This window comes from Pholcus phalangioides, unplaced genomic scaffold, assembly GCF_987345545.1.
Source record: "Pholcus phalangioides strain wild (caught in Gottingen) unplaced genomic scaffold, Ppha-v1.0 ptg000011l_1, whole genome shotgun sequence".
In the NCBI taxonomy this organism is placed as follows: domain Eukaryota; kingdom Metazoa; phylum Arthropoda; class Arachnida; order Araneae; family Pholcidae; genus Pholcus; species Pholcus phalangioides.
The window spans coordinates 61,861,986-61,934,074 of record NW_028301604.1 but is presented as its reverse complement, the minus strand read 5'-3'; the positions used below and the strand labels follow the sequence as shown (position 1 = coordinate 61,934,074).

The 72,089-nt window shown below is 34.3% G+C and overlaps 1 protein-coding gene across 1 annotated transcript; it reads left to right on the top strand.

Annotated features, from left to right (window-relative positions):
- Positions 1 to 23,440: 23,440 nt before the first annotated feature.
- Positions 23,441 to 70,410, top strand: LOC149080673 (zinc finger protein 488). The gene is made up of 4 exons (XM_089238678.1): positions 23,441 to 23,613; positions 58,074 to 58,245; positions 62,810 to 63,050; positions 67,300 to 70,410. The coding sequence occupies exons 2-4, from the start codon at positions 58,090 to 58,092 to the stop codon at positions 68,565 to 68,567; spliced, it is 1,665 nt and encodes a 554-aa protein (XP_089094804.1). The 5' UTR covers positions 23,441 to 23,613; positions 58,074 to 58,089; the 3' UTR covers positions 68,568 to 70,410.
- The last annotated feature ends 1,679 nt before the right edge of the window (positions 70,411 to 72,089 follow it).

The window sequence follows — 72,089 nt, the reverse complement described above, 5'->3', positions numbered from 1 at the left end:
AGTGCCATCCGTTCCACGGTTTATCCCTAGCATCATTCTGGAAAAGTGGAGAACGGAGAGTGGAACCCTAATCCTTGGAACGGGATTCTCCCAAGCGAGGAATGAACGCCAGTTCACATTCTCACAAAATCACGACGAAACGAAATGGATTTGGATTTTTATTTTTAAAAAAATCTCCGAAAAGGATATAGAGGTAAGAAGAGACGACGGGTATGTAGGGGATATAGATATAGACATGGAAGGATGAGAGTGCGTAGAATTCCAGTCATTCCTTACCATAGATGGAGAAGGGAAGACGCACACATATACAGTTTTGCAGTTGTGGACGAGTGCAAAATAAAGTGTTGCTGTACGTCGTAAACGAATGACAGAATGTCTTAAAGAGTTTTATATCTGATTGAAGAGCGATGCTTTCCATTTTGTTTTGTCGACAAAAATATTGATTGTAAAATCTGCTGTTCACTTTTCCCTCATGTTGGTGTTTTTCTTACTCTTTATTCCTTTTATTTTCCTCTGAAATAGCGATGACAAATTGTCTTGAGAATTTTTCAAGTTTGACGCGCCAGCCCAGTAAAAATTGTCTTAATCCCGGCTGTATTTCAACAGGGCATTTCCCTATAAATTAACTTATCTTAAATTAACTTAACTTGAAATAATCACATCACCCACCTTCATGTTGAAAGTGTAATTTCTTATCATGTTGCTATAGTGCAGACATTACTGTGTATATATATATATATATATATGTGTGTGTGTGTGTGTGTGTGTGTGTGTGTAGGTCATAATATAGAATTCTCAACTTGTTGTATGAAACATGATTTCCAAATTTTATAGAAATTCATTTGCCTCATCTTCAAATATTATTTGTGTATCGCTATATTTCACCATTAAATATCAAACAAACTTAATACATATTATGTTTTGTTTCGATTCATACGTACCGTAATTTTCTGTATACAAGGTGATTCAGAAAAGATGGGAAAAACTCTAAGAGGTGGTAGTACACACAAAAACAAACAAAAAATAAAAACTAAAATAAAATAAAAAATATATTATTATTGTTGTTATTATTTTTATTTATTTATTTATTTTTTGTTTGTTTTTGTGTGTACTACCATCTCAAAGTTTTTTCCATCTTTTCTGAATCACCCTGTATAACCATCAGGCTGTCCGTGGAAAAACAATTATCCGCTACGGCAATATGACAATATTTTTTATTCCGAAATAAGAAGATAAATTCAATCCAAAAATGACATTTAATTTTTACTCATTCTCAACCTTACCTCGAAAACATATTTTGGGGTAATGTGACAAACTAATAGACCAGACTAATCTCCTAGGCCATTTTTGACAGGCTTGTTTATAATAAATTTACAATGCAAACTAATAAATAATAATAACACTAATGGGTCCCAAGGCTGGGGCTTTGCCAGCTAAACTTAGGTAGGGGCAATGAAATTAGTTTTTGTCTCTAAACCTCTATTCCATTCCCCTTTAAAATTCATCCATCATCACCTCCTGCCACGAAAGTTGAGGAAAGGAAAAGTTCAGTATATACATCACAGTGTAATTATAAAACGGTGCGGGGGCTATGGACAGGGAGTCACGGTAATCTACTTAGGTCAGCATTACATTACAAAATTTATTCTTTTATAAAATTTGACAAATGCAACCAATAATCTCATCGATTGCATTCGCTCGAATGTTCCAGATACGCTTATTGGTTGCATTTGGCAAGTTTTTATAAAAGATTGATCAAAGATCTTTTACAAAACTTGAAATAAACAATCAATTTAACCTATTGGATCCATTCGCTCGAATGTAACCGATATGCTTATTGGTTACATTTTTGAAATTTTATGAAAAACTTTTCTATTTATTTTATAATAAAAATTTTCTTTTATTTTATAATAAAACTATTCTAAAAATTTCATATTTTAATCCCGGCCTTACTTACATGTCTAATTCGTTTAGTATCATTTTCTCCCACCATACTACTACAAATCAGCGTTTATTTATTTTCTATATTCTACTATTATTATCTATTACCAGCAACAACACTAATTATTTAATAAGCAAGATTGTGAAAGAATATACATATTTCAAAAAACAAATACGAAGAAGTATCTATGATTAGATTTTATTGAAATAGTGCTAAAAGAAAGAGAATACGATTGCAAAAAATCGACATGTTTTCGCGGATGTGACAAAACTAGACTTTAATCGATTTAAAACATCAAAAATATTTTCAAAATATTCAAATAATTTTCTTTGGATATAAAAATATTCTGATGAAATGAAAGTGGATTTTTTTTGCTTTTTTTTTTTTTCACGGGACCCGTCACTATGCATTTTGTAATTTCGGAAAAGTCCCCGGGACTATCAACTCCTCTTTACTATCTCTTTTGCCGTTTCTTGAAAAGGAGGATCAGTTGCAAAACTGGCGGAAAGCAGTCATGCAACACTGATCACCTCATCCTTAATTTCGCAAACATTTATTCATGGTCGATAGCAGGCGGATGAAACACAACATCTTCCTAATGCGAGCGCCATGTAAAATGACATGTGTAAAGGCGGGGGGGAAAGACCAACAAAATGGAATACTACTCGGGAGAACCTCGGCTCTGCAATATAATACGCATAAAAGAGAGCGAATGGAGGGCTTAATAAATAGAGTGAACCTCTGAGTTTTAGTTCGCGCATGAATCGCAAAGCAATGCGAAGCAATCCGAGCGGAAACAAACACGGACATTCTCTCTTTTCATCCAATACACCATCTATACTTTCGCTTTTCTTCCGTCTCTTAACCATTCACCCACGCATGCAAACCCCATCTCCTCCCAACACATCTTCAAGATTTGCCACTACAAAAAAGATGGACAAAAAAAATAGAGAAACCACATCCAAAAAAACGTCGCGAACCTTATTACCACCTAAAAGCAATCGTTAAATGTATGAAACACTTGCATTTTCTTTTGGCCACACAAGTGAACACTTTATTATGAAAATTTACGCCATTCATGCTCAACCCATGTCCCGCAAGCTGAATGTGGCCCTTGGAGTTATCTCATCCAGTCCACTATGTCATGCCTAATTTTGTAAAAATGAACTAGGCCGCACATTTTTTTATAGATTACTTAAGTAACCGGCAGCGTTATTTGTTTATTGTGTTTTACAGCGCATTACTTAAGTAACCGGCGGCACAGTTCCACATCACTTGAGTTATCCGCCGCACAGATCAAGATCACTCTAGCAGCCCACGGCACAGTTATACACCACTCGAGTTACCCGCAGCATAGATCAAGATTACTCACGAGGCCCACGGCACATTCCCACATGACTTAAGTGGCCCGTGGCACATTCACAGATCACTTAGATGACCACGACATATTCACAGATCACTTAAATTACCTGCGTCACTGATTCTCAAGCACCCAGGGCACATTCTCACATGACTTGAGTGGCCCACGGCACAGTTCCATAGTACTTAAGCAGCCAGCGGATGGTAATGCACTGTGCGAGCTTGGCCCGCACAACATTCCCAGATTATTTAAGTGACCGTGACATATTCACAGATCACTCAAGTGGCCCACGGCATATTTCCACACGACTTCAGTGGCCCTCAGCATATTCTCAGATGATTTAAAAAAAAGAGACCGCGGCATATTCACAAATCACTGGCTCGGATCAAGTGACCTGTGAAACGTTTGCCAACCACTGAAGTGGCAGGCACTTGTACTCGTTTAAAGGTTGAGCACCTTTGATTTACACTGTGAACAAATACTAATGGTTCTGACTGCATCACAATTTTTTACGATTAAAATTCTCTTTTCGTCTTCTATAAATTTTTTTAATACTCGTACGAATACTTAGTTTAATTTTCCCCCATAACGTTATACTATTGAGCAATAGTGTTTATTTCCTGAGGAGTCCGTGGTTTGGATATATGTTCATCACGTAAATGATGATTATTCAACTGTGTAAATAACACAGTTATATTAGAAATTTGATTTAATGTTAGCAGATACAAAATAGATTTTGCTTACACGTGTGTGTATATATATATATATATATATATGTTACGGTAAATATGATAAATCTGATTATTATACATAATGACGGTTATTATGCATATTCACCGAGCATTTTGGTAAGTTTGATAGGTTTCCCTAAATTTATCACTTTTACCGACGATTATGCATAGTTACCCAAGCGTCGTTGGTAAATTTAATAAGTACTAAAAATACAGGATGATTCAGAAAAGATGGTAGAAACTTTAAGAGGTGATATTACACACCAATACAAACAATTGTCATCGAAGAATGCATGGTCTAACATGAAACGCAAACGCGCTAACCCGTTTCGAAACGGCCGCTCCGCAAACCATAAAACGGCATTGCATATTATCACTTTTACCGGCGATTATGCATAATACCCAAGCATCGTATAGTTGGTAAACATGATAAATCGTACTATATGATATACTATGCGTGATAATTGGATCATTATATTGGAGTACGATTGTAAAATTTTTTATCATTTATTTATTATATTATTATATTTTATTATTTATTATATTATATTATTTATATCCCAACTATATCAATCACACATACTAGATTCATTTGGAACTTTTCATATTTATCAAATTCACCAATTACGCTAGGGTATTATGCATAATCACCGATAAAAAGGTGATAAATTCATCAAACTTACCAAGACGATTTGTAAGTATGTATATAATAACCGGTTATTATGCATACTAACTAATTTAATACATCTCTCTCTCTTAACATATAATTCACGTGAATGTGAAACAATCAGAGAAGAATATTCTCGTCGGTATACTTTATTTGCACATATCTATATTTCATTGCAAAGATGACTCGCCAAAGCGAATGGGAATCGAAAGCATAACAGGAAAATGTGTGAGAGAGGATGTGCTTCTTATTCAAGATGCAGTAATCTCTGGACTTCATGGTTGATTCTCCAATTCGGCGATCCTCTTCCGACAGCTGGTCGCTTTCTCTTAGCTGTTTGGCAGAGTGCAGTGGAATCTCTTTACTAATCTCATCGCTCGATTCTCTCACTACTCCAAATAATCCTCATCCATGCGGTCTGACCACGGGTCAGTGAGTAACTAAGCCGTTAATCATTTGAAAGCAGCGTCGGCCTGTAGCGATGAGTTGAGCTATCCAACAATCTCTCGTGGCTTAATGTTGCTAACAGTGAACTCGTTTCTCATAAGCGCAATTGTGATTCACGTGCTTTCTCTCTCGCTGTTGCTTGTCATGGCCCATAGCGAAAACAGCTGCACACGGAATTTGCTTCAGATTTACTATCGTTACAGATGCTCGTGTTCTACATGATAAAATCATAAATTTGTAAAGAATTTCTCAAGTTCGCCCTTTTCAAAGGACATGCTGAAAATTGAAACTTTGTGCTCATTCTTTTATGTCTGTGTTGCATATTTCAGAATTTTTATTTATTTTTCAACATAAACACTTTTTCCACAATATACAGGATTAGCATTAATAAATGACCCAATTTTAAAAATGTATATTTTAAAACTATTACCCATAATATAAATCTGTGATACATAAAAACAAAGAGAAACACATTCCAAGTCTGTTTGTTTCTTTTTTGGGGGCCTTTGGGACTTTAAACGAGGAGCTCCACAATGCTGGATTGGATGTGTGGGTAACGATGATTTATGCTTATTTGCCTGACCACCAAGATCACCGGATATTACGCCATGTGATTTTATGGGGTTACATCAAATATCTCGTTTATAAAACACCATTGCAGAAAGCACTCAATGAATTTGATGAACGCACCACTGCTGCATTAAGAACCATTAATAGTGTAGAACTGCAAAATGTTTGGAATGGACTTGATTGCACATTTTCGTGTTACGAAAGGTTCATACATCAAATATTTGCAACTGAAAAAAAAATTGGAATGTTTTTCTTTATTTTTATATATCACTAATTACATATGTGTAATAATTTTAAGAACATAAACTTTTAAGAGCCTCATTCATTTATATTAACCCTGTATTTAAATTAATGTGTCAGGTCTTAAATCGGCTTTAAGACAGTTTTACTGAAAGTTTTCATACCAACTTGATTCTAAAGAGAAAAAATATTTTTTTCCTCTATTAATAACTTAGTTCCTAGATTAGTTTTCTCGGTTAAAGTTGTAACCAAAACTGATATCTAAGATCAAATTTTAAACAACCAGTCATCTAGTAGCTACTTCATTTCTCTACGAGTGCTTGAATCTTTCTTAGAAATGATTGCTACCCGATGACGAGGCGTAAAAATATGACTACCCGTGAACATTTACTGTTTTGCACCGAAACACAAATAATAGTAGAAGAACTATAACATCTTAGAAATAATTTGTTGGATTGTTTAACCAAGATTGTTCGTTGTTATTACTTTACCTCGTTTCGTGACATTGATAGCTAAGAGGTCAAGCCTTTATCTTGTTTGATACGACTCGCTGGGATTACAATGTTTCCAGACAAACGAATAACAGGGAAATATATCCAATTTGTTGTTCTCATTTCTTTCAGTTTAAACAATATGGTAAAGTTAAAAAGATCAATAACTTAAATCTGATATATTTTAGCGCTCACACTAGTTACAAAAAATTATTTCACTACACTTTTTAATTAATTATTATTATTTTTTTGATTCACTGAATATATCAAGAAAAATATACTTGCTCATGTTACATTATTGGCCCGAATGCCTGCTATTGAAAGTCCAACTGCAAATCTAAAAAAGAAACCCAACTGAATTGTATTTACACGAAAACTAACCTAATTAATCGGATTCAAAAATATCACACGCTCCAGAAAATAACAGGATCCCATATGCTATGGCGAACTTGAATGGAATGCTAGATTTGTCAATTCTCAGAGAGAACATCTGTCATTTTGACACATTGTCTACATATCATATTTTTTTACAGTCCCAAGCTCACTTATACAGAGTTCAGACCTTATCTAAAATAGCTTTCAAGTGTGTTTTTTTTCCCTACTCCTCTTCTATATATATCGAACTATCTGCTTCGCTGGACCAAGATATTATTGATCACTGTTCATTTTGTGCTATGGCCACCCCATACAAATCCAAGAAAATTCTAGATAAGTTCTGTTCCTAAAAGTATCGCTACTTTGGCTATGCTAGCACTTCTAAACAGAAAAAAAAAACATTCATATTTTTTCCTTTGCCACTTCCCCATTCGAGTTCTTCTGTACGAAATGGCTGAACTGTGGTGATATTCATGCTAAGCCATTTGTACGATATGCCTATTGTCCACTGGGCAGAGCCGAGATTTTTTCTATTTCCTTTTCTTCGACGAACAAGAAAGAAATATTCCGATGAAGGGTCTCTTGCTTTCTTTTATTTTATTCTCCTCCTACAAAAAATAGGAAAAAGAGAGAGTCCTATTCAGTCGCTGATACGATTTTCAAGCCTGAAATTGTCACAGTTCTCTCTTTTTCGGTGAATAAAAGCATATTAGAGGAAGTCTTGTGAGACTCCTTCGCTCATTCTGTTTTCCAAGCGTCATTAGGGTTCATATTGAGGGGACGTATATCAAGTTAACACTCGTACGAAAAGATTGATTTTTTTCGTTATATTTCTTTGTAATGTAAAGAATCTGATGAATGCCTCTGACATGTTTTTTGGCTGTACTCCCACATCGTAAGAAAAAATAAATACTTCGAGTGGTTAGGAAAATTGCCTGGTTTATTGCGTTGTTATTATATTCTGACCGTTTTTCTTTTCCCTTATTCGGTAAATTGGAAATTTAATATTTGTTTATTGTGCATCAAAACAGTAAAAAGCCAATTACAAAAACCCACAAAAGTTGCACAATGCAAACACAAAATAAAAAAAAAAAAATATATATATATATATATATATATACACGCACGTGAAAAAATATAACAAATATAAAAATATAACAAAACTTACATAAACTGATTTATAAAATATAAAAACATAAAGCAGCGGTAAAAAAATTTTAAAGTGAAAAGGATACACTTTTTTAAGACAGTTAATATCATTAAAAAATATCCAAATCAATGCATTGCGCATTTCAAAAATTTAAGAATATTGTTTCTTCAAAATATTTGTTCTAAAATAAAAAATGGAAAATGCGTGTTGATTTCTGATCAGATGTGAAAGAATTGACCTATATTCCTTTTTTAGCGTAAAGTTGTTAAAAGTCATTAAATAAATCGCGGTACGTCCAATCTTTGATAGCAGGAATGAGAAAAGAATATTTAAATATTTGCCAGCATAACTGATTCTGTAAAATTTGAATTTTTTAAAAATTGTATTCTCTTATAAGAAGTACTACCGTGTGTAAATCAATATGATAGGAATAAAACCATCGAAATTATATTTTTCGAACCGTACTAATGGATTTAACAATATTTTTTAATCAGGCTTTATTGAAAATATCGAACGTTGTGAGATGCATTTAGGAAAAAAAAGTGATATCGTTCTTTAATAAAATTATTATTCAAAAAAAATTTTTTTTTTTGAAAAATTAAGATTTTTAAAAATTTTAATTTTTTTTTCGAATATGAAACCTGAACTTTTACCTTTATTGATAGGAACCGTTTTTTGATTTCCTTGTTATATGTATAATCATCGGTTTGAAACGTCACAACTATTTGAGTTCAAAATGGATTGTCCTATGCACTTTGAGAATAACTATGTCGAAATAGTTTCACTGATTTTGATCGATAAAGTGGTATCACTGTTGTCAATAATCGTATAGATTCATATTAAATATGTTTTACGTGGGCATTGGATCATAGTCGTATTGAATATTTTACGTTGAAGGAAATGAGATCTTGATACAGCGGTTATTTTTTTGTGACACGGAAGAAACCGCAACATATACAAATAATAATGTTAGCGATCTCCCCGTTGTGTTCGAATTCACTCGATTGAGTTGAACACAGGAGTATTTGAGATGCGACTATTGAAAAGGAAACAAAAAGAACAAGAAAAGAAATAGCGATAGAAACAGACGAAAGAGAGGGCATTGAGGTCAAGAGGAGGAAGAATCGAAGTCTCGATAGAGAAACTCATATGAGAACTCACTCATCCTCATGATGACCAACAGCGGCGATTTCTTGAATGATGGCTGTATGGCCTGTGCAATCGGCCTTTTTCCTGTTTGAGGACCGCTTCAAAGATGCGATCAGATTTCTTTGAGAAATAACGTTCACAAGAGAGTGGTGAAAACGACTCGATATCTCCTCTTCATCTATTGAACAGCCTTCGCATTCATGAATGAATGAAGGGTAAATGGCATCAACTCTATGTCCATCTATTTCAACACTACCGGAAATACATTTGTGTGCAAAAAAAAAAAAAGTATTGTAAAATTTGTTTGCTTCGTTGAATGTATTTTTTTGTAACGTTAATAGAGTAAATAAATAATGATTCTCACAATCACCCTGAAGGAAGCAAAATATAAACTAAAAGTTAGTTAATAATGAAAAAATATTTGCTCATTCAAAACTCCTTTTATTCAATTTTTTAAATATTTTTTTATATATCATATTTCATGTGCTTTTTTATTACTATTTGATGTCGAACTATATCTATCCCATCTCGCATAAACATGTTATATATTACTGGAGAATGTTCTTCATAAATATTTTTTCATGGTGAGGAATATAAATCGTCTTTGATCACAGTATATCCATCACATCAGACTGACGTGGATTGGAAACAATTTTTTAGAAAACCAACATCAGTCTAAACCACTTTATTTTCCCTGAATTTGCGTTCGAACGTAAATCACGTTTGTCTCTCTCTCTCTCTCTCTCTCAGCGCAGATAAAAATTCGCTAAAACCATGAACATCGATGGTACATTCAAAACTCTACCATAAGTGATAATCCAACCAATTTGAGGATATGAAATTAAAGAGATTATTTGATTGATTTTTCATGACGTCATTATGTTCTATTAAAAATTTGTATGCTTGGTCTTTATTGATGAGCGATCAAACTAATTTTTCTATAGTTCATGTATAGGGAAATTACTTAATTCCCCTCGCCGCATTTTACTGGTGAACCGTTGATCCTAAATGCATACTTCCACTTACAGAGATTATCCAAATAACGCGTGGACCTCACATACGTCATTCGTATTGCAAGAAGTTGTATAGTTAATGAAATAAAAAAAGATAACTTTTTATACGAACAAACCGTGCTCAAAAACCTAGTTAGAAAGTTGTTACTCTGTCTCTTCTGAGGTCAACAAAAAAGTTCCACGTTTTTATATGCAGCATTCGCTGATATGTTTGAATTCGAAAATTTGAGAAAAATTGCGAAAGAACAGCATAAATTTTCCGTTAGTTTTTGCTGTTCTTCCCAAATTTCCTCCGATTTTTCAATTTAAATATCTCTGCGAAGATTGCACTTATAAACGAGGAATTTTTTTTTACCTCAGGAGAGACAGAGCAACAACTTTTTGATTGAGTTTTGTAGGACAGAATGTCCATATAAAAAAGTAATTTTTGTATTTTAATAACTTTACAACCCCTTGCTATATAAATGACGTATCTGAGATATATATGTTATTTGCATACTAATAGATTACTTTACGAATATTTTTTTAATTATGCTTAACTGAAAATGGCAAGCGTTGGGTGATACATTCAGCAATAACGATATGTCTCTTTAATAAAATTATGTTATTTTTTTTTTTTGAAAAATTAGGATGGTTTTTAAGAGAAAAGAGTTCAATTTTTTTTGTCTTATGGTTTTTTTCCTGACAACTTTTACTTATACATTCAAATATATTCAGAGAAAGAAACAGAGTAACTGAAAAAACCCTGTAAATGTTTGTTTGTAACAATGATGTTGTGCTTGCCGTGAAACAAGTTCACAGTCAGGTAAAATACCCATAGATAAATCGAGAATTATGATGGTTGTGTGTGTGCAGCTATAAATATAACATGCTCATTGCTATGTAATCATGATATAGGAACGTTTCAAGTAACTCACTGTATTTGTCACACCTTGTATAAAATTCTTGTGCTGCATTATTTCATGATTTGATGTGTGATATCACTTGTGAGATCACGTCTATGTCTGCAATATGCAAAGATGTAATCATTTTTTCCCACTGTGGCTTTTTATCTCTAAGTCACAAAAAAATTTGCTGTGTGTGTGTGTGTGCGCGTGCGTCTGTGTGCCTATATATATACTGTATACACAAAAAAAAAGAAATTGAAGAAAAAATACAAGATAGAATATGCAAGAGTGAAATAGAACCTATGCAGTGGGTCGTCAGCAGGGGGAATTCCACCCATGGTTCGAAAAGCGTAGGCGTTAATGAAGGGTGGCTATGCCTACTTGCACTAAAAATGCCAACCCTTGATCCCCGACGCCTACCTTCTCAAAAAACATGTTGGACGAAAAAAGTGGAATGAAAAAGGTGAGAAAAAAATATATTGAAGAAATACAACATTTGAAAATATACAGAGCTTCAGGTTATAAGCAAAATGAAGGATGAGAAAAATGTATAAAAAATTACAAAATATACAGAATTTGCAGGGAATTTTCACAAAAATTACAACAAAAGATTAAAAAATCCAAAATGTGTAGTCAAAAATTAGTTAAAAATCACCGTACATACCTTAAGAAGGGGGATACATTTGTGTTGTTTTGAATGTAGTGGAGATGCCGTTGAGAGAAGAAGGCGGAAGGTATGCCGTTGAGAGAAGAAGGCGGAAGGTATGCCGTTGTGCCTGATGTAGCTTTGGAAAGATATGACATCCATATTTTTTATGGGCATCTTTTAATCAGCCACCTCGTTGGGCATTTTGTCTGTTGTGGCGTTGTATTTGTATTTGTATAAAGATTGAGGAGTGCTGTAATGAGTTCCTGGTTATTATTACATATGTGGCCGAATCTACGTATTTGTGAAATGAGAGTATTTCAGAAACGCCTACGGTTTTCGAACCCTGCATGGGGTTCACCCGATGACGACCCACTGCATGGGTTCTATTTCACTCTTGCATAAATAATTATACCTTGTATTTTTTTCTTCAATTTCTGTTTTGTGCATATATGTTTTTTGAATGGACAAGTGAGCAGCACCAGCGATTTTGTCATTTAAAAAGCTATTTTTGCTATTTTTTTTCTTACTACTGTGTGTGTATATATATATATTTATTTATTTATTTATTTACATTATTTCTTTCCAATTTCAATTCTAATATTAGCAATAGAATTTTGAAAAATTTTGAAAAAAGATGCAATAATGTAAATGATGTTCTTAAAGTATTTTCTGACTTTTTAAATGTTTTGAGTGGCAACGGTTATCCGTCGTCCTTTATGGGTTTCAAACTTCACCCACGTTTTTCGACATGTTAGTTTACGCCATGTGGCTTATTTTTGACATCAGTAAAAAAAAGTTGAATTTCAGGTAGGTTCTGAATTTTTCTTTATATATATTTTTCTATTTTTCAACTTTTAAACACACTTTTGTGGAGATGTCTATTTAATATTGTGCTTTCATGTATTTTTCGTGTTTTTTTAATTTTTGTACTTTCTCATATTTGTTTTTTGACTTCCAAAGCTTGTTTTTTAGCAAAAAATGTCGGGGGAACTGATGATAAATTTATGCCTATTCTTGGCCTACCACTATTAGAAACATTTTTGCTGTTTGGAACAGTGTGGGGGGTTTCCCCTTGAGAACGACCTCCTCAATGTTCCATTTTATTTTTGTATTTTTCATTTTTTATCTTCTCGTATTTCTCCTAATTTTATAATTTCTAGTTATATGTATACAGCTGCCTTTGGCGCTATACTCTGGCTTTTGCATTGTTTTAATTTTGAATTTTTGAATACATTTGGTTTTTAATACAGTATCTCTTTTGAATGTATGCTATTATATATATGTGTGTATAATCCCTGGATTTCTCAACGATTCCAGCACACAGAATGTCGGATTAAGCGGATTGTCCGATTATGCGGGGAACAATTAGTTGTCATTTTACAACGTTAGTATAATTTGTATCTTGAAAACGGATGGAGGGTCAATATTAACAGAGCTTCTCGAATAAATCAGACATCAAAAATGAAATAAAAATTATATTTAATTACAATTATCCCAATACCTAACATTTTCATTCTTCATTAGGAAAGTTAGCACATTGGTCTCTATTTGCTCAACAGAGAACAAAAATGAAATAATTAAATGTACGTATTGAAAAAAAACTTGAATATTTGGAGGCCAGTACTTACTCTCAAATGTTTTTTTTCTTTTTTTCAGTCCTGTTTTTTAATCTTAACATAGAAACATGTTTTCCATTTGAAAGAAAACTCGGACGATTACTTTTCTTTCCTTCATTTCGACATAAATATCCAGAAAATATCGGTTTCCCCCTTGGTATTTTCCCCATTAATTCCAAATGTTTCATTCAATAAAAACATTATGTGTATAGCAGTTGGATGTGTATTAAAAGTTGACGTGTGAAGCGAAATATTCTATTAAGAAGAGAAATGTCGTTGAAATTATCATATTAAGCGGGGGAACTTTAAGATTGTCTCTATAGATGAAATTTTGGTGCCCGAGTATTTTATCCGTTTAAGCGGGGCTGTTATTCGATTAAGCGGGCCGACTGTATTAGTAAATTTTAGGTATTCCAAACTATATGGTGGAACTAATACATAATTAGTGGAATTTTTTCCCCCATCTAATATAAGGATGACGTTTTATGGGAGAAAGAAAAAGCCTAAAAAATCAGTAAAGATATTGCAATGTAAAAGTTATACGGCAACAATATTTTCAATAAATTAGAGTCTAAAAAATAATTTGGTGTAAAATACCTTTATTTTTTGGAAGTAATTATTTTTGTAATTGCAGTGTTTTTTTATTACTGAAATATATTTTATGTCAGAAGTTATAAATACAATCTATAAATGAAGGGGCTGAAAAAAAACTGAGAGAATATTAATCATGGTAGTAGTGTAGAACTGGCGTGTTTCGACGTTACTTTTCTAATGAAAAAAAAAACTTTGGTGTTTATTGAGAAATAGAAACAAATAGAAATCTTGGAAGCAGACCCAAGGAAAAGGAAAAAAAACCTATCTGTCGGTGTTTTCTACGAGCAGAAATATTATATTTCTTTTTTTTTTTACTTAAGAAGTAGAGTAACAGAGCGAAGAAACAGTACTGACATCAGATAATCTGCGTTATAGCTGCAGGCTGCAAAACCTAGGCGAAGTATCTGGGAAAAAAATATGGCGGAGCAGTTGGTCTTCAGAAGAGGGGAAGGGACATATGTACGAGACGTGCTTGCTCGGACAACGCCAATAAAGCACGTAAGGGTGGGTGGACATTAACAGCTTTGCTCTTAAACTTGGCGACCTATTCCATTTTTGGCGAGATTCTTTAAGTAACATTGCAAAGCAAGTCCGTAGCCAGAAATTTATTTCGGCTACGGACGGGAGGGGGAATAATGTGGTAAAACCGTAGAATTTACCACATTATTCCATATACTTGAGTAATTTTCTCACATTTCGGTGGAGGGCTTGCTAAAAACACTCGATCGTCTATAGTCATTGCGAATAGATTTCAAACCTGTATGGTTCACCCCCCCATAAAAACGTATTGAAATTTTTTTTACAAAAATGGCTGTAAATTGGTGTAGTTAGCATCTTTTTAATTGAAGTAATACAGAAATTTAATTAATTTGACAGGATTTTTTAATTAGCTAAAATGATCTATTAAGGATAAAATACACATATTGCTTTTTTATTTTACTGTACATATAAACAGGTAAAATCTTCCCTAATAAAAGTTGAATAGTTGTTTTCTTGAATTTTATTTCCTATATCCTCAATTTTTTGTGATTTTATATACCTCTGAACACGAAAAATTTCAGCAGTTTTCCAAGAATGACACCAACAAGGAATCAACTCTTTTTAGATAAAAAAAATTATTGCACTTATATAGCCGTATTTTGTATTGAAATGACAATTAAAGATGTATTTTCTAAAATACCAAAAAAATTAAGAAAAGAAACTGATGTGTAATGGATTTTTTGACTATTTATAGTCAAATATACACTGGACTGTAGAGGGTTAAGAAAGCCCGTGTTGGTAGAATAATCTAGAGTCAAAAATATTCAAACACACACACATATTGAAATGATAAATTAAGCTTTTGTGTGTGTGATTCGATTCAAATCTATTCTAGTTTTTCTTAATAATTTGAATTTTCGTAATGTTAGTACGATTTTCAATTATTATTCAAATTATATCTATCAAGGCAAAGTGAAATTCTGAAAATAAGTTAGTATTCTACGTTGTATGATTTTTCTAAGTTGTTGAAACGTGACGTTATTCCAATTATTATATTGAAGTTCACACAATCCAAGAATTGTCCGGTGATATAAATCAAATAATGTTATTTATCCAAGAAACGGTCGTTTCCGTTGGCGACGTTTTCAGTACGAGAAGGCTTTGGCAAACTTTGGCACGAAATATCAGGTAACCCTTAGGAACTGGTAGTTTTCCAAGTCACAGATATTTCCTGAAATTAGGTTCCAGCAAGACTTTGGTTTGGTCACTATCACCTCAGGGCATTCCATCACATGGTCAGCCATTCAGGTATTTTCGTGGAATCTTCGGAGATTTCGTTCGATGTTCACTTTATTTTCACTTGTTCCAGTTCTTTCCCATCTTTTCGTTTTCAACTAGAAACAAAAATAGAAATGACAAGACTTTCCCGCGGCAAAATATCATGATGAATGAAAAACAAAAAATCATAAGAAAAAGTAAAAGTAATGAGTAGTTTAAAACTATATCGAGTTTGGTCTATTTTTATATTTTTTGTGCTGATTTTCGTCATTCTCGTTTAAACAATATTCTGTTCAAAATCATCTGTAAAATATCACTAAAACGATATATTAATATAGAAAATGGGGGAAATGATTATTATAATTCTAATAATATATTAGAATAAATGCATTCATATATGTGTATCATAATATCAAATTCTTTGTTAGAATATAGGACGAAAGGAATCGGAACAAGAGTTTTTGCATTTTTATATGATTTTATCACACATTTTTGTTATGCCAAGTGGTTCTAATTAAAATATGCTATTCTCGCCCTTCTAGAGAGAGATCCAATGGGCAAACCTGCACCAAACTTGATTGGCATGCTCCAGATCATAGGGGAATTATGGCCTAAAATGCATATGAAGCAAGTTTAGTGTTGTTCCGTCCAGTTATGCCCTCTGAGAGCGATCTGAATATTGTAATCAGAACCATCTTTACGGAGGTTTCCTCCAGCTGGCTTATAGATCCAGGAAAGAAAATTCAACTGCCCTTGCGGGGAATCGAACTTGCGTCCTCTCATTTGCCGTATGAGCGCCCTGGACTACAAAGGCAACGAACAATCTTTCCTTAGAGCTGAGGTCTGGCAAACCATGTACGGCCCCATTCAGCGCACACGAGCTCTAAAAAAAGAGGATTCGTTGCCTTTGTAGATTAATGGTCTAGGACAGTAGTTCTTAACCTTCGAATGCCCGCGGCCCGGTAAATTTCTTTTTTTTATGAAAGACCCAGCCATAACAAAGAATAAAGGGGAATTAATGAGAAAAATCAAACTGCGAATCACTCACGGCCTGGTGTGACTGTGTGTACCGGGCCGCGGCCCTGCGGTTGAGAAATATTTATCTAGGACGCTCACCTGCCAAGTGAGAGGACGTGGGTTCGATTCCTCACAAGGGCATTGGATTTTCTTTCCTGGATCTATCAACCAGCTGTCAAAACCTTCGTAGTAAAAGCGGAGAGTGATATCATCTTCGGAGAACGATCTTCTTCACTACCAATTACTGCATCACACTGCTCGCATTCTCAAAAGACAAACAATATATTAAACTTTTTCAAAAATCAAATCATCAGATTTTACTGTATTGTTTGATTTTGTCAACAGTATTCTCTCAAATGTTTGATTTCATGTAATCGATCAACGTATTTCAAACCTCGCCATATTTACTGCATTGCCATACAGTAAGTTCGAGCTTTTGCATATGCTTCAGATCGCTACATATAAATAGTACGTATGTGTGCGTGTGGGGTACCTGTTCCTCCCCTATTCCATCTGACATGTTTACCGAATCACTGAATAGGAGTCGCAGATTGCAGGCCTATTTCTATTGCCCCGTTTTAATCTTTTATTTCTCTTCTTTTACCCCTCGGTTGCTTTTGTGCGCACAACTATCGGGGTAATTCCCGACCTGTTAACTGTATCACTTCTACGAGTGATGTGCTGATTGGTACTGCCCAACCATCCCACCAAAATCCGGATGATCTCACTTATTTGTTGTTAAATTCTATTTGGTATTGTATCAGGTGCAAACGCTGAGGGGTTCTCCCTATTTCTATATGAGAAGGGTCTAGCATCTGCACCTACGGGATATCTCCAATTCCCTTCCCCCCCCCCCTAATCCCCGAATCGACCAGTTGTTAACAATTGCGGACTCCATATGAAAATCGTCTAATCAGCTGAGACATTCCAGACAACAAACATCATTTTTTCCCAGACAAAACTATTCATATATAATGAATGTGTGTGTGTGTAATATATATATATATATATATATATGTTTTCATCAAAAAAGACTGCCGAAAAAGATACTCAATTTTAATTTTAAATCAATGGTATTGCTTTGCGAGGAGCGTGAAAAAATTCCAATTAGTACATACTCGATCAATTGTTTTCGTAAAATCATCATTTATAATTAATGTACTAAATTTAAAAATACTGCATTATTCCACTATATTACAGACCAAAGGGCACCCAACATTCTCCAAGACAACGCCACAGAGTCGGTGGCAAGAAGAGTTTGAATCCATGTTGCTTAGGGTATCACAAGACCTACTGAGATATCTTGGGCCAGTCCTGTTTGCATAGCATCCGTGTGGCGAAGTGGTAAAATGTCTCGTCTTCCATCAAGAAGGTTATACTCTAGGGAAGGCCCACTGGTTCAAATCCGGCGCAAGAATGTCAGAAACAAGTTCTTTACCTACTCAGCCTGGGGCGACCAACGATAGATGGCACCTTCATTTCCCATCCAACTTCACTGGTTGGAAATCGCTGTATGGCGATATAATGTATATGGCCGGAGTTGGTGTGCGGTAAAGTAGACCTGTTTTGAAAGTGGTAAATTTGAGGAATTATTATCATTTTACTTTTCTTTTATATTGCATTTTTGGTATTATTTATATCTGTAGTTATTTCCCATAGCTGTAATTAGGCTGAGCCTGTTGAGATGTGTAAATAAATAAACAAATAAATAGTCCTGTTTACGTGGTTCGAAATGACAAGTGGAGGCCTTGCGTGGATTTCCACAGTTTCTGATCGCTAGACAATCCTCATTTCCCCGACTGCACTCAGTCATTCCATGGTCAAGCCATCTTCTTAATCTATGACACGTTTGCGTATCATGAAATTTCAGTGCATGCAGAGACTAAAACAACTCTTATAATTTCTTTTGGGTCGTTTGAGTTTCTCAATATGTCACTTTGTCTTCGCAATTCCGACCAGACATTCCAGAGATAAATTCATCGATTGTTATCTGGGTTAGATTTTTGTGTTTATAGCAATTTTTAGAAATTCCCTGAATATGAACTCAGCCGTCGTGTTCGGTTGGCAAGCTATTTTGATGACATTCTTATTGCATTCACTCATACCGAAGAACATACATACTACCTACACTAAGGCTTTTACCGTGCAAGATACTCAAGTGGACATCAAAATATTATACTGTGCTATACAAATTAAAAACAAGTGAGCGACCATCGGACTCAACAGAGTAAAACTAGCATTCCCTGCTACAACTGACAAAGTACAAACTACTCCACACAGATTCTTCATCCACTCTTACAGAAAAAAACAATCTGCAGTTTTTTGATTATGATAATTATTATCATCAAAAACTGCATTTTATGCATTTTATTGATTGTAAAATTGAGGTTATGAATGATATATAGAAAACGATGAAACAGCCATTAGTCTAATTTCGAAAAATCGAGATGGGCATTGATTGATGATACCGAAAGCATTTTTAATAAATAATAAATAAAAAACTTGATAGTTTGTCGAAATAAAATCTCATTTCTCCTCGACGGAATTATTTTTATTCAATATATTTATCGCCGATAATCTTTTGCTAGTGACATCATTATTTATCTCCACGCGAAAGAACGAAATGGGAAAATATTTTGCTATGATGTACAATGTGTTTCACGAAAAGTTTTCGGGAATAAAGTGTTTCAGTTGATTTTAAAATTGAAGTAAAATATTAAAAATAACCGCATAAGAGAGAAAACGAAAAATTTCACAACCAGAAAATGAGAACTGGAGAATATAAAAATTAAAATATTCTGATCCCCTAATACAATAAAATTTATATTAGTAAAATTCGTGTTTATCTCTATTATATCGAAAAAAAGCTACCCCGTAACGATTGAATGAACATTCGGTGAGATATCAATGATTTAAATTCTTGATTTTTGTCAAGCATTCTGCTACTTTACTATTTCAGCACGTAGTGTTGAATAATTTTCATTCAAATACTATGATGTAAACTTTTTCATTATAATAGGGATGGGCGCAAAGTTTACTTATTGGAAGTTTATGATGAACGGGGGGGGGGGAAGGGGGGCATATATAAAACTTTCAACTTTCAATTCTTATATTCCTTCCAATTATCACGTTAAGGAAGCGACATTATCACAGCTTATATAATTTCCCTCTTATTGCTGATATTTTTTTGTATTTTACACGAATTTTAAAATCGACTGTCAAACTTTTATTTTTTTCGAACACTCTTCACGAGAAACACCCTGTTGGCGTTATACGCAGTATGCAGCGCTAAACATTTACATTTGAAGGACTTTTATACAATTCAAAATTTTACCGGACTTATCTCTGGTTAAAAATGAACTGAAAATATTTGAAAATACTACAAGGGCGGAAAAATTAATCGTTCTCAAAATAAAAAATCGCTTATAGATAGCTCCGAAATGATCGTTGAAAAATCAATTTTTGATGCAAAATGAATCAAGCGAGAGTATATGAGTACCGTAACATTGAAAAATACTGTTAACTTTTTTTTTCGGAAATGATTCGTGGTAGTTGTTAAATATTGCGAATCTTGTGTATGATAAAGCCCAACAGATGGTCGATTTTCTTGTCGTATATTCAAAGCAGAGTAGCAATAGAGATTTCCACTCAGTGTATATGTGAAGAAGGGAAAACGAGGGGAGAATTGGGGAAAAAAATGTTGGAGAGGAGTTGGGACAGCAACCCTCTGTGGTTTGACGGGTGAAGTCTTTTCATTCAAGTAGCCGAACAGGGAGTGCTTGTCAGTGGGTGCTGAGCCATACCAGGAAAAGCCGATTAATTAAATTGAAGTCATCCCATGGTTTGCTTGATTTCGAGGATTGCCACCCCAAGACCAACCTAGAAAATCGAATTTCCAAAGCGGGGAAATTCACGCATGATTTGAAAAAGATCGACTTGGGTTTCTGTGACCTTTGTCGCGGTGCGTATCACTGATACCTTCCCGTATTAGATACCGCAGTTGTACGAATTTCCAATACAGAAACCGCAACCTTCTGTTGTATTCGATTTGAATGACAAATGAGTGTGACGTTTAGATTGTGCGGTCTTTGATGGATGGATGGATGTCTTTCCCAAAATTGCGATAACAGTGTCTTACTTATTTTCCTATCTCTGTGAGTTTGTGTGGTTGATTAACCCTTTAACTGACAAGCATTGAAATATCCAGAGCAAAAAATTATGAGAGGAACATTTTTTATATCAAAAGCAAATGAGGTACCCTGAATGCTATTAAATGGCAAAAAAATTTATTGTCGATATTTAAAAATATATAGGACGTTATACTTAAGGATATATACTGTAATAATTTACATAGATTTTTGAATAGTTTAAAAATGTTACTTATTATTTGCCATCTTACTTTTCTATTATTGTTTAAGAATACACAGCAATGTCTCTTCCACACACGGTATTTCCCTCCAAATGCAAAAATCAAAAATCGTTCTCGCTCTGCTTGTCAAGAAATAGGAGACACGTGTATCTTTGAGCCATTCTGCTGGTAATTATAGAAATTTCGTGAACAGCACGCAAGTAAAAATCGAATGTTTAGGAGTTGCTTAGAAGCATCAATTCCAAAACGAGCTCAAAACACACAATACGTTTACTTGAAAAATATAAGCACTTGAGAGGGGCATTGCTAAATAAAGGGTTAAAAACTCGGAAAGACGACGAACAATAATTTCTTCGAATATTTTTGATCGGTATTTCTCAAACCGTGGTATGTGGGCCAGAGTTGGTCCGTAATGATAGGATTGGTGGTCCTCAAGCAAACTTGAAAACTGAATTCTAATTAATAAAAGTTTTTTTGAATTGTAAGCTACGGAAATATTTAAATAGATCCAAATAAAGGTACACTTGTAGATTTGTGGTGAGACTAATCGTTTCAGCTATTTTACTGGTCCTTGTGTTCAGAAAGGTTGAAAAGCACTGTTTTGGATCAAATTAGTGTTCAGAATCTAAATATTTTATAAGTGCTGCAGAGCATTGACGTACGCAGGGGAGCATTGGCGTACTCTCGCCCTTGAGAAAATCCTGCTGTCGGTGGAAGTCTGATGCAACCAATCAGCCAATGACTGTAACAGCCCGTCGGGTGATCAAGTGATGATTTACAGCCAACTAACCCATGAAGAGATTTACTGTGACAAAGGACTGAGATTCAGCACAAAAGATAAGAAAGTCTATTACGAGTATTTTCACAAATTTTTGAATAGGCCTATAGGTGTTTATACAGTTTTCGATACGAAAATTCATAGGCAGCTACGTGCTTGAGGAACTGGTATGTTATGTACAAAATCGCTGAACACATAGCACTAATTCAAGAGTGCTGACTTGCACCACATTACTAGCAGAGTATGATTAAGTGCAGGAGTATATGAAAATTCATAAATAAAACAATAAAAAAAAAGACATGGAATCACCATATGTGAAAAATGTAATCCGTCAGTTTGATTACTCTGCGCTAGTAACGAGAGCAATAGTACAGTACAGGTGGTTAATGAATGCTGCCACGGCAAAACGTTTTTTACATTCAAAGTGGTATTTTTTAGCACTAACGATTTATATGGATGATGCCACTCTCCCACTGTGGCTTTACTTAATTCCTCTTGCCACATTTTACTGGTGAACCGTTGATCCTAGAGTCAAACTTCCAGTTAGAAAAAGTATCCAAATAACGTGTGAAACTCAGATACGTGTCAGTCATGTTGCACAGGACTATATAGTTATTAAAATACGGAAATTACAGACACTGTGTCCTCAAAAAACCCAAGTATAAAGTTGTTTTCCTATCTCTCCTGACGCCAAAAAAAAATCCACGTTTCCAAGTGCAATACTGGCTGAGATACTTGAATTCTAAAAACGGAGAAAAATTGTGAAAGACTAGCATAAAATAACGGAGAACGATTCTTTCCCTTGTTTATGGTGTTCTTTCCGATTTTGAATTCAAATATCTCAGCCAATATTGTATTTAGAAATGTTAAATTTTTTGTTGGCCTCGGGAAAGACAGGACAACAACTTTCTAATTGGGCTTATGAACATGGGTGTCCGTATAAAAAGTTGATGTTTATATATAAATAACTATACAATCCTTTACAGCATGAATGACGTATCTGAGTTTTACACGTTATTTGAATACTTTTTCTAATTGGAAGTATGCCTCCAGGATCAACGGTTCACCAGTAAAATGCTTCAAGGGGAATTATGAAATCAGCTTTTGTAGAACATAATTTTTTTGGTCCCTGAAATATCGTTACAGTTGAGTTTTACCATATTGAGAACAATGTAGTGCATACAGTCACGCATCTTCACGTCATAAATGCATACACAAATTTAAAACGGGTTACTTGTTCACTCCAGAATTATCAAAAATAATAATAATAATAAAGACTTGATTGAAAAAAATGACTTTTTGTTATTATTATTATTTGCGAGATCTGTGTTTGTTAGCGAATGGGCGTGGGCTAGGATAAGATAACAAAAGGGTGGCCAAGTTGCACAAGAGCAGAAGTTTCCCAACAGCCGCCGCCAGCAAAGAAGGAATCGTTAAGGAAGAGGAAGAGAAGAAAGAGATCCTCCTTTTGCTGCGATTCGCGGATGGCTCCACTTCATTTGTCAAATCACTCTCTTGCCGTGATTTGCGAGAGGGATCAAACTTGTCGTCCAATCGGAGCGAGGATCATCGTCGAGGAAGATTGGGCCTTCCGCCTGTAAAGCTGGTGCTAGCGTATAACGCATCATCCCCGCAGTGAAGCCAGTCATAAGGAAGGCAACCGCTTATCGCCTAGGGCAAAGGGAGAGAGAGAGAGAGAGAGAGATTGAGACTGTGTGACGAGAGCCAACAGTTTGAACATGAGGTTTATGTGATGAGTGAAGAGGAACACGTGCTCCAACCTACCGGCGAAACCTTCATCATTTACAGCGTAAGTTTTATATCATTTATATATCTTACCCACATTTTTATCATCTAAGACCTCCATCGCAAATAAATGTTTGATGGGTATAAATAACGTACTATATTAGAAAAATTGTAGGAACGATGTTTCAATTGCAAAAATCAAATCATAACATTACAGATCTGACTCCCCCTTTTTTGTGATATGAATTTTTTGTGGAATAATTAACTCTATGGTTCACCCCCATAAAAACGTGTTGAATTTTTTTCCCACAAAATCGGATGCGAATCAGTGCTGTTTGCATATTTTCAATTGTAACAATGCAACAATACAACAATTTGATAAATTATAGTGGATTTTTAATTGGCTTCGATGGTAAATATAGAGTTTACCTTGATTTTAATGCTATCTATAAACAGATAAATCTTGCTTAGCAAAGATGAATAATTGTTTTCTTGAATTTCATTTCCAATTCTCACAATTTCATGGGATTTTTTAAATCTCTGAACACGTGAAATTTCATCAGCTCTCAAAAAATTACGCCGGCATGGAATCAACACTTTCTAGATTAAAAATTATTATACTTATATAGCCGTATTTTTGAATGAAATGGCACTAAAAGATGTACTTTCTAAATACCAAAAAAAAAAAGAGAAATTGGTATGTTTGGGTTTTTTTTCGACCAAATATTTACGATGTATACACAAATATGCACAGGATCATAGAGGGTTAGCATGAGAGTAACATTATAATCTGATAAAAAACAAACATCAAGAATTCAATGAAAAGTGAAGTATATATACAGGCTTATTTCTTTTTTCAGTACCGGGTAGTAATTAAGACTGTTGGTCTTATACCAAAGTGAATTATAACCGCAAATATTGACCTTCCTGCATGAGGGTAAAAATTAATCAGACTACCACTTATTTAATTGATATGATTATCGTACTATTTATCAATTTTTTATTAATATTTTTATTAGTAGAATAGGTACGAAAAACAAAGGTGAATTGTAATTTTATTAGATAATAATCTTATTTATCAAATTGAGAATTAAACTACATTTTTAAATTTTGTTTGTAACTGTTGATAAAAAGATGCTTGCAAATACACTTATCAATGTTTGTGTATATAGCTGAGTTTTTTGGATATTAATTTATTTGGGAAATATGTTTATTCAGCAGAAATCTACCAGAAACAACCTTTTCGGCAAATAATCCTGAGACTGAATGATTTAATTTAATTTAATTCACATGCATATTGTGTTTCCATAAACAATTTCATAAACACAATATGCATAAACTACATATATATTGAAAAATAAATATATATAAGTAAAAAGTAAAATCCATTCATTTGTAAAAAAATCAATGTTCAATGATTGAAAATAAATGAAAGAAACAACCAACTACGTAGAGATTATTACACGAAACTAGAAATTAAAAAATTGACAGCGAATATTAAATATTATTGAAAGATATTATATGAGAGACTCAAAATATGTGATTAAGACCAATTTAGCCGTCTATCTCCTTTAAATATCATTCATATTTCCTTTGAAAGTATGTTTTCATATCAATAAATTTTATTCTGTGGAGTTATGCTTAAGTTTAAAACGATTTTTACAAGAAATGTTCGTGTATTAAATGATGAATGATATTCCTTTTGATGTTAACTGATAGAAAACTGATTCGAGGTGATTTTTGATCGGTATCTGCAGTGCTTTTTTTATGGTTTCTTATTATTATGTGCACGAATAAGTGTATAAACTTGCTAAACATCTCAGTGTTTACAATTAGCTATGTGTCAAATGCTTTTTACGTAATACCGAAGTTCACTGAGCATTTGTCATTTCAAATTACATCTTTGTGTTTGTTAAACGACTAAACATAAAATGACGGTTGTGATACTAATTTGTGAACAAATGGAAAAAGGTTCAGTAAAAAACCTGGGTAAAGCTTTCAAAAGTAACAAGAAGAATAAAAATGTCATTATGTGAGTTTGATTAATGTTTTACCCGTACATACACTGTACATTTAGAATACATTTTGATATGTCATAATTATATACTGAATGTGGAATTATAGAATCTAATGCATGCGTATTTGTGTCTTCAGAAAAGTAAAATGCGTTCGATTCTCGTTTAGCGATGGTAGAAAATATTTCTCGAAGTTAAAAAAAAAGTTAACAGCTTGTATATATGTGGTGTTTTTTTTTCTTTTTTTTTCGTTATTGCATTTCGAGTGCCCGGAATATCTTAGTCAAAGATATGCGTTTCAGAGCGGTTCGGATTTCTTATAAGCGCAAATCGTATCCCCCTATTTACATCTGCACTGCACGAAGTATTATTGCAAGCACAAATCAGAAGAAATATTCACCTACGGCATTCCAACGCTCGAAGGTATATCACGGATTCATATTTGCGAATGCAACTTTTTTCCTCATGTTGAGTTTTCATTTCTTCGAGGGCGAAGAAAATCCTTTCCCTCAGTAGTAACCTATGATACTGGGCCATGATATCTTTGCCTCAGGTATCAACAGATCTCCTTGAGCAAGTAATATCAGTTATCTTATGTACGCGAATCCTGTTTCGCATAAATTTCACTGCTGTTCAAGTTATAAAATACTTCTCGAAATGCAAATTGTATGGCAGAAGTTCTCAGTTTTCCTTTGCAATTCCCATCAAAGCTTGTAAATAACAAACTGCATAAGCTATGAAAAAATTAAATGTTAAAGGAAATAATTTTGTGTGTTGGCAAAAAGAGCAAAATTTAAAATCAAAGCAAATATGAACAATATTGAACCATATCAATGCGTGTAAATTAAAAAAAATATTGACAACTGTCGATGTTCTTGATTAAAAACTACCGTGTATAAATATTTATTTTGTGTTGTTTTAAATTATGTCATATATACGTTAACACTCTTTTGTACAATAACCTGAGCATTCTGCGGTAAATGAATTCCTATTCAGTACTTTTATTCTCACTAGTTTAATTATAAATAAATAAAGTACGTATCAAAGGGATTAATGTATTAGAAATCACGACACATTTCTGTTGGTTCGGGCTTTTTCATTAAAGATAAATATTAATCTGCAATTAATATTTATTCAATATCAATTATTACGTCTTCAATAACAATGATTATTTAAATAGAATAATAATCAATTGAAAATTTGGCAAGTGTTTTATGTGATTTACAAAAAAAGGAAAAAGATACAGGAAAATTTCTCTTAAATTATATCAAATATTATTTTGATATGCATATAATATTAAATTTTTTATTTTGAAATAACGAAGGAAACACGCGAAAGAAACACTAAAAAACAAACAAACAAAGGAAGCACTAATGATAATTCTGAATTGGTTTGCAAAATCTGAGACTAAATATTTGTCTTCCTGAAAACTCACGCTTCATAAATGGAAGAACTAAATTTTTATTTGATCATTTTTGTCGCATCACGGTCATTTTCTGCACACGAGGGCTCTAATTAGATAGGGACCTACAATTTATTGCCGATTCCGAACACAGCAGCCTTTTTCTATACTCGCCGAGAGGTTGGTGCGCTAACCCCTCGGTGTGGGACTCCCTGTGGTAGAAATCTTTCTCTGTGGTCATGTCGCTGTTTCTGTTGTACCCCTATGTCAGGAAACTTTCTGACAAACGAACCGGGGTTATCGACTTCGCGACACCTCTAAACATCCTCTGGTACTTTAGGTGAGTATCTTATTCGACTTGGGCTACCGCGCTCTCTAAATTTGTATTCAATGATTCGTCGTTTTGTCATTGCAATACAGTGAGATTGCAAAATTTGCAACTTTCGTCTCATTCTTTAGTTTCAGCTTAAAGAGCAGTTATCTCATGGTTCCGGTTTGCCGCAGATGCTCTGGCTTCCGTTTACGCCCACAAGTAAAGTCCAAAAAATGGCCCCAAATCTTTTTCACTTTAACCTGGCAATCCCGTGACCAAATTATTATTTCTCCGAAGTATCCACCGTATCAGGTCTTTTCCAGAGCGGAACCTACTTACTGCTGAATAATAGGATTGGTCTCCAATAACTTCGGTGAAGTGCCAACAAAATATTGGATGCGTTTCGACATAATCCTTAGGATATCTACTCGATTTGGTTCCCCGTCTAGAGAAAGGGAGGGAGTGGGAAAAATCGTAAGGCTACTGGGATCTTTATTAATGGAAGCGGACAGCTTTTCCAATTGCATTCTCTGCTCCTACCGTCAAGTCTAAAGCTGTTTGGTACTTTTTTTTTCCTATCTTCTCTCCTTCTCGAAGATAATTCTCAATCTCGAGTCCCAGCTGAAGCTTCGAATCCGTAAAAACTCTATCGGAAGCGTATTAGTAGCTCTTGAAGAGCTGAGAACTGACCACACGTTTGGAGATATTTCATTGCAGTAGACTTTTTTTTCTATGTTTTCGAAGTTTTTTCCCTTCGCCCTCGGTAAAGTTATTTTTGTCTGGAATGCTCTAAAAATGACAAATGTCAGCTGCGATTATAAAACTTTCCTGATCATCAAACTTTATCGAAAAATATTCTTGTTACTTACAATGGGAAAGAAAAGTTAGTAAAGTAACACATAAATTATCCATCCACAGCTATCTCACCAACCTCTTTCTTCATACACATCTGGAGTGAAATCCTGAGACTCAAACATGTGTACATGAAGCCGTTTAATATTGGCACTAAACTGTACTTTCAATGAAATTAGTTATTGGGTATATGCAAAATGACCAAATGGCAAAGGAAATCAATAAAAACACTGTAGATTCTCCAAAACTGTTTCATTTCGATTGTACCGTGAATATATAGGGTATCTTGTAAGTCCTAATTCGGCGTTTATCTTATCAACTGTTCGTCGTAAAGGTATGGTTCTAATTTAAAAAATGCTCAAAACGTGTTCAGAAATCACTCATTACCAGTTTCGAGGATGAAAATATAGTATATCATAAAATTTAAAAAAAAAAATTTGTTATACGATCTCACTGTCTTTTAACTTCCAATTGGAAAGTTGTTGCCCTGTCTCTCCTGAGGTTGACAAAAAAATTCCTGTTTCTAAGTGCAATTTTTGTTGAGATATTTTAATCCAAAAAAGTTGGGAAATAATAGCATAAATGAAGGAAAGAAGAAAGAAGCGTTGTCCGTTAGTTTATGCTGTCCTTTCTCAACTTTTCTCCGATTTTCGAATTCACATATTTCAATGAATATTGCACTTAGAAACGTGGTTTTTTTTTTGTTGTTGAATTCAGGAGAGACAGGGCAACAACTTTCTGATTTGAAGTTAGAGAATAGGGAGACCGAATAAAAATTTAGATTTTTTTAAATTTATGACACACTGTATTTTCTGCTCTCAAAACCAGTTCAAAGTGATTCTTGAACACATTTTGAGCATTTTTTTAAAATTAGAAACACACCTCTACGATGGAAATTGATAAAGGACAAATTAGGATTTACAGGACACACTGTATACAATCGTGTTTTTCTATCAGTATTTACCTGAATTATTTATAACTTCATTGAATAACTTTGTGTGAACACATATTACATAAATTTAAAATTATGTTTTTTATTCTGAAAAAAATTAAGGAGAAATAATTTAGTATCGAGAGATTTTTAAAGGCTCAGTCTGACATGGTGGAGTGAAATAGATTTGATTTAAATATATAACATAAAGTAAATTCGATTCGGCAGCTGAAATATTGATAGATCAAACTGCAGTGAGATTTACAGTTATGACATCGCTAGAAATTCATAGTTATGACCAACAGATCCCTTTCGACCTATATATATATATATATATACGTATATAATATTTCAAATACGAAGAATGATGAATCTTGAGCGTTTCGTTTTTTTGCATATACACACGAATTAGGGTATGCAGACAGAGTTTTCATATATTTACTATATAATCCTCTCATCTCACGAACACCAGTAGCATTTGTATTACTGAATAATTATTAATAGTTAATATATACTTTGCGTGCAGAAAATATGTAAATACTTATAAAAATAAAATAAATTTCACACATTGATATAGAATAATCTGATTAACAATGAGTGATGTTGAGTAGGTGATCCGATTAAGTTTAACGATGATTGATTTAAATTTGAAATTCAAAATTTAACAAAAAAATGATTAAAATTCCTTGTGGGCTTGTGTGATTTTATAAATTGAAAAAGAAAATGATATGTAAACGTTTTCTTGAATTATCCGCCTGTAAGACCTGAATGATGAATTCACGGCAGTATGCTTATGATTGCTAAAAAAGTAACACAAAGAAGTTGTGGTTATGTGTAATACTATTATGTGTATGTATTCTGAATATTTCTATAACAATGTTTGAATTTTTCATTGTTTTAGTTTTAGATTTATAATCTTAAACAGAAGATTTTAAAACTGAAGTTACGGTTGTATAATGTTTGTAAAAGAGTGATTTTTTCGAAAAAAACACTATTTTTAATCACAAACCACACTCTACCTATCGGATCTTTCTAATAAATTTCACAAAATTGTTGTATATAAATTTATATCGTATATCCCTTTATGCAATTTTCATAATTTGACGAATCATTGATTCACATTTTTTTCGTATAACTTTTAAATTTGTGGACATATAATTCATTGCACTCAAACCATTATGAAGTAGTGTATACCATCATTTAAATGCATCACATACAGTATATTAAGCAAAGAAAACCACACAATATCAGGCAAAGAAAACTACACATATTAGGTAAACTACACAAATATATTAGGTATCAACTATAATCTTTCAATAATACAACCTTTTTTAAATTTTAATTGAATTATAGATAAATTTACTTTATTTAAAATTATAGTTAGTTTCAAATATAGGCCTATTTTATTTCGATAGAGGCCGATTATAGGCCTTTAGAGGCCTATTTCGATTCCACTGTTGATGCCAAAGTATACACAGATAATTATTACTCAATTCATTTCACTCACGAATAGCGATGAATGGCATTCCTGGCTGCAACAGGGTAGTTACATAACTTGTACCATTACTATTTAGATGTACTGTGAAAATAACAAAACATTCCTTTCATAAAAGTTTTTGCAATCGTGTTTAAAATATTACACGAATTTGCTTAAAATTTGACATAAGAATGACTTTTTCATAGAAAATTTCACACAGGTAGTCTAAAATTTATTGTTTTCATTATGTTGAGGCACTTTCTATCAAAAAATATCATTAAAGTTCATTCCAGAACCATTTTATAGAAAAGTGCTTTCGAACCCAGTCGGATACCTTAAAGAAACATTCATAAACTATGATGTGCGCGAATATTGAAACACCCTGTAGTAGTTATAAAAACTTATTGAAAAAAAAAATCACGAAAGGGTGATGGAAAAAGAATGATTTTAGGAAAGAGTTGATTGTTTGTTAAATGCAATGAAAGCAGGTGTTTGTGGTTGCAACTGATGGCAGTATCTTGTTGTAGTTCTTGTCTCTTTACCGCATTTGGAATTGAGGAGAGATCGGCGTCGATGACTCACCATCAGGCAAATCGAGGAAACCCCAGCTGCGAAACACGGCAGGGCGCGCGAGTGGAAAATGAGAAAACCAAACCACCGGAACTTTTTTCTCCTCTTGCTACCCTTATATACACGTACAAGTTGTTCTCCCTTGTCCACCCTTCACCAAGAGCTCGTTCACCTAAACCAATCGTATATCCATCCTATGGGGAAGCGAAAGATCAAATGTTTACCAATGAATTAAAGAGAATCGGAGGATGATTGGCGTAAAAGGAGTTGAAAGGAAATTTGAAGGTTAATTGTTCGTCGCCCGGAAAAAATCCGACCAGTGAGTTCCGTGCAAGCGGAACACCGACGACACCGTTTCGATTGTGTCTAAAATTCAATAAATTATTTGCGGGAAGAAAATCACTCGTGGTGTTGCTGTAGATGAAATTTCGGCAATTAGACACATTTTCATGTTTGATATACGTATATGTTACGGTAAATGTGATAAATCCGGTTAATATGCACAAACGCCAAGCATTTTGGTAAGTTTGATGAATTTCCTCAAATTTATCACTTGCACCGGCAGTTATGCATAGTATCTAGTTGCCGTTGATAAATTTGATAAATTTCTCTAAATTAATCACAGTTTTACTGGCTATTATGCATAGTACACAAGCATCGCGTCGTTGTTAAACATGATAAATCGTTCTATATGATATACTGTACACGATAATTCCTACATTTATTATGTCATTATATCGAGGTACGATCGTAAAATTTGTAATCATTGTATCGGGGTACGATAGTAAAATTTTTTGTCATTATATCAGGGCCCGACTATATTCATCACACATACTATAGACTCATTTAGAATTTTTTTTCATCTTTATCAAATTGACCAATTACACAACTTCACCGTACACCAACTCCGACTATATCGCTATACGCAATTTACTGCTGTTAACGAGTTGGGTTGGAAATGAATGCCATGTTCTGCCATCTATTGGTAGTCACCTCAAGTTAATTATCGATATTCTATACCTATGTAGACAAGCATCTTACCACCATGCCACTCGGGCAAAAGTTTTCTCGTGCCGTGACTACCATCAATTACACAAGGGCATTATGCATAATCACAGATTAAGGCGATAAATTTCAAGTATTTATCAAATTTACCAACTACACTTGTGGCTATTATGCACAATTTCCGGTAAAAGTGTTAAATTTATCAAACTTGCTAATCCGATTGGTGAGTATGCATAATAACCAATTTATCACAATTACCGTAACATATATAACAATGATTCTTCCAATCAAATAACATGCTTCTGCTTGATATCCATCTTCATTATACGGCTCATTTCTTAGCGAAATCACATAAAGATTAATAATTAGCGTTAACTTCTAGCATTTGGCTAATTTTATTGTGAGGATCAATCGTGGAGCTTTCTTTTACCGTCGTGTGGAGTGTCGTTGCGTTTGTTTGATGAGATCATTCGATTCAAATTGCTTATTACTTATTTTTTGTGTTTCGAATAAGATTTTCTTGAAAGATTGTATAAATATCAAATACTTTTTATTAAAAAGTTGACTTAAATTAATTAATTCACTTTCTTTACAATTTGGTTAAAATAACAAGTTCAACATGTGCACTTCGTTGATTTACGCAATATTTTTACATGGTATTATAAGTAATAAGCGAAAGTTGGTACGTTGAACAACTTTGAAATAATCGACTACCACGATGAAGAGTTTCGTGTTAGGCTTAATGATTCTCTAAATTCAGATAGAATATCAGAGGTAAACAGAAAATAAACTTCCAGGTTACTATGGAGACTATATTGATCTACCCCATGTTGGATATAATTATTTGTAATAAACATTAATACACATTTTCTGTGATTAAGTAATAATGACAGAAAATGATTAACATTATATTATTATAAATCATAATAATATAATTGCTAATAATCTGTGATTAAATAACTTATTTATCGGAAACGAAATTTGTCAGATGGTTTTCGAATCATACACACCATTAGGTACAAAATTTACACCCGTGTCCGATCCAAAATAAACAGGTTCTATCCCAAAACTATCAAATCTAAGCTCGAGAAATAATATAAAAACAAGCAACAACTACTTTTGAATAGTAAAGAAACTAAAAAACATGTGACTCATGAAATGAAGTAGGTAAAATTTATACTTTTCATATGCATTAAACTTAAATGTTTTATTCAAGAACAAACATCACTGTAAACATGGAAAACATGGATTGTGTGAGATTTAAACCCTTCAGAGTCCTATCAACTGTGTTGTTAAATAACTTTTTTAATTTGTCTTTGTATATTGTGACTATAGTTAATGTAAAATAAATGTTGTTTTTTCCAAGAAATCATGCGAAACATGTTTATAATTGACTGTGCATTATTGGTGATTTATTATATTATTTATAACATTATATAAAAAAATATTCGATAAAACACGCTTTCGAGTAGAAAGGTTGTTTTGCTAATATAACAATAGCTATTATAGACAATATATATTTATAATAAACAATAGTTTTGTTGTTAAATTTTATTAGATTTAGAGGGGATTCTGAATGCTTAGATGGATAATATACATGCCTGAAACTAAGTCCAAGACCTCCGAAACTAAAACTTAATGCACTAAGCGAACGGTTGCTAAGTGGTAGCATATGATATCCTTTTTTTATCAAATTTACGCACCGTGTGAATTTTCTTTTGAAAACTAAATATTATGAAAAAAAATTTCACTCTAAAAAAGAATGATTTAAAAAACTTTGAATTGATCGAGAACGCGTCGTTCACCAATTCATAAATCATCGTTTTCAGAGCTTTTTGTCACTTTTTGTCACCTCTGTGTCTGCAATGACATCACCATCTCATTTAGTTAGAGGCATAATTAGGAATCCAGCATGGCCGTTATTTCATATCGATTGAAATTCATTCTTTGTGCAATTAATCGAAGAAGCAACTTGATATCAAAGAACAATCAGGCTTGTTCCCTTCAGGTACAAAAATGCAAATAGGAAACCACACTTGCATAAAAATCTTTCTTCCCCCCGCGTCTCAAAATTTAATTAATTCCGCTCCTTATTAAACAAATGTCTCGCAGCAGACCTTTCCCTAATAAGACTTTAAATAATAGATTTACGAAAACTTCGTTAATATACAAAGGAAACGGCGAAGAGATTTGCCGAATGTTGCTGGGAAAAAGTGGATGTTACCCAACTTCTCCTCTTTCCACAGTCTTTCGCACAATCAGTTTAAATTGCATTGAGAAGTACGGCACATCTTTCGGTAATTAAGCTACAAAGGAAAGACGAAGAAAGACAAAAAAAAAGATAGAGAAAGACGAGGAGAGATTCAAGATATTCATTGTTTTATACTCAATCTTAGCAATCGCTTGGCCAAACATAAGAAAAAAAATTACGCTAAAAAATAATAGAAATAGAACCGTCGTCGTTGTGGTTTTTTTTCTTTAGCATAATTTTTATGGTGGAGATTGCAAAAACTGTTTGCGTAATCATAGGAATGATTAATTTTGGTCTTTTCGAAGAACTCACTGATTTGTTTTTGGGTCACCAGATATTTAATTACTGATTTATAGTTTCTTCTCGCTATTTTCTTTCATTCTTTTTTTTCATTCTCTTGCAAATGTATTTAATTTTTTTTTTGTTACTCTCTGTGTCTTTGAATAGTTTTTTATGCCGCTCATCATTTTTTTTTGTATCATTTTCATCCAAATTCATTTCATTTGCTGCTTAAAAAAAATTCCTTTTTTTTGGATTAATTTCATTATTTCTAATATGTGTATACATTAATTTTTCATGTCCAACTCGCATTTGCATTTGTCATACATCGATGATGATGAGGATGGGTTTTCATCCGCATCGACGGTTAAATTTTACGTACAGTGCGAGTTTGTTTTTTTATCTGAGTTTTTTTCTTATTTGATGCTTTTCTTTGTTTCTTTTTCAGTTAATTCAATCCACACACTTATAAACGCTTTTGTTACTTTGAATGTGTTGTTGCTTTTAAATGTGTTATTTTTTTTTATCATACATTAATTCCTGAACTGCCTTAATAACAGTTGATAAACGTCCTGATGTTGATTTACGTGTTATAAACAATTAGCCGTTTTATCTGACGTAAGCACGCAGCCGCGTTTTCTTGCAGTCTACAAACAAATATTTGTTAGAAAATGCTTGATAAAACAAAAAAAAAGTTGCTCAAAATAAATTTTTAATAGCTGAAAAGCAGTAGTTGATATTTAAATTTTATATGATAACAATCGTAGCCAATTTCTTAAAGATTTTCTCTTTAAAACGGTCTCATACCTTTTAACATGATTAAAATCCTTAAAAACTACGATGTAGTAGAAATATAATTAAAAAATATTATTTAACCATTGATTCATTTCAAATTTGATACACATATTTTCAATCGTATGTGTACTGCTACGCTAACAAAATATCTTACGCATCTTTAGTGCTCAATTTTTGGCAAATTTTTAAACCTTATGATAGAAAAGTGTATTGTTAACATCTAGTGTATGATAAAATACAGCATAACATCAATTGAATTGAATAAAAATTGATTCGAATGAAGAAAACTGTTCAGTCTATCAAATTAAGTGAAGAATATTATGCTAGCACAGCATATACAATCGAAAATATGTGTACCAAATTTAAAATAAATCAAGGTTAAATAATATTTTTAATAAATATTTCTAATAGAGCATAGTTTTTGAGGCCCATGTTCGAAGGTGTGAGACCCCTTATAATAAACACTAACGTAGGTTCCGCTTCAATATAAGCATCGCAAGCCTCTAAAATTGAGTTTGAAAACGTAAGTGGATAAGCCAAGAAATATAGTAAATATAACGTTGTTAATGCTATTTATGACTAAACAAATATTTAAAAGACTATTCTCAAAATTTATTTACGTTTCTTTGCTTATTGTTACTGCTTCTTCACACAAAACTGAACCAGATCTAGTTGAAATATTTTTTAGTTTTTGCTGGAGAAAAAAAATATGTGTCACATCAAAAAAGGATTGTCTTCTTTCATTTGCTGTATAGCAGATTCCACCCAATGGAAGAATCTTTTAAAAATCAATGAACCTTCATTTTGTTTTTTTTTCTTTCATTTAGCCGTGTGGCTGCTAATGTGAGGGAATATTTCAGCCATTGTTTGGAAAGAGTTTGAGTAAAAGGGAATGTTCCTTTTACATATGGAATGAAAAAAGAAATATTGCTTAGTCCTTTGATCTTTTGTGCCGTTGGAGTGTTCAAATACTCTTTTGTTTTCCACCTGATTAATTGACTGTAAAAACAATGGAAGAAACCTGAATCCGTCCAGCCATTTATGGACATCCAATCTTTTCGATCGTTCAAAGGGATTTAAGTGAGACAATTGCTGAATGTGAAAGATTCCTCTCTCTCTCTGTCGTACATATAATGTAACTTTTCTCACCTCTATCGTGTCATGCATGAACTTTTACACTAACCGCTTATCTTTATATTTTTATTTGAATAGAAAAAAAATCATTTCTTTTTTGTTTTCGTTTTGCTATTACTTGAATTATCATTCTCGAGTTTTAATAACTATTCACGTTTTCAGTTGCAATTTTATCAATAGGCCTTGTTGATGAGCACGGTACCACGATAAGTGTTTTTTTTTTTTTTTTTTTTTTTTTTTGCTTTTTCTTGTTTTAAATGTTTGGTTTATCAGATAACAATTTTTTATTTAACAAATAAGCTCGAAACGCCTCGAAAGTTTATTTTATTCATCACTAGAAGATTATAACCTTAAAAAATTCAACTATCTTGTATCAAAATAAAATTGATGGAAAATATCGGCTTACAATGAAATTTCCTTTAATAATAGGAATTTTCAATAATATTGAAGAAAAAATAACTTTATCATTTGAAATTTTTCCATGTCCTGTTGCTTTTCTTTTCTGCCAGTTCTTATTTTATAGTTAACAGAAATGCATAACATATTCTGCAATTATACGAATGGTGATGAAAAGTATTAATCGAACATAAAATATGATGATTATATTAGAAATATAAAGCTATCAAATAATCACAAAATTTATATAAAAATCGAACAATTCAAAGGTAATACTGGTCCTTTGCATTTTAGATAAATAAATTTCCATATTATAATTAATGTAAAATATAAACAAATAATAGTTATGATAATCATTCAGATTTTTTCCTTATGTCTATAGTACTTTTTTTATGTTTTGAAGGAAGATTTGTGAGTTCTTTCTGATTCGTGTTTACAATCGCAGTTTCTCATATTTTTAGAAAATTATTTCGTTTACTTTTTCATCATGATTACAGTTAAGCATAATAATATTGTTTATCAGTATTGTTAAAAAAAATAACAGTTATTAGGTTCTCATTACAAAAAGTTAGCAAAGCTTCCTCATAAACACGTTTCCTCGGAAATATTCATGTTTCCATTTTATGCCGGATATGGGATACCAATAAATAATTCCCACTCCATCCTAGACAGGGCGTTATTTTCATAGGAAAAAGTAAATCATTTGATTATTTTTCTTACACTATGGTTCATGCATACTGTGGAAAATTAGTGTATGATATTTAGTTTGAGGCCAAATACGAATGATTAGTCTAACGTTTCCGTATCAAGCCGGTATCCGAACTAAGTCGTGTTGGACCAAGGTTGGCACACTAATTATACACATACCAGAAGACAATAGAATAGTTCAAAACTTTCACGTGTGTGTGTTATGGCGACGGATCTTTACAAAGAGCTAAAACTTATAGGGTCAACCGGGGGTAAGTGCGGCACAAAAAATTGAAGTTTGACTTTGAGGCAATGCTGTGGGTAAACTAATCAAATTTGCGACAAATGTGTCATAGTTTTAACAGTTCAAAAGTATTTTTGAAAAGTCAGTCGGTATATGCTACACTTACCCCTTGTGGTAAGTGTGGCACGAATTTTTTTTACCCTTTTACAGATACCAGAGCTGCTATTAGAGAGCGTGGTTAAGTAGATACCTTTCTTTTCTCTCCACAAGAGTTTTTTGCATACCTCAAATGATAAATAGTCTTCCAAACATTGAATACAAAATATGTTAAATACAAAAATTCTCAAACAACTTAAAAAAATATATACTACAAGAAACAAACACCTTTTGAAAGCAATACAGTTTCAAAGATAAACACCAGTACAAATGGAAGCATATTTTAAAGAAGATGAATTAAGGTGTTTTATAGACATGCACGGTTGGATACAAATTTCAAGGTGCTGTGAATTCTAGCAAATGTTTTCGTTGATTTTGGTAAAACGGCCAGTATGTGCTCAAATGGAATGAAGAAAGCATATGAGCCACTAAGTAGGAAATCACCTTTTAATTAATTCATACACACATTTGACCCATCACTTTCCATACATTTACATCATAGACAAGAAGATTTGGATGAACTACCTTCAGGTACAAATTCTTGAATCATTAATGAAAGAGTGTTGCAATCATCCATCAGTTTTCTTTTGCATAACTTGTATGTGGATATTTGTGTTTGCCGAACATATATTCTCGTAGATGCTCTTTTTTATGCACGTTACATGCAATTAACGCAAGTAGTGGATTGAAAATCACAATTTTGCATGTGAAGATTTATAAAAATTTTCTGACAAAAATTCACAATTACCTAAAAAATATTAAATTTTCACACGTGCCACACTTTCTCCGGTTGAGGTGCCATACTTATCGAATATATTTTTATACGGGGTAAGTGTGGCACTCAAGTTTATCATTACTGCTAGTTAAAAAGTTAATCCGATTATATACTATTATATTATGTAAATAAAATCCTACTGAGTATTTTTGTAAAGATTCGGTATAATTAACTATTTTCTGGCAAAAAATATTAGAATTTGAATAAACAAACTCTGAATTTGAACTTTAATCTGCTTGGTGGTATTATTTTGGTGTGACAAAAATAGATATGATTAATTGTGTGTGGGCCATTTTCTTATAAATTAATTTGTAGAAACCTCAGAACTTACTGTAAAGTAAAATTTGTCTGATACTTAGCTACAAGATTATTCTAAAAAATTACAGTCTGCTGCCACACTTACACCGGTTGACTCTATGATTTTTCATTCCTTTTATTCTATAACAAATTGTTTTACCACAGATTACAATGCTTTTTAGGGCAGAATACCGATGGAATGTAAATATAATTCGCGGAGAAATATTTTCTCATACGAACATAAGCTTCTTGAAAGTATTCTTATGTAACAGATACAGCTTGGTACTAGTTATTCGTAGTATCTTTATATTAAGACCATATCTTAAACGCAGCTGCTGGTATTATGATATTCATGAGTATGTTGGCGGAGATAGATATGGTTGGCGAGCATATAGCCAAAGGGGAAAGTGGTACCAAAATAGGTTTGCATCGATAGGCAACCCCTGAACTCAATCTCGATGAAAGCTCCTGGAGCCGCTAAATCCGCTATTTCTCGCCTCCACTACTGAGTATTTCATCCAAGCAATGTGTATTGGGAGATGACAGGAGTTTGGGAGAAAGGAGTCGTTTGAAGAGGCAAGTCAACCTATATATGAAGTACGTTCAACACGATATGGCAAACAAAGCATCTGTTGGGACAGTCGGCACCGATTTGTCGTAGTTTCTCTCCTCTTATTTGTCCACTTCCAGAGGCAGTTTACATATTGAAACGAAAAATCTCATGCGAGATCCGATCTGTCAAATTCTGCAGAGTAAAGTTGAATTTACTGCTTAGAAGAGAGAGAACTTGCTGTATTCGCCATTGATCTGCTGAAATCCCAACCCGGCAGTAATTTATTCGACAAAATATATTGTTTTTTGTTTTTTCAATACAAAGAAAACATACTTTTCTAACTTTATATAGCTATCTTCAAGTTCATATTTTATCAACTTATTCTGTTTCCTCACGTTTAAAACACAGATTTTTTTCTGATTTTCGTAAAATTTGGGTTCAAAAATTAACTTTAGATAACATTAGCATTGGCATAGATAGACTTCATGGAATGGTGTACTCTCATTCTGTAAGAAAAGACAACATACTTTCACATGGTTTGAAAAAAAATACATGAGACAATTATGAAACCATGCTCACATTTGTTACAAATGTAAAATTTATGTTTCCAAGTTTAGTACCTATGGAAAATAGTTTATTCGTACACGTGAATTGAGAAACGGTGATTTCCATCGGTTTATGTTAAAGAAACAAATTCATTTATTTTTAGACGATAATATTGTAAACATATCTCCAGTAATATTCAAATTCGAAATAACATGCTTGATTTTCTATATAACACTTGTATACATTAAATGGAATGATGGCATTGTTTCCAATCGATTGCATGTCCAAAATCGATGGCATGTCCAAAATCGATGGCATGTCCAAAATCGATGGCATGTCCAAAATCGATACCATGATGGCATTGTCTCCGAGCTATAATAGCAATACATATAATAAATACTTTTTATTCACACTTTGTTGTTCTTCATTACAACAAAATCATTTCTCTCTGTTTTAGATGCACTGCTTCAAATATCTTAAAAGCTTTTTATTAAATTTGATGTATTCCCGCCAGTTACGATAAAAAAATCATGCCGTGAAGATATTTATGTTTTTAGATGTAAATATATATATATATTACATATACGGTATGAAAAAACATTAAAAAAATAGTCATTTAGTAGAGTATTTATTTCATCAAAGTCCATTATCGTTTATTAAAATCTATTTTGCTCTCTTTTTCCATTAAATATCAGAAAAACAATATGAATAAAAAAATTATTTTATAAAAATTTAATAAATTCATATAATGCTTTATACCTCGAGTTTTGTCGTTCTTTTCACAATTTACAATTAATATTTACATAAAAAAATATCAAGAGCAAAAATGAAGTATAATGTAGCGAATAAAACCTGATACATTATTCTTTTTATTCTGGTGAAAGTAATTGCATGTACATCGGAACAAGACACTAATGTGCAGTTGGAACAAAACTAATTCCTTTGAAAGCTTAGATGAAAAGGATCTCCAGCATCACATCTTTCAACAAAATAGCACTTTCATGGCCGCTAGCTGAATCCTCGAGTGTTTCGTTAGGTGCTATTATTAATGGTGTATCATTTTCGCTTAAGTAATGGCTCAACACTGACAGGCAGGCGGTCAATGTATATCACTCGCGACATCTTGCTTTTCCGGGCCAACTGGGAGATCAGTATTCTCACAATTGGCGATGTCTCTTGCCCAAGCCGTTGAAATCGAGTCGACTTCACTTGAAGTTTTCTTGCAAAATTTTGAAATTTCATTCACATAAATTTGACCTTAGGTTCAGCATGTACGTTTGTGCATCTATCGTTTTCTCAGTAACGTTAATTCTTTTGAAGAAAAAAGAAAGAGCAATGAAGTAAATACTGACGAATTATGTTGAAAAATGAATTATAAATGTCCAGATTCATAAATAACAAAATTGCCCCAACAAACACGGTGCTATACAGCCGTGAAGGCTGTAGATTTTGGGTTCATTGGCGCGAGGACCAATTAGGTCAAACTGCGCCGTGAAGGAATCGAATCAATATTATATCATATAGGTCTGTATTTATATCTTGTTTCGGGAATGAATTTCTTTGTGCAAACGTTCGAAAGCGGCTAAATTATACACTTTAATTAAATTAACAACAGTAATTAAGCCATCTGAATTTACAAAATGAACTTTGACATATGATGAGCTGATCTAAAATCATTCACAGATCATATACCAGAACGTCAGAACTTGTTAAAGGTCGCAAATATTACAACCGATCTGAACTTTTCATTTTTCGAAATATACTGCCCATTTTGTGGAACTTTTTATACTTAATAAAAAGTATATACTCCATTAGCTTGTTTATGGATATCGAAGATAAAATGGCTCCTATAACAGTGTCTTTTATTGATGGCCGGAGCACCGTATATTTCATAACCTTACTTCCCCGTTTATCAGACATTTTTTATGTCTCACTTGCATCCAATTTAATTTTAACTTGTTATTTTTACAACAACCAAATATCTTCAAGAAGATAAGATTTGTAAGAAATCAACCTCAAGTTTAAAAAAAAACTAAACATTTTCGGTGCAATAAATGATATTGCATGGATTTTTTTTCACAGCAAATTTGTTTTGAAGAAAATTTCTGCATTTTATTTTATTTTATAATCGCGTTATAATAAATAAATGGGGGTTTATTTCCGAAATCCGTACATACATTATGCAGTAAGGAAATGTGTCGACACTCGGTTCAAGTGTTAATAAGCAACACGGTGTCAGAAACTAATTTGTATTTACATGTTGCTTATTGTAAATGAATACTGAAGTAGAATATGCACGCATATGTTATCAACATGGAAAGAAATTTATTTCTCTTTATTTTTGTGAATTGTCGGAGATGTTAGCAGTAAACGACAGCTGAAAAATTATCTTCTCTTTCATCATGACATCAAGCAGAGAACTCGAGCGGAAGAAAGCAAAGAAAAGCTCGAAAATTCACTGAAGGCGAAAACGCACTGGAGGCATGCGGTCACTCAAGTTTTAAATAAGGTGCAAATGGCAGCTCATGAATTGTAAATATCTGGCTGGCTGCCATCATGGAAGCATATATATTTTAGTCTGCCTCTTGTAGCGATGCTACTTTTATCCACATGTCCTCCGCCTATTAACATGCAAATCGCGATAACCTCCGCGTCATAGCTTATGAATTTCAAAAGAATAATAGCGAGAAAATAAAGAAATGAAGGGCTCCGTCCTGACGTCGAGTTGTCTGTCCGAGGCTGCCTGCAAATAGTGTATAATACGCACACATTCTATCCAAGCTTTTATCGTCCATTCTCTGAGCGCCATCTTGGCTTGATTTTGGTGTTAAGAGAAAAAACATTGAATTACGCTTAGGATACTGTATATCTAAAAGTTCCAAACAATTTTGTGAGCTCTAAGCACTGTGCAGTTTTAAATAGCTATATATTCGACTTTTTTCTGGTTCCACAAACTTCTTCATTGTATTTCTCTTATGATGAAAGATATGCTACTCGTAAAACACAAATGTCTGATATTTATTGTTATTTCGATATAAAGCAAAAGTTTCAAAAATACAAATATGTCATTATTAGTCCGTCCAAATTTTAAAGTATAACATGCAGATTTTTTGAATTTTTAATATTCTCTCGAATTCTATATATTCTCCAGTTTCGGAATTTCATTCATTGTTGAGGAGTAATATCAACAATCAATACTAACAAAATTTTGAGTGATTATACGCTCACCCTAAAAACGCAAAATGTATATCGGCCTATGTATGTTGAAAAACTTGGTGATTAGACAAATTTGTTGTGTAAAAAATATGTTGATTAAACCTGGAAAAGGAGTCCGACAGAGTGATACTATCTCACCAAAGATCTTTACCACTGTTTAAGAAGTTTTCAGACAATTCGATTGGGATGAGAAATGAATTAAAATAAATGAAGAATTTCTCAACCATTTGCGTTTTGCCGACAACATTGTTATTATCAGCAGTGATCCAGATGAACTAGAGGAAATGATGCAAGAACTGGCCAAGGCAAGTATACAGGTGGGTTTGAAAATGAATCTACAAAAGATCAAAATTATCTTCAACTCCTTTGCTTTGAAGAAGATCTTGCTCAGCAACACAGAGATAGAAGAAGAAGAAAGAAAGCTATTTGTACCTGCGACAAGAAATTACCATGGACAACAGAATCATTAATGAAATAAACAAGTCAGGATGAAAAGAATCAGGATCGGGTGGACAACAGGGCAGACAACACGAAGGAGCATGGAAAGATGTATGTTAGGCATGACAAGGAGAGGCAGAAAACGAATCATTTGGATAAGAAGCAGAACAAAGGTATATGATATCGTGGAAAGAACTAAACGTTTGAAATGGAAATGGGCTGGACATATTGCAAGAATATGCTCCCGTCGTCCGAGAAGACATTCTCAAACAAGATGGATCGACGAGATTCGAAAGACAGAGTAAAATGGAAAAATTTAGAGATCTACATCCAGCAGTGGATTGAAAATGGTTCATGATGATGATATGTTGCAAAATTTGTGTCTAAACTCTGTTTGCCAATATTTCTTATGTTACAAAATTTGTGTCAACTCGTATGCTAATTTATTTTTTATGTTGCAACCTTGAAGGTGATCATGATTTTGAAACTCTTCCAAATTAATATACAGATACAGAGTAAGAAATAAAGAGAGTATAGAAAATATATGGATTAAGAAATATTTTTCATTTCTTTGAAAGTTTTACCGTAATAGTTGGCCTACGATTACTTTTGATCGATATGAGCACTTACGAGATTTTATTCCCAAAAGTTGGAAAAAGTTCCACCTAAGTACCCATATAATTAATGCATTTTCATACCCAAAGTTGAGATACGCATACATTGCAATGATCTACTAAGTTTTGGTTGGATGTATGATAAAATCTGAAATCCAATCTACAGTGCATATATATATTTTTGGAGGCATAAATATTATATTCACATTTTTTGTTAATGAAGTGAATGTTCCATTCAAAAAAAAAAAAAAAAGCAGGTTTTTTTATTTTAATGTAAGTTTTATACTTTTTATAGATGAAATTACATTAAAAATATATACTGAGAAATGCAATGTTTGTCCGGAAGAATTTAAAAAGGATATAGTGCCCATTACTTCTCAATTTCCACGTCTGTTTCTCAATTCGTACGACCTACAAGCACAAGACAAAAAGCTGGTGCATATCAGCCGGGTTTTATTATTATTTTGTCTCTCCCCGATAACTTTAATATCGAGTTACGTTTACTCGACTTCCATTTTTTTTTCGCGACAAAGTTTACGAGGCGACATAACCACTACAAAAGGTTCTACTTCATCGAAATCATTTGGCTTTTATATGTCCATTCATAGCGTGTATCTAGAAAGTAAGGACAGCGATAAAGGCAGCAAAATGTTTGGCGGCTTTCAGCAACCCCTCCCTGAAATATTTTTAGAACATCTATTCTAAAGCTTGAGCCAATGGTGGGGGGAAACAAAATCAACTCTGGCAAAAAAGGGATAAAAAAAAACACTCAGAAATGAAAAAAAAATGGCTACAGAGAGAGAAATAACGTTCGAGTAAAAGGAAATATAGAAGAAAAATAAATATAAAAATGAAAAGACTTTCTTTTCCCCCCCCACCGAACGCTAAAAGCGAGTGGTTACAAAAAAGATGTTTCGAAATGGGCGCAATTTCGTGAATCATAGGAATTGGAAAACAATTTGAAATTCATATCATACTGGAACATCATTTATCCTTGGAAGAAGCAATCGTCGTTTGGAAGAGCAGCGGAATCTTTTGCTTTGCTTTTGCCATCATCTTCCATTTCCCCGATTCACCCCACGAATCTAAGAGAGTTGCGATTCTCATGCGACAGACGGATGGATTGCTAAGGAAAAACTTTCGAATGGACTCTTCGGAATTTGTCAATGGTTCCGGTAAACTGGTAGAGGTTTCGAAGAAATAAAATATATATTTCTTCATCCAGATATTCTATACTTTCTTTTTATCTATGTATCTATATTTTGAATTTAGAAGATAGTTCCAAAATCGTGATAATCTTCAAGGTTGTTACATAAGAAATATTGGCATACAGAGTTGACACAATTTTTGCAAACATCTATTACTCTCTGCGGTGAAATGCGTAATTTGAAGATTTTTATAGAATCTTACGAATAGTAGTATGAAGGAGAAGAGAGAGACAGATACCATCCATACTCAATCTGTAATATCAGTGAATAGTTCAAGAAATTTATTGGTATCCGAATAAATGCTTATTTTGACCAAAATACTAATTATCAAACATGATTGTTTACGATCATTTCATATGATAAGAAGCAAATAAGACGTGGGAATAAGATCTCTGTTTTTCTTCGCTATAAAAAAAACAGAAATGCATTGGACTAGCAACATAGTGTCTAGAAGTGAGCTAATCCCCTTTTTACCACATTTATCGAAAATATGCTGGCAGTGACTTGTGTGAACAGCAGTGGCTTATCAACCGTTAAAAAAATTAAAATATAATGAGTCTGTATTATTCTCAAAAGTCAATCACTGAAATTTTTCATTCAAAATCCCACCCAGAGGGCATGAGCGATTTTGCGTTCTAATAAAGCATTAACGAGTGTGAGACGGCTTTTTCTCATCCCAATACATCAAGGAAATATACATATACACCACTGGAGACAACGAACCTGAATTCCTTAACCCCTTCACAGAGTCCAGTTCGGGCAACTCAAACGTGCAATATTAGTGATGCCCGAACAGACGAAAAATTGATTTCTGTATTTCGTGAATCCCGAACTGAGTTGGTTTTCTTTTTTGGATAGGTATTTAATACCTAACTCACAATTTTCGTAATATATGGTGGTACTGGTTCCACATTTTTCCATTTCAGTAGAGAATAATATAGTGGTCAAAACTATAAAGACACGCATTAGGAATGAGTGTTTCGTACAGTTAGTCGATTCTCGTTATCATTTTGCACGAATTTTTATATCAAATATATATTTTTTGCAATGTCTGATTGAGACGATGATGAAAAAGGTTCTTCAGGCTCAGATACTTACTTATATAGTAATTATTGAAGATTTAAATATAGTAGTTATTGAAGCTTAAATACAGTATTTATTGAAGCTTAAATACAGTATTTATTGAAGCTTAAATACAGTATTTATTGAAGCTTAAATACAGTATTTATTGAAGCTTAAATACAGTATTTATTGAAGCTTAAATACAGTATTTATTGAAGCTTAAATACAGTATTTATTGAAGCTTAAATACAGTATTTATTGAAGCTTAAATACAGTATTTATTGAAGCTTAAATACAGTATTTATTGAAGCTTAAATACAGTATTTATTGAAGCTTAAATACAGTATTTATTGAAGCTTAAATACAGTATTTATTGAAGCTTAAATACAGTATTTATTGAAGCTTAAATACAGTATTTATTGAAGCTTAAATACAGTATTTATTGAAGCTTAAATACAGTATTTATTGAAGCTTAAATACAGTATTTATTGAAGCTTAAATACAGTAGTTATAGTAGTGATTGCGTTAAAACTTCAGTTTTTGCAAAATAACCATTTTCTAACCTTTATATTGGTACAAAAAACAAAATTATATATATAAGCAGGGGAAAAAATTTAAATTTTTTTATGCATTTTTCTGAAAAATGTGACACTGTCAAGGGGTTAAGGCAGAGTCGTGTCTCTAGTGGTGTATATGGTAATGAATTTGCCCAGTTTGCAAAGAGGACTTATGCTCGATTGCCAGCAGAGCCCAGATGATTTTTCTTACACAGCTCACCTCGTCATAACAGCTAGATAATGTCTCTATTTCCTTGCTTAACCATTAATATTTTTAAGAATTTGTGTGCGTAAAGATGGCTTCGCCATTACATTGTAAATAGAAGGAATAAACAACAGCGAGAGTAAAATTTTTCGGAATAAAGTCTGATAGTCAGTTAAATCTTTTTATCGCATATCTCTTTAATTATCTCTCCTCTTCCATGACTCATAATTTTGTTCTTTCTGTAGGCTTTGAAATTTAATTTGGTGATAACTACCTTCAATACTGTATATAGTTTGAAAAAAGGTCAGTTCATATACATCGTAGTTTTTGAGTGTGATGTGAAATAGAAATTTATTGAACAAAAATTGTTTCTCACTAGATTTATCTTCAACGTTTATCTAAATATTTAATAAAATGCTTCTGAAAAGTTGAACGTAAAATTTATTTCATTATTGGAGAAAAAATTTAACTAAATGAACGGAATCAGAATAACAGCCTTTTTAATCGGAATTGACATTAGAACTTACTTATATAGTAGATCCCATTCAAAATACACTTTATTTATATTGTGTTAATAATCTGCAATTCATATTCGAAAATATTCATAACCTCTTCGCTCCAGACCCGTAACTAGGCTGGGGCAGCCAGGGTACTGTCCCAGGACCACGAATCAAATGGGACCCCACAAAAAATATACACTTATTTTGCGTTATAATCCTATGTGGGGCCCCAACAAAAGGACTGCCCCGGGGCCTCGAGAAGGCACGCTACGGCCCTATTTTTAACGGTTTCTTATGATTCAAATGATTCTTTTTTCAAGTGAAGACTTGAGGTATGCGTAAAAGGGATACCTAACTCAAGTGATCCTCTCTCTCTCTAGTAAAGATATTGACCTAAAATTAATTAATTAATTTTTTGAAAAAAAGTTTTTCTTTTTAAAGGGCATTTTGATATAAACACAAATCAATCGAAATAATTTTTTTTAGTGGACAGTTTTGGCTCAGGTTTTAAGAGGATATATATGTTACGGTAAATGTGATAAATCAGTTATTATACATAATAACCGGTTATTATGCATATTTACCAATCGTCTTGGTAAATTTGATAAATTTATCACTTTTACCGGAGATTACGTATAATACCCAAGCGCCATTGGTAAATATGATAAATAATTGAAATTTATCGTCTTTATCTGTGATTATGCATAATGCCCTAATGCAATTGGTGAATTTGATAAATATGGAAAAAATTCCAAATGAGTCTAGTATGTGTGATGAATATAGTCGGTCCCCCCCCCCCAATATAATGATAACAAATTTTACGATCGTATGACACGATATATGTATATCATATAGTACGATTTACCGTGTTTACCAACGACGCAACGCATGATTATTATGCAGAATCTCCGGTAAAAGTGATAAATGTTTTAGTGCTTATTAAATTTACCAACGATGCATGGGTACCGTGCATAATTGCCGGTAATAGTGATAAATTTAGGGCAATTCATCAAGATTACCGAAATGCTCACTGTTTATTTGAAGAACTAATCAAGATTCTCTTGAAATCTCACCGTGGCTTAATAGTTTGAAAAGAAAAAGTTATAAATATCAAATATATAAAATTCAAAAAGGTTTGTTCTTTGTTATTTGTTTCTACATAAAATAACTGCCTGTTCCACTAGAGATGGAAATATTCAAAGAAAAGAAACAAAGTTTGTTGATGATCTTTTGGCTTTGGCATTCTCACAAGAGAATCGGAAATACTTTACATAGACAGAAATCTTATCTTTGTTAACGTAAAGAGGAGTGTTTTGAATCATAATGCAAAATGAATATACGCCAGAATGCATTACGTCACTCATGGTCGTAAAAAATATTGAAATCGAAACAAAAGTTAAAATGCATAGAACAAATAAAGAAAAGATGAGAAAAAAAAAGTAAAGTGAAAGAATTCAAATTCGAAACATCAAACATTCTCATCAGCAACGAAGAGAAATATTTTTGCCTCAGCACATTTTCCTCGAATCATTTATTGATATTATTCAAAAACCCATTACTTCTCGAGTTTCATTTTCTCGTGGACAATCACGACAAGAGAGAGAAAGTAGCTTTTGGTTTGATGCACATACACACACCTTTTCCAGCTAAGATAGAACACAAGCGAGTCTCTCTCTTTCACACACACTTACTGATATTTGCTGCTCAGTTTGTATATTCATTGCTAGAAGCGCAAAGCGCATTTCGCCATTTTGAACCATCACCAGTAATAGAAGAGCATTATGAATTCTCTGTTGTCCTAACAGCGTTCGACAACTGCGAGTAATAGGATGCTGCGAGTTCTGGAAAAGGTGGGAATATATACGCGGGGTGGGAAAGATGAAAAATTCGGCAAGTTTGCCATTAGGATTCAAGCCAGTTAGTAAATGTTACTGCCAGGGACTGTTTAAAAATTGAAATTCTTATGCAATTTATAAGAACGTAGTTTTAGACAAGCGTTGTGTTTATTTCTACGATACAAACTTACAGGATATGTATGAAAAAATATTTTTACAGGATTTCAAGTAAAATCAAATAGCCAAATTCTTGCTCACTGCAATCAATTCTTTCGGAATGTTTCGAGTCAAGGCCAGTTTACACGTGCCAATTAGTTTGGTAGTTAACTAAATTTTAAGTCGTCAAGTACTTTAAAATGTATGCCGACGTTAAGAGCCGTTTACGCTCCGTGTAGCTGTTAAGTTGTCAAGTAGACAGATGGATATAAACCAGATTCTATTTTTTCGGTAAGGTAGGCCCCATGCACCAATGAACGCGATCTCGTATTATCTAATGAGAATTGACTACTTGATTACCTACATTGGGACAGTATTTTTAGCACTTGAAGAGTTAAAATTTAGTTAACTACTGAACTACTTGATACGTGTAAACGGGCATGTAGTCAAGGTGGTTGTCAAAGTTTGTCATTTCTAGTTAATATAGTATATTTTAAATCTTACCACGTTTTTTGATTGATTGCTTGTACCATAGACAAAATTCACTAAATGTACCAATGAATGTCCTTGTTAAAGTTACACAAAATTTCCACAAGAGTGATATATAAGCTGGTTTTCGTACGTAATAATAAGTCACTTCATTTTCTACGTCAGACAAACTGAATTTATATGAAGCTATCAAACATTTTACATTGTTTAAGGTAAATTTATATTTTTCATTGTCTTATGCTATGCAAAAGCTTTCTGAAAATTAAAGATTTAATGATCAAGCTGCCAATGATATAAACCAATAAACCGAAACACAACCTCCGGTTTACATCTCCAATGAGATTTTAAACACAACCTCTGATGGCTATGTTGGTGGTTAAGTATACAAGATATTTCACGGGAATGGACACCTTCCCCCATCAATATGGTCCATCACACCGCCCCAGATAATCTTCGCGTCCTACAAGGATCACCCAAAGAAGAACAAAAGAAGCCTAAAAGAAAATGTTTGTAACGGTAATTATCAGAACAGGTGCTGCTAGTTCCATAAGATACTAAGTACAGATGGCTACCATTGCAATGGTAGAACACGCGCCCGGAAAATGCGAGGTTGGTGGTTCGATTCCCCACAGAGGAATGTAACTTTTCTTTCCAATTATCTTCGCTTGGTATCCAGTGTCATCTGTACTTCGTACAATTAGCAGAGAAGCTCATCGTTTCGTTCCATAAGATACTGGTAAATTAATATTATAGAAAAGTTTTTTAAGAATTTGTTTTGGTTTGATCTCTTGGGAAACCTTGTTCTATATAAATTATTTGAAATTTTAAAATACATCGTAGCCTGGTCTGTCTCAACAAATAGGCCTACTCGGACACTGCCAAGGGCTTCGTGATAATGAGATTCGGTAGTACGATTTTTAAGAGTACGCATGTAAATTGCTGAGTAGCATTTAAATTGCCCTCAGAAAATCACTTTTCCCGGGAATTCATGGTGTGGTTAAGATGATTCTAACCGTAACTACGAATGTATAGTGGTTAAAAGTTTTACTTATTGCTGAAAAGTATCACGAAACCGAAGAAATAATCAAACTTGATTAGTTCTCAAGATATTATGTGAGCCATGTGAAACGGTTCAACTAATTAATTACGTCTGAGCTAAGTGAAATGGTTCAACTAATTGATCTATATTTTCCACTCTCTTTTCTGAGCATAAATTTTACATACATTTTCTAAAAATTCTATTCACTACTGAGCTAAGTAAAATGGTTCGACCTGTTCTTTGTTTTGACAAAGAAAAAATTTCGTTGCAATTTGTAATACATTAAAAGATATCAACATCAAATGTGTTTACTGTAATCAAATAGTTATTGTGTTGATAATAACTAGGGCTCGGATTTTCATGCCCCTAAAGATGAAACGTCGTTGCTGATCGGTAAATTCAGGTTTTTCTAACCTATCAGCAACGACGTTTCATCTTTAGCGCATAAAAATCCGAGCCCTAATAATAACAGTGTATAGTGTCATATTGGGATGGATTGAGGAGCTATCCCCACTTAGATAACACAATCACATAAATGAATTTTAAGTTGCTATATTTCTGATATATTTGACATCCATATTTTTTTTATGGGCATCTTTTTTCAGCCACTTCGTCGGGCATTTTGACTGTTGTGGCCATTGTATGTGTATTTGTATCGAAGTACTCGTTGACGGAAAAATACGACTTTTTGATAATGAAATTTAAATTTTTAGTTCAAAATACAACCAAGGTTATTTTATATCATAATCTATCTATTGTGGAGAAGTAATTTTAATTTGGTTCCGATCCCCGTCCAACATACACCCATTCTCTAGATTTTCGTGTCCTCTTCCGAGTTCTCCTTTTATCATTATTGTCGAATTGTTTCAGGCTCGCGAATTATCAATGCAATGGCTGCTCTTCCCCCTTTGGCCCTTTTGTCGCGATGATGAGAAATTGTTACGCAAGCGGATTGTATCTGCCTATAGCCAAGATGCTCCCGATCGCCCCGAGCGTCGCCATCAACCGAAATGATTGGCGAGAAACACTTCTCATAACACACACCTCAACTTATATATGTATGTGTAGAGATGGTGCTCTGCTCTCCACCCTGAGGTCACTCTTTCTCACTTTCGTAGTAACGCAAACGAGATCTCACAACCCAACTTGAATTAGGACTTATTAATAGGATGTATGTGCTTGTTTAATGAAAGCCTATTAAAAGCAAGGAACATAATCTAAAAAGAGCTAATCTCAAACAAACATTTTATCGAATTGCCTTATACATACTCTTTGCAATTCAAATTAGAAAATTTCAAAAATTCAAATTATACGCTATTTACTCGTTTGTTGTTTTCCCCCCGAACTCATGCAAATGAGTTTTGATCGTTAAGATAAAAAAGTGTTGCATATGTTATCTTTATTTTAAAACGATGTATTTCATATAGAGTGAAACAATTTAAAACAGTTATTTTTCCCTTTCATTTTTGAGTTTATTCAATAGCATGGGTTGATAAGTCTGTAAATTCTTTTTTATTGGTATAGGAAAATCTTTGATGGTACAATAAGACCTAGGTATCCGTCACTCTACTTATAACGTCAGTTTTTGAAAGTAGCGACTGATGAAATATGAATTTCTTGTTATACTCTCCCGTGTTTAGCGTCATGCTTAAATTCCAAAACCACTTACAAAGTTGCTTACAAAATTTGTTGCAAGTAACGAATGGATACAAAGGTAAAAATCAAGTTATGACTTAAAATTACAGGAAGTTAGTGGTGAAGCTACCCAGATGAAATCGAAGTGCGACAATAGATAGCAATGTCTTCACTTCTTCTGCGGTTGTCCTTAAACGTTTTTCCAAAACCTTATTGTCAAAAAATTCCTCACAACAATGCAATTCTTAATGCTTACCGATGAACATTTTAACGTTATGAAACAATTAGCTTAATTATTACAATAGCTTAAATTATTGAGTCGGCTGAGTAGTAGTCTTGTATAACATATTTCAACGATAGTGTGAACATAAGTTCAATGAATGTCTATTTCTTATCTTTTACATTGAATCACGCAATCCTTCTAAAATAAATTGTCTTTTTTGTTATTTTAATAAGTAAAACCTATAACTTGATACGTTTCTAGTTCAACTTCCAATTTCTATGCCTAAAACGAATTTTTTACGTGAATTTTCAAATTTTGTACCTTTCTACAGCACATATTTACTTGTTAAATCAGAATTATTCGTTATTAAGTCGCCCCGCTTATAAAGTCACTTTTATTTTCTTCACAGAGGTAACGTTATAGCACACAATCTGACTATATACTACTTGTATTACGTGCATTCTTTTCAGCTCTGTTGTTAGGGCACTAGCTATCCATTCGGAAATTCCTGGCTGGAATTGGGCATGGAAATGTTCAAATAGCCATTCAGGTTCATTTACAAATAATGTGTCTCAATTTAATTAGCGTAAAATAACCATGGTGCTACAAAAATAGTTAAATGGCCGAAGTTAGAAATACATATTTTCGCTCTCTATCATATCTTGTATAGTAGATACAAAAAGTTTGGGGTTTTTAACCAAAAATCGGGAAATTTCTAGTTTTATTTATTTTAATTTTTTTCATGATGTGGATTTTTGAAATGGTTTGTTAAAATTTTGGAAGAGTAATTTCATTGGCGGAGATAGACATGAAAGGCTGGGAGGGATTTATATACAATAATACCTTTCTTAATGAACATCCATCAGATGCGGTCCTCTTTTACGGCCAGATAATAGTTTTCCCTTTTTATACAAATACAAATACAACGCCACAACAGGCAAATTGCCCAACGAGGTGGCTGACTTAAGAACATCATGGATCCCCGAGCCCCTACCTACTACTGCTACACCACACATGAACCCCCCCCCCCCCGCGGAACCCCCCAACGAATCTGTACATGCGGGAATGTGCGTGTACGTGTAGTGCAACCTGACGTAAAGTTTGTTTCTGTGTAATGCTTGTTATGTGTAGTGCTGTCATCTGCCCCCAGTTTTACTAACTATGAGTGAAGTGTTATGGTTGAATGATTTTACCGTTGTAGGACTGTTGCTCTCTGTGGCGAGACTTTTTAACGGGGAGATCGGCTCGCATTTGCGCCTTGAAGTTGGGAACCACAGAAAACCAACTTCAGCCGACCACCACTGTGGGGTTCGAACCCGGATCCTCGCATCACGAGTCCGGCACTATAACCACTCGACCACCACAGCGGCATGCAACTATTTGGAGGTGGGTGGGTTTGAACTCATGTAACCTGAACTCTTCCCATCTCTAACCCCGAATCTTACCAACCCACCACCACAGCACAGTAATGAAAGTACGTATTTCAAACCCCTGATTAACGGTCACCCCTTTTTTACAGACGAATATTTTTGTCCCGCCGGTGTCTGCAGCAGAGAGGTTTCACTGATCTAATGTACACTCCGTCACTGACGCTGCCTACCCCCCTGACCCCCGTATAATATTCCCCTGTATATCCCATGAGTAATTCAAACCTATTTAAATGAAATTTTTGTTGCGCTGTCTGAAAGAATGAAAAAATCATTTCAAGTGGTCATTTTCGGTTTTAATAAAATTCCACCACTGACTATAATATTTTCTATGTTTAATTCCAAATATTATTTTTCGCCGTTATTATTGTTGCGATGCTTTTTATCAAGATAGACATCCACAAATATTGTACTTCTTCAGGAACTCAAAATGAAATAGGAAATGTGTGAAGGAAAGAATTTTTTGGCAAAGCGAAATCTTTGTAGTGATGACAGCTTATATTTCGTCTTGGAATATCTTTATAGACAGCCGTCCCGTATTACAGAGAAATGCCCCACGTCGGAGCGACAGGATGCGATGGCCTGGAAGAGACCCGGGCATAGGCTTTCCATAATTCATTTTCTCTACTAGCGCATATGCTGGGCTCTAGCGTCCACATCATCGCTTCCAGAAGGATGGGATGATGTCCTTTCTAGATCATCTTCCCTCGTTCCTCTATTTCCATGAGCCATATTCCCTCGACCATTCTTCTATTACTTGTCCGCCCCTTTTTCGGAAGGGAACCCCGTTTTAATTTTCAAGATTAATCTTCCGTTCTGGGTTCGAGAACCCCAAATGTGGTTTGAGTAAAGTTATTTGATGGTGCAGTCCCAGCTATAAAATATCAAGTCTAAAAACTTGGGTTATGACATTTCCATAAAGTTTTACTCACAAATTTTTCGAATTTCTAAAGCTCACTATATTATAACTTCAGCGTTCATCCCTGGTTGAAGTAAGTCGCTGAGTCAAATGCGTTTATTGAGTTTCCATGAGAATATAATCAAACTGTCTAGAAATTTGCTGTTGCTCTCTTGTTTATCACAATCATGTCACATACTTGAGTCCTAAAGTAAAAAAAAAGACAGAGTAAAAAAAGTAAATAAAAGGCCTTTTCGATGAATTTTCTGAGTAATAGTATTTCTTATAATATTTTTGTAAAGCTACTTATTGAAGGAGGTTCGTTTAACTATTGCTGAAGAAACTTGAGCATTGGCACCGACATACAGGGTGGGCAAAAGGTCCGTAGAACCTTTAAAAATTCATAAAAACTTGAAAAATAACCGAAATAAAAAACGATTTGCAGGGTTAGAATCGCTAGGTCACGGGAATTTTTTTAAGACGGGAAAAAACCCTCAAAAACTGCCGATAAGTGGCGCTGACGTACACAAGTCAAAGAAAAGATACGCAAATAACGAACAGAATGCCTCCAAATCGTTTATTATAGAAGTATGTGTTCCACATGACCACCACCGCAGTAGATAACACATTGCATGCGAGTCACAAATCCAGCAACGGCAGAGTGCAGCAGGTCCATATACATGGTTTATAACGGTGAAATGGTTGTGGATTAGGAGCACAAGTTCTTGTAACCGTCTCATTTGAATATTTCCACCGAAGTCGCTCGTACCAGCGTCAGCTATCGGCTGTTTTCCCCCCGGTCTTAAAAAAATTTTTGTGACGTAGCGAAGGTAGCCGTGCAAACTGTTTTTATTTCGGTTATCTTTCAGGTTTTTATGAATTTTCCAAGTTTCTACGGACTTTTTGCTCTCCCTGTAAAATAGTCTGTGGTTCAAAGCATGAAGCAAACGTTCAATAAATTTTAATCTACGGTTTTAAGTTTAACATTACATAAGAACTACCGTTTATCAATTTTTTGAAAAACAAATATATGCACAAAAATAAATGACAATGTTCATTCTAAATAAATTTACTTCAATGAATTTCAAAAGTAAGAACGTTTATCATTCATTTATATATGGAACAATATGTAAAATTCGTTTTATTACAGATAGAATTGGTAAGTACAGTATTTAAATGTATTTACACATTATAATTGGATATTAGAGTAGCAATTATCAAAGATTAGTTTGTATCAAATCATGAAATAAAGCATTTTTCTGAGTATCATAACAATGCGGATATCTACAGTTTGAAATATGTAGGTGAGTCATCAGTTGTCATTCAATAAAGGATATTTTAATAGAATTTAGTATTACATAATGCAGTATATTACTTACATAAGAGATAAATGATAAATTACGAGATAAAAAGTTTTATTTTTCTTTATATGAAAGACATATTTATTGTAAGATCGGATATTTCTCAATAAAAAAATAGGTGAGTAACAGTGCTGAATGTATTCCAAGTTAAAATGCTTCATAGATGCACTTATACATAATAAGCTGAATCATTTTAATTCTGTCCAGAAAATGTAAGATTAGATCATATATGCGTAAAGATTGATTTGGATTATGAAAATATGTTCCATTGTAATAGAACAAAGAAATCGGGGCTCTTAAATTGTTTACGTGTTGCCCTTGTATATTCGTGTACGGGTAGACAGTTCCATATGTCTGATAAAATTGTATATAAAATTGGCCGATACATAGGTAGGTAAAACTTTTGTTCATTAACCCCTTAAGCGTCGCTCCCGTCAACATAATAGGTCGGGATATCGATCCGTATTTGTCACCCCCGTGATATTGCCGGGCTAAGCCATATACTGAATAGCATGAACGCAGCTAGTTTGCGTATTTATTTGTGGCGCCCGAAAATTTTCGTATACTTTAATTCTCATTTGGGTCAGTACGTTTAATTATGTATTTATTATATTGTTATAATATTTTTCATTTTCTGTTATCTTACATAATCTGCATATCGAATAACCAACATTTAGGCGCAGGTTTCCTGTATGTTACCTTTTCGGTGTGACAGCTATAAAAGCTTAAATATTGTCATAAAATGATAAATAATTGTATATCTCATTAAGAAACTTAATAACTATTAAATTTGTGAAATAAAAAAAATACTTAATTTTTTCATGGTTTTCAAGCGATGCTTAAGGGCTTAATATCAGAATCGTTTTGATTACTTTGATAACAAAACGTGTATCGAGTAAATGAACGGTAAGAGCTAACAGACTGATTTCCTGATTTCTGAAAGAGGGGCTTTCTTTCTTATGGTGATTTTTGTACTGTGATAGGAATGCTTGTGTGAAGATGGTTGACTCTTACATTGCTGTCGTAACGCAAGAAACAATACCCTGTGGTACGGTTTTAGGTCCTCTACCTCTCTTGTCTGGATCTCCAGATTCTCTAGTTGTGCTAATCTGGCGGTGCATTGATAAAATTCCAACTTCCAGACAAATTCTCAAGGTAAGTGATGATTAAAGTTATGTATTTTTCGCAAAGTACAAAAAAAGACAATCTAATATTACGAAGAAAGTGTTATAATGTTTCTGCTTCAGAGTTTTAAGCCTAAATCTTCAATATCTGAATATTATCGATTTACGTTTAAAATCCATCACCCGAATTAAAGTCAAGTTAAAAGAGAAAGTAAAATTTAAAAAATGATGTGAAGACGTCAGCTATTCTCCTTTGTCAAAATATATTTTAAAATATTTGTGACGTTTACGACAAAATGAGAAAATTACTTTAATTCAAGCTTTTTGTTCTTCGCTCTTAAATAAATAACCACTTAAATTAAATTTTGCTCTTTGAAAGTTATTTTTTTGATTGTTAACAATTGGATGTACATGTACTGATTCATTCAAACAAAGCCAAAAAGATTGCAAGGGATATGATAGTTCTTTAATGCCAGAATAAAGTTTTCATAAAGATAGAGTTACCAGATTCGAAAACTGAGGAAAGAGGACGCTTGTGCGTGCATCTTTAGTAGTGTAACGCTTCCCAATGTCCACAACAAGTGGCACCACTATACTAACGAAAAACCATCGCCACCACAATAATCTTTCCCAACTAAAACAGAACCGCTGATGAAAAGAGCAAAAAAGAAAAGAATATATAAGCAATCCATCTCTCCTCGCTTATGAATTGTTCACAGTCTTGCCAGTTTTATTACTTTACCTGGAGCAAGGCGAGAGTTTTTCCCCCTTTCGGGAGCGTTGCTTTTTTCCCAGCGGTGATTTCGCCATGGGAATCTGCATTGACCGTTATTTGCACATGCTATCTCATTATTTCTGAATGGAAGAGGTAACACCCCCCCCCCCACTTCAGTATATGGCATAAGCTGTTGGAGAGCGCGTATTTAGAGAGCAAAATTAAAATGGATGTTGCGGTTTTATGGTTCCAGATAAGTTGTTTTTTTTCGGACTGTCTTTCTGTCTTTTTCATATCAATCACCCTGAAGCAAGCTTGGCCGTCATTAAAATAGCATCTGCCCTGCTTGGAGGCAACTTGGGTTCTTGTTTTCTGGGAATTTCGACAGCGATTGATCAAAGCGTGTAATAATGTGTGTGAGTGTGGGGAGGGGGGGGGGAATAAGAGATGAGTTGCTTCAGAGTGAAAAAAATTATAATTTTTCCTTGGAAAAGCATAAAATAATTCCGAAAACCTGGAAGGAGGACAAATGGGTGAATTTTCTAAAACGCAGGAGGATGCTTGAAGGAGGACACGTCCTCCAGGACACGTCCTCCTAAAATCGAATGTCTGGTAACCCTATATAAAGCTATACACGCTAGCGTATTTCTTGGTTCAATCTTCAATGGTTTCTTCAAACCATGGGTGGAGACATGGCCCCCACATCCTGAAGCAGGGCCCCTAGGCTGGGATCTTTTACGGGCCCCCCGACCAGACTTTCACGGGGCCCCTTTATGATGAATTTATAGTATGAAAAAACAAAAGAAAAAGATTAAAATCACACCGGGCCCCGGGGCTGGAGCCTTGTCAGCCCACCCCTTGTGGGGGCCATGGGTGGAGATACGGTTGGGGGGGGGAGGATGGCTTCCCTGACAACCCCAAATGACGTCCCTGTTCGAAACCTTTTTAAGGTTTAAGCAACATGAATAAAATCATATTTTTCTTCGTTAATCACATGGCAAAAGTCAAATTTTATCGTGAACAAAATTTTCCTTTTGACTAAATTTTTTTCCACGCAGTCCGAAAAATGTGCTGCCATCTACCGGGGTAAATACATAGGCAAGTATTTTCACACTGGAAAAATGTTGTACTTAGGGTTACCAACCTCCTCCTTTTTGATGTCATTTGAAGCGTCCTCCTACGTTTCGTTAAATTTGCCCTTTTATCCTCCTTTTCAAGTTTCCAGAATTATTTTTATTTTCTCCCAGGGAAAATTATTTCCTCTTTTTCACTTTGAAACATATATTTCTTCATTGATATCAGTGATTTTGTGTTTTTCCCCCGCACCCACTCACTAAAATACCATTGAAATTCCCAGAATTTTGTGTTTCTGCTTTTTTTTAGCAGTTCTGTTTTAGAATTCGGAAAAATTATTGGTGTGGCCGGTTTTTTATTGGTCGGAATAGTGGTGCCATCAATTGTGAAAATTGGGATAAGTGATATCAACAAGGGTGCACACGCAGGCGTCCTCCTTTCTTAGTTGTCGAACCTAGTAACCCTAGTTACAAAGCAATTGAAAAACTGGATGAATTTTCACCGTGTGCTGCCATCTAGAAGCTCATATTCAAACTAAACATTTTAGTTTTTAAAACTTTTACTCTCAATGATTTTCGTTATTGAAACGTCATTGTATAATTCATTATATTGTTTCGTCATCATCACTTATCCTGTAAAGATGATATTTAACGGGGTAATTTTTATTAAGAAATTTTTTTCAAAGGTGTTTCTGTTACTTCAGGGACCGGACAAGTGAAAAGCCAAATTTTTCCTTTTGCTTTCATTTGACTATTGTGGAACATATTCTGAGTGAGGGCATGGGCTTCCATCCTAGAGCAGGGCCCCTAGGCTGGGATCTTTTGCGGGGGCAACTCCCAGTCAGATTTCTCACGGCCCATTGTATAGTTAATTTATATCGTGAAAAGGCCAAAAATTATGAGAATTTTTCCTGGCTCTTGTGGGGGGCGATGGGTGCAGGGCCGCAACTAGATGCTTGGTCAGTCGGGCAAGCATGCATTTTGGCGCCCCCTCATAATGTTGAAGGAGAGAGTAAAGAGTGAAATTTGCGCCCCCTCTAGTACAGTGCCCGGGACACCAGAGCCGCTTGCACCCCCTTAGTTGCGGCCGTGCATGGGTGATAGAACCAAAATGCACACATGCCCCTTGTAAGAGTACGGGGCGGCGCTTGGCCATGCGACCCATTGCGGCCACACGGGTCACCGCTTAAGATGGATGCTAAATCCGAGGTGAATGGGTAAAAAGAAGTTCAACTAGCCGAAAAAGAATCAAACTGTCGGCTCTGGAGTGGCGCAAAATTAGAAATGGGAGGGCGAAAAAATTTTTTTGTTAGGAATTGTTTGGATAAATTTTGAGGGAGGGGCATGATCTTCCAAGGGTAGGGCTGACAGGGCTCTATCTTGAGGCCCCCGAGACTAAATCCTTATAACTTTTCTTTTTTCACTCTATAAATTTACTGTAGAAGGGCCCCCCCCCCCATAGAAAATCGGGCATGGGCCCCACGAAACATTCCAGCCTAGGGGACCTGACGCAGGATGTAGGGGCTATGGAGGGGGCAATAGGTAGGAGGCGCAAAAAATAAGTCCCACACGGGTACAGATTTTGTCTCGAGCCGCCCATATAGCTTACTTTCTTTGGTATTACGGTCAGAGGCCCTGTCTATTTTCTCAACGTTTCCGTTGTCAAGGTATGACACAAAAAAGCATAGTGTCATGTGAATTTTTATTGCGTTAAATTTTGAAGTTTTAAGTAAAGTCTACGCTGCCACCTGTTACAACCTGCCGCCCGAGTGCACCACACCCCTTGCACCCTCGCTTAAGCCGCCCCTGAGTGACGAGATGCTTTACTATAACTTGAAATTACTTTTCACTTGCCTTTTGTTCAGGGTAGGGATTAGAATTAAATTACTCAAGGTTTTTTTTAAAAAATTAGTAAAATTTTACTCAACAAATGAAATTGCGAACTTGACGTTCTGTCTATCTCTCTGTAAGTTCCCTAAAATATATATAAATCATGTTTGTAGTTGTAACATTTTTATTCTGGTTGAATAAAAACTATACTATGAATACTATAATATTCGAAATTTTATCATCAAATTTAGCATTATATTAGGGTTACCAGGTTCGAGCAGGGCCGTCTTAAGAGCATCATGGACCCCCGGGCCAAATGATTTTTCTGAGGCCCTACCAGGCAAATTTTCGAAAATCTCAACCAAATAACATTTTTGTGAGGCCCCCGGGCCGTGCCCGGGTGGGCCCATGCCTTAAGACTGCACTGGGTTCGAGAGCAGAAAAAGAAGGACACCGGCTCGCACTCTTAGTGACGTCACTTTTCTCAATTTTCACAATAGATGGCCCACTGTTCTCACCAATAAAACCGGCAACAACAATAATTTTTCCTAACTTTAAGAACTGCTAACAGAACTGCTAAAAAAAAGCAGAAACAGAAAAAATTCTGGGAATTTCGGTGGCTATTGGTGAATGCGTGGGGGAAAAAAACCATATAAAACTCATTGATTCTTTCATATCAATGAAAAAATATATATTTCAAAGTGGGAAAAACAAATTTCCTCAGAAAAAAAAGAAAAATAATTCCCGAAACCTGAAAAGGAGGACAAAAGGGCAAATTTTCCGAAACGTAGGAGGAGGTTGGTAACCCTACATTATATACGTCAACGGATATTTTGCATTATACTATATTATAAAATATTCACTAACACGTGGGCAATTACGAATTACAGTAGCAAAATGTAATATACATTTTATTCATCATTTGGATGATGTTATTAAAAGCAATTCCATATAATTTTTTTTATCTTTACATCTAGGTTACACTAAAAGATTCAAACCTGTCAAAGAGTTCTGCAAAGACACCAGCGTGGTTGGTGCACGTCCAGACTGCAAGATCACCGGAGGAGCAAACTCTCGAAGTTATAGCTAAAAGTGGGCAACTCTTTTATAGAGCCCATCGGGACATAGAAAGTGGAGAAGAGCTTAAAGCTTGGTTTGGTGCTGATCTTGCTGATCTATTGAGAATACCTTTACTTCCAATTGACACCACAGCAGAAGGTAAAGTACCATTCTTATTGACATTGTGTCCTACTCATTCCTAAGTGAAACTTCTTCAGCCAGCGGAGTGAAGTTTTGTGAGGGGAAGGAAATTCATCACAAAAAGTGTAATGCTTTCTTTTTCCTCAAAACCCGTTCCGTAGAATAACTGATTGTGTGATGAAGTTCCGAGAAGTAGATGAGCTGTGATGATGGGGGGGGGGTAAATAGGCATTTGGTCGTGTAAGAAAATAAAGTTGGGTGGTGGGGGATAGTGGTTTGGACGGTTTGTGTTGGGCAAAGACAGTTTATTACCTTTCCCTACCCCCCGTGAGGCCGCAGCCCCTGGTCACGCGAGAATATATTTCGCACACAAACGCAAGTTTTGTGATATCACAGTGCCAGCTCCTAATTGGCTGTGCTGTCATAACGTAGAATTAAAGCCCGGATTATATGCACTAAAAATGGCTAAATATGCTCTAAAAATATGCAAATATGCACTTAAATACAAAAAATATGCATTAAAAACCAAAAATGTGCATAAAAAACCAAAAATATGCACTAATAATTCTGAAAAAAGTTAAAAATTTCAAAATATGTACCAAAAAAGGGAAAATATGCATTAAAAAATCAACATGCAAAAAAAGCAGGTATGTTTTTAGAATATCCACCACATGTTTTTCCAGCATATGCAAATAACTTTTACATATTTTTTATTCAGGCATTTTTAATTCCTAGCTTGCTGTAGCTGCTCAGTAACGAAATACCAGTAACAAAATAATTTCGACACTATTTCTAAAAAAAATGTAACGCTTTTGACATATCTCTAGAAATAGCGTTACGATAAAACGGTTGATATTTGGAAAATACAGTATTGCAAACATCTCTATTAATTCACTAGATCTCACCTGTGGGGGGAAAAAACCAATATGTCATGAAAATATTATGAGCAATATTTATTTGAAAAATTATGAAAAAAAGTGATTAAGCTTAAATAAACCTTCAAAAATATGCACTTATTCAGAAAATTATTTTATTTTATGCATTTATATGCACTATTGCTAAAAAAGGCCAAAATATACAAATACATATGCACATATGCATTTGCATGTAATCCGTGCTCTACGCAGAATACGAAGATGGGTCGGTTCCATTACAAAATTATCAAATTTTGATGTTGTGGGGGCGGCAAAAATCCTAGTTACGGCCCTGTAATACAGGCAGTCAGTGCCGTCTTAACGCATGGGCCCACCCGGTCACGGCCCGGGGGCCTCAAGAGAAGAGAGGCCTCGGAAAAACTAGAGGTAGTTGAAGTGTCCGAGAGTTGGCCAGGTAGGACCTCGGAAAAATCACTTGGCCCGGGGGCCCATGATGCTCTTAAGACGGCACTGCAGGCAGTGCATAGTCACAGACATATGATCACTTGAAAATTTAGATTTATGCAATTAATAAAATTAATTATCCAATGATTAATTGGTTTAAAAATTTCAAACTTAAAATATTTATTCTCTAAATTGCAATATTAATTTATTGAAAAAAAAAATGCGCACGGGTATATATCGATGCAACAAAATTAAAATTACTGTACATGATGACTTTTAGCGATTAACTTGCTGTTTCATTGTGGTAATAAATGAAATTTTGAAATTGAGATTCCTTCTTCGAAAAGGCTACCTGCATATCATCATCTACATTCAAGCAATTTATGGTTACTGTTTTCACAAGTAAAAATGTTGAAAACCTCGTTTCGCAAATGAGTGGTGACTAGTAGAAGTGTTTTATAAGCTGTCTTCCTAGCTTTGGAAACGGTTCCAACCAGTGTTATCCGAAAAAATTTTATGACTAGTAATATTTTACTCCTCTCGGTATTTTTCGAAAATGAGAGGTAATGTTTTAACTGTGAAAAATAATTTTCAATTGGAATTGAAACACCATAAAAACCATATGAAACATTCGTAGCCTATATAAAATGCATGATACGTAAATGAAAGCATAGTCAAAACTTTCAAACTTTGAAAAATATTTAATCGAAACACTTACACTTATATTAAATATTGTTTTAATACAAATTTATAAAAAAGTATGAGATTACACAAGAACCAACTTAATCATACAGTATATGCATATATTTATATACTCATTGCATTTTTTTCCAACAATTTTTCTTTTGTTTTGAATCCATATCACAGTGAACGCCTTCATCAGTGACAGTAAAAGGAGGGCCTTCACATGATAATCTTATTATGATGGTGTCCAGATGGTCATCACCGGCACTGTGATGGTCGAGTGATCATAGTGACGGACTCGCATCGCGACGATCCGGGTTCATACCCCACCGTCGCTGCAGTGGTGGTCGGCTGAAGTTGGTTTTCTGCGGTTCCCAACTTCGAGGCTCGAATGCGGACTGATCTCCCCGTTAAAAAGTGTCGCCGCAAAGAGCAACAGGCCTACAATGGTTAATTATTCATTCATTACACTTCACTATGAGTTGAGAAAAAACTCATTGTTTAAAAAAATGATTGCAGCACTACACATAACATACATTGCACAGAAACAAACTTCACGGAAGGTTCACTATACGTACACAAACATTCCAATATGTACCAATTCGTTAGAAGTTCCGCAGAGGAATATGGACGAGGTGCACGTCTGGTTTAGTAGTAGTAGATGGTCATCACCAAGTTGAGTCCTCTTTTTTTGAGTTTATATGATTTAATGTCGCAAAACCACGTTCACATGGTGCTGTTGAAAGAGGTAAAGTAAAGGCAATTACGCTCAACTTTCTATATTCCGGATACGTAAAAGGCGTGTTATCGCCACCTTCTTTGCACCCACTGATATATTTGCAAAATCCTGTCATTTTCATCCGTTTGTATTTATGTAATAATATAGTTCTTTTACAAATAACCATTCTTCATTGAAATATTTTTAAAAAATTTTCCATTCAGAGAACTTTTGGAATATATAATTTCAGATTTAATTTCTATATTTGTGAATTGAATTTAACACCTACATACTCTAATTTAAATTTAGCTTTTGTGCTATGTGAAGTGTTCATCTCTTGCACACAGATTTTATGTTTTTTCTCTGGTCCCAGAGAAAATGTAAAACCGATGTGTCATTGCATTAGCATACTTGTTTTTAAATGCAATGTTGCCTTTCATGAATGAAACAAGTCATTCTTGCTATCCAAAAATTGACTTATTGAAGAAAATTAAAACTTCCAAAAGTAAACTTTGCTATATAAGGTGTTCTATTAATGGGCCAAGAAACTCAGAGGGTTGTTGGTAGGCATCAAGAGGAACAAAAATTGCTGTGGAACGTGGTGTCACAAACCACGTTGAGAGGGTGAAAATCGCGAAAAACGCATGCAGGCTCTGGGTCCATAGGAGACGAAAGGTGGATGTCAGTTGATCGCCGAATGCGTTCGTGGGTTCGCTCACCATATCTGACGTAAGCAGCGTCGCGAAATGCATGCGCTGGGACGCATTTGCGGACGACGTAAATAAGCGCTATTGCGGTTGTAAGCACGTGTAGCAGTTAGTTGTCTGTTTCAATGAGTATATCGTGGTGATGGCTGATATGCATCTGATTTACGGTCGGAAGGCATGTGGTTCATTCATGATGGCACCCCCTGCACATTTTTCCCGTGATATGCGTAATCACCTCGATTTTACATACCCAAAGAGGTGGATTGGACGCGCGGGACCCGTTGCTTGGCCTCCACATTAGCCGGATCTCAATCCGTGTGACTTTTTCCTATGGGGTCACCTTAAATCACTCGTTTATGCGACACCTGTGGACACACCAGAGGATCTCATAGCGCGGATTGTCGTCGCTGCGGCAGACATCAAAACCATTCCTGGTATCTTCGAGCACGTCCGAGAATCGTTTTTATGTCGTTGTAGACTGTGCAATGACGTCAGTGACCACCACTTCCAACAACTCTTGTAATAATTAATCAAATAAATATTTTTGCAGTTATTATTGTACTTTTTTGTCGTTCCAGCGTGACGTCTAAACCTGCATGCGTTTTTCGTGATTTTCACCCTCTCAACGTGGTTTGCGACACCATGTTCCATTGCAATTTTTTTTCCTCTTGATGGCTACTAACAACCCCTTGAGTTTGTCAGTCCATTAACAGAACACCCTGTACAGCGCAGTGGTTTTAATTGAAATATAGCGTGCGTGCGCGCATACACAATTTTTTTTATCATATAATCCATCAACATTTATTCCTGAAATTATAACGTCCTTTTTTTATATTTAGGTAAAAGACCGTTGGAGTGTATGCTATGCCAAGAAAAATTTGAAAACCCGTACCCAATGGTTGCTCATCTAATGTATCGGTGCCAGCGTCGAGAGAATGAATTCGGTGTCATTGGCCAAGCTAATATTAGAAAATCTGGAAGAGTAAAAAACTTTGACATTGCCACATTAACAGATATGGATGACAACAAGGAAGATGGCATGAACTCTAATAACGATCGTATGCTCACTAACAGTCCGAAGTCTGATAAAGATAAAGACAACGTGCAGCTACCTCAAGACACAAAAGAAAGTCAATCCAAGAAAAAGAAACGGAAAACTGAATACGAAGAGAGTTCTCAAAAAAGGCCGAAGACCATGTTGCGATCTGAGGATGTAGCTATTAGTGTTGAAACTTCCGAGAACACAAACGACATGGATTCCACTACTGTAGCTTTCCGAAGCCATTTGAGCGCATTTAAAATTACGGACGCACAAACATTTGGGAGTTTAAACGTAAATGGTGGTGTTTGCAATGCTCCTGGAGAAAGAAGTAATAGTGCTTTCAAGAAAGTAGATAAATCAAGTTTTTCACAGATCACTACTTTCTCACCGAACTTGAATTCTGTGACTAATTTACTGTCGAGTTCCTTGAGTCACCGAGAACTTATCTTTCAAAGTAGTAGTGGCTTCACTCCTTTCGGATACCAGATACCTCCGACTGTCAGTAGTCCAATATCAGGATCTTTGCCACAAGCAATGCTGACAACAGTTTCGCCGCATTCCGCTCTTGAAACTCAGAGTGCTGCCGCTATCGAACTACATATGGCCGGTGCATTCACGCATACTGCAAAATTACCCTCCCTAAGTGGGCAGCAGCTGAAAATGAGAGAAGAGATTAAAATGAGGCAAAATTCCGAAAGTAATTTTGAAATTAATGCAATGGCAACTGGTTTGAGGATGCCACCTCTAGGTGCAATGAACTATAACAGTAGTAAGCCAGCGACACAAAGTCTAGAAAGTTTTCAGCCGAAAACTTTTCCGACTCCACTACTTCCGTTTTTACCTCCTTCTCTTGCAGCTTTATCGTTTCCAACTCAGAACTGGTGTGCCAAATGCAATGCTTCATTTAGAATGACCAGTGATCTTGTTTATCATATGAGATCACACCATAAAAGAGAAACTGATCCACAAAAAGTGAAAAGAGAAGAAAAACTAAAATGTCATATATGTCACGAGTCTTTCCGAGAAAGACATCATTTGACGCGGCATATGACGTCTCATCAGTGACAATACTTTTGCTAAGCATAGCAATTACGATATGGGAACTGGGAGGACTCAGGTCCTTCAATGCAATATAATGCAATATGGAGATTGCCTGTATGAAAAAGGAAAATATGGATTAGACTGAACATTTCTTTTAATAAAATACGATAGATCAGCATTTCACAGACATTTGGTGCATTTTCAAAGCTTAAAAAGTCTAGTTCACGTTATCATGTAGTTAATTTGATTTTCCAGCTGGTAGCTTTCGTTATTTAAAGAAATAGAATCAAGCATTGTGGTTCACACACAATCAGTCATCCAAGAAACCTAATTACACTCACGCACGTACATGCATGTATATGCAAGCATTTTAAAATGCCAAGGTTAATTCACATCATTAATTGAGATTCTTAAAGATCTTATCTATTTTTACTATATCAAATTTTTTTTCTGTTCGTAATTTATAGAAACGTTGCATTATGTGTTTCAATAATAAGCTTTTACTTATAAAACGCTTTAACTTTTTCTTTGAATGAAATTGATCGTTATAATGCAAGTGTATGAAAAAGCATGCGAAAAAAGACTAACTTTATTCACTCACAAGTTTATTTCAGAACGTTATGCAATGAAATTCTTATGTTTCTTTGACGGTGCGCACTTTGTTGATATTTAGATGTTTAATATACGCCTGTATAGCACTGAACAACTACTTCGAAAATTCCGGTGACCATCAGTGAAAAAAAAAAAAGAGAAATGAATATATTTCTCTCCATAACTTACAACTTTTTATTCCCAAATAACCTGTGATGGAAGAAAAACGATGAAAAGATTGAATTCTCTGCTTTTTAAAAATTGATCTATCAAAAATTGTTAACTAGAGTGAGAATCTAGTTTGAACTGGAATGGTCTGGAACTGTGATTGCCTAGATTTTATCGGTAATTCTTAGACGATAGTAGGAAGAACAATTTCATCATGTACTTTTTCAAAACAGCTAGTGTCGATTCCCAGCTGATAGCATTACATTGCTTGTTAACGGTTTTTCATTTGAATTCCAGTAAACTCTAAATTCTGCTCAGAAAGAAAAAAAAAATTTACATGATTATTGGCGATCATTCTGTAAGAAATTAAAATTAACATTAAACATTAAAAAAATAATAATAACGTCGTTGCTACTATCTAATTATTATCTGGCTAGTATCTCCTCCCACACAGGGGAGGTAAATGAATTGTAATGTTGGAGATTTTTATCGATGCTGATTGATTTTAATATAAATAATTTCATTTTTTGGTATGATGAAGATAAAAATATGAATAATCATTCGTGTTTTTAATTTTTACTGTTATTATTTTAAAAATTCGAAACGTGATAACAAAATTAAACTTTCAACAACAGTTCAATCCTCTGGCTTCGGTGTCTCGCATTCGAGCTTGTTGCCGAGATTCATCAAATTCATATTCATGTAATGAAAAATGACTGCTGAGAATTATACATAGCTTGATTCACCAACGGCATTTTGGAGGCCATTTGAATACTGAACATATCCCTTTTAGCGATTTGCTTTGGCATGGAATTTAAGTAAAACAATACAACTGGCAACTTATTTCCAAGTTTTTAGTTTCCTCCATCACCACACTGCCTATACGTGTTTTGTGGATGGCAATATTTTGCTATCCGTCGATTTCTCATACTAAGTAGTCTGTAAAAATATATGTTTGTTTGTAAATCCGTCAATGAATGTATATAAAGAAATTCTTAAGTAAATTTCGATTGTACATGATTAGTTACTAATTGGCATCGCTGTATATAAAATAATTATGTGTGTATGTCAATGGGAAAAAAATTAATCTGTGAAAACACTGTTCTGTAAAAATAATAGTCAAATTCATTTGGATGTTACCTGCTATAATTGTTGGTATTATTGATGTGCTAATAAAAATATTTTAGAAATGGCTGCATTATCTGTGTATACTCATTTTTATAGATATTTTTATAATTAATACATAATAAAATTGAGCACGGACGTAGTTATCATTTCATCAAACGAGTAAAGCTTATTATGACGAATGAGAATTATCTTTTTTTTAAAGGACACTATTCCTACGTAAGTTTGGCCGTCTCGACTTCATTTTATATAAATGCTCTGCTTTTTTCCGTTTTTTACGGGAAGCGCTATATAACTTTTATTAATGCTTTTATTATCAAAAACTCCTTATAGCGGGAGTTTTTCAATATTTTCTTTCTTCTTTATTTCTGCTACTGATGAAGGAACTTCATATAGTTCCGAAACGCGTATAGCCGTGTTCGTTTTGGAATTTTTGGGTATATCTAACGTAGATTATTCAATTGTATTATTAAACCCAAAAGGTAATTCGTTTCTATTTTTGCCAATTGCTGCAAATTGCAGTTGTTTAAAATAAATTCAACGTAGAAAAACGTTTAAAAATGAAAAAAATTTTGCGATGAATATTCATATTAATAGTCATAATTATCATGATGTGAATTATAAACTGGGAAACTAATTTTAATTTTCGATAACAATGAAAAGTAAAAAGTCAAGTGGGCTTTGTTGAAAATACGGGACATCATAAAAAAATCGATCTTAAAAAAAAAGCCATTAATTAAGTGGAAATATGGGAATTTCCCGGAATATACAGGTTATATACACTCATGTCCATAAATTAAGGATAATTCAGAATCACACGGAAATCGAAATCTAAAGTAAAAATTTCACCTGTAGAATTATCACACACATCTGCAAGAATGATATGCAAATTTCAGGAAGCCACCAGATGATGCCGATAGTACGTCACAATGATGAGTGTAAGAGGGAGGTATATAAGGAATGGTGGCAAAGAAGTGAAATTGTTCACAAGAGTTCTGTAAGGCGCTCAGTGCCATAAGCGGATAGTTATGACATAGAGGACGCGTGTGGATGATTTTTTACGTGGTAGAATTATCGGCCGCCTGGAATGTGGGCGTACTCAGATGGAAGTATCCGAGGAACTTGGAATTGCCCAAAGTGTCATCTCTAGGCTTTGGCAACGATTCCAAGATAACGGAAATGTCAGTAGACGTTACAGTACAGGTCGCCCCCGAGTTACAACGCCGAATGAAGACCGGTATTTGGCAGTAACTGCCAAAAGAAGCAGACGGAGCACAGCATCCGACCTGTCTCGTCGGCTATCTGCAGCCACGGGTACCACAGTTTCAAGGCAAACCGTGTACAGACGTTTGGAAGATATTGGTCTATTATGCTCGTAGGCCTGTCAGATGTGCTCCGCTCACGGTAACTCACTGTCGGCAGTGATTAGCCTGGAGCAGAGAACATGCAATGTGGACATCGTCACAGTAGGCTTGTGTGATGTTTTCCGACGAGTCCAGGTTTAGCTTGCAGTCTGATTCACGTCGGACTTTCATATGGAGAACGCCAGGTACCACCGAGACAACATCATTGAACGACACCGTTACGGTGGTGCAGCATTGCTCGTTTGGGGTGGAATTATACTGGGTTCCAGAACAGATCTGCATGGTTCAAACCGGAACC

Coding starts and splice junctions, on each gene's coding strand:
- LOC149080673 (XM_089238678.1), top strand. CDS start 58,090: ATGGTTGACTCTTACATTGCTGTCGTAACGCAAGAAACAATACCCTGT. Junction 58,246..62,809: donor CTTCCAGACAAATTCTCAAG/GTAAGTGATGAT, acceptor CTTTACATCTAG/GTTACACTAAAAGATTCAAA. Junction 63,051..67,299: donor AATTGACACCACAGCAGAAG/GTAAAGTACCAT, acceptor TTTTATATTTAG/GTAAAAGACCGTTGGAGTGT.